Below are 72,089 nucleotides of genomic sequence, written 5' to 3'. Positions count from 1 at the left end.
CAATTAAGTCCCATAAAGAAGAACAAAAGAGAGGAAAAGGTGATAAGGATGAGGACGAAAGAAAAAAAAGATCAGAAGTTCAGTGAAGCTAAGCAAAAAACAAAAGAATTTAAAAAAAAAAGAAAGAAATACGCACACACGCATGTATCCCAAAAATAAAGATTATAAGGGGGAAAAATTACTAGAAAAAAAATTTTCATAAAGAGGTAAAAATTAAAATTTAAAAAGTTTTAGAAAAGAAAAAAAAATTTTGTAAAAGTATTAAAAAAAAAAGAAGAGGACAAGAAAAGTTATTTGATTTTTTTGGAAGGGTTGGGAAAAATCCTGTATCTCCCTTGTGTCTGTAATCAGCCTCTGGTTGGAATCTCTGGTCTGCTTGTGGTCCTGTGGCTTGGTTGGTTTCTTAAGTCAGTTTTTTTGGACAGGCAGAAAAATGCTCTGCTTTACCCAGGATGTTGCGATCCTCCTCCCAGGTTAGTTCAATGGTAGGGAGATCTGCTTTGATTATCACAAAAGAGGAAGATGGCTTTTTCCTCAAGTTTGGAGATGCTGTGATGAGGCTAGGTTCTGGGTTGAGTTGAGGCCTTTCAGCAAACAGTAGTTTTTCCTGGGGGCTAGTTTGTGAGAAACTCACAGAGCCCAGCCTGGAGCCACTCTCGGGGTTTCTTTTTACTGATGTAGGGGCTGCTAAAGGGAGGGGCAGCCTCTGGCTCTTATTACACAGTGAAGAAAGCCACTACTAGGGCTGGTGCCTGAACTGAGTGACTTTTCCCTGGGTGGAGCTGAGTCTGGCAGGTCACACCGCCATTAAGTTCTTGTGACCTGCTAAATGAGGCTAGTTTTATTCCAAGGCCTGAGTTGGAGCTAGCAGCTCTGCTGAGCTTTATCAGTATCCAAGATGGGGGGGGGGGTGGCCTTCCCTCTTCTGCTCCCTGAGAAGGAGTGAGGATGTTAGGCTTCTACTCAAGCCGAGTCTTGGTTCCTGGGTTGTCTCTGGTCTGCGAACTGCAGCATGAAGATGTCTGCTCCTTGTCGGTTCTTGCTGGTGTTGAGTAAAATCCGCTCGCCTGCCGCATCTGGCTCTTTCGTCCCAGCCTCTCTCTGTTTCAGGAATGGAGGTACTGCCACTGCTGCCGCTGCCGCCGCTGCTGCCGCAGTGGCAGCTGCTTTCAAGAGCTCCGATCTGTCTCCTTCCCTGGATTTTCCCTCTCTGGCCTAACTCTCTGTCCTCTGATGGCACACTTGGTATGATTCTCTGGCTTAGGACTGTTCACTGGAACTCTAAAACTGTTGTCTATGTGAGAGCTTGTTTTGCCTCCAGCTTCTCCTCCACCATCTTTCCATCACTCCCAAATCTAACTTTATATGTTTTACAGTCCTGGGATATAATACATGAAGTGATGCTGAAATTTTCTGCTATCATTAGAAAAGATACCTTTCCACACAGTGAAATCCTACATGATTTAACACTAATTAAGAAGTAAAATGTTTTATTCTGTGTCATTAGTAGAAAAATGATTGTTTTTTTGGCTCAAAATGGCAAATTTTTCTCAATGATTATGAACTATTTTGAACCTAATAAAGCGGTTTTGAATTTGAGTTCTTTTTTTTTCCTGCCAGTTCTTCTGGGACATGAACTAAGTGACTGGGTTCTGCCCTGTAGCTTTGGACCTCTTGGCTAGCATTCTACATCTTGAGTCACAGCTACGGGTTTTTTTTTTTTGCCAGTTGCTTTTTACTGGTTGAGATAAGAGACTCATGGAGTTTTTTGCACCATCTGGCGTCAAACCATAATCCTCCAATGTCAGCCTCCTGAGTGGCTTGGATTACAAGTGTGAACCATAAGTGTGTAACTTATGTTATGCTTTTTCATGGTAAATTTTCTCAAATGAGCCCAGAAAATGTATCAATTTGTGATTCTATGAATGAGTGAATTCATTTATTTCTTCTGTGAAGTAAGTCACAAATTAAATAAGATTAAAGAATTTTTATTTTCAGACCTGAGAACAAATTCAGGGACTGGCAGTTGTCAGGCAAGTGCTCTTCCATTTAGCAAAATCCCCAATACCAAAATTAAGATTCCTAACATTCAATAACACAAGATTCAGAGACTCAGTGGAAACTAGTTTGTTGACCACTGAATAGAATGAAAACAAATCACAAGATGAAAGGTCATGAAGGCTGGGAAAATGTAGGCTCCGATAAATAGCTCTGCACCTCTTCTCCCTGCTTCCTGTATTCACCTATTTTTAACCAGTCTTGGGGATTGAACTCAGGGTCTGGTCATTTTCCTGAGCTTCGTTTACTTAAGGCGAGCACTCTTCCACTTGAGCCACAATGTACTTCTAGCCTTTTCTGTTTATATCTTACTGAGGAATCAAACTCAGGGCTTCATGGCTGCTAGGCAAGCAATCTCCCACCAAGCCACGTTCTCAGGCCTCACTTTTTGTTCTTGAGACAAGATATTCAACTACAACACAGGCTGGCCTATGTCCATGTTTTATTATTAATTGACTTAGGAGAATATGCAGGGTACAACTTTCCTGTATCAATGTCGGCCACCTAATTGTTTCTTGGTGTAGGCCTTTAAGTTGGGTAGTGTATGATTTCACTTCTTCAGTGTCACAGTGGGTAGAATACTAATAGAGATAGAAATATATTTTCTAAAAAAATTCCTTAGTGATGTTTGAGGTCTAAAAATGTCATAGCATTAATTAAATCTTAACAAATGTAATTGACATTACAAAGGTAATATATGGAGGATTTATGGTTACTTTTGACTGATTGATTTAGAATGATCCCTTACCTATGGAGGAAGTCACATTCCAGAGACCCTTGACATAGATGATAATCCTAGAAATAGCAATAAGTGAAGACTAATTATCACAAGAAATTGCATTTATTTTTTGTGCTGGTCCTAGGGCATTAATCAAGGCCTAAGTACTGTCCCAGATTTGTTTTTAATTTTAACTAAGACTATTGCCTGATGAGTTTAGCACATAAGAACAAATATACTCATGAGGGTGAGATATAAAGACCTCTGATTGAGCCCTGCTTGGCCTAGAAAATGAATGGGACACTTCTCTCCCGAAAAGAGATGGAAGTGGTTCTGTACTTCAAGGGGTAGATCAACAGCCTTGAGAGAAGAAGCAAAAGCATCTTGCCAATTCACAGTGTTCAAGTCTAAGTATTGTTATATGTACACCAGAGTGTGTGTATAACACACATACACACACACACACACACACACACACACACACAGACACACACAGACACACAGACACACAGACACAGACACACAGACACACACACACACACACACACACACACACACACACACACACAAAGAAAAAAAGAAAAGGAAAAAAACCCTAATAAGGTAATTAAGACACCTAATGTGATAAAGAGGAGAGAGCTTGAGGATTAATTTTTGTATTATTAGATTATTAAGCCACAATCTACAGGTGATTTAAAGTATACAGATATAGCTGGGACACCAGAGTTTCATTCTTGTTAATGTGTGTTTGTATGCATGTGTGAGCTCATATACCCCATACCAGTGCTTGAATTCAAGCCCTTATTCACTTCATTAGCTTTTTCTCTCAAGGATGATGCTTCCCCACTAAAGCTACATCTCCAATCTGGCATGCCTGTAACTCTAGCTACTTAGGAGTCTGAGACATGGGAGATTGTAGTTTGAAGCTCCATAAAGTAGAAAAGTCTGTAAGATTCTATCTCCAATTAAACAGAAAAAATAATGAGTCCAGAGGCCTGTCTCAGTAATTTTTCTGAGGTAACCTTTAGTCAGTCCTTCCTTACATTTCTCAGTGCTTATGTAACATACGGAGTCATATAGCTACAAAATATACTCAACCTTTAGACACATATGAGCATGCATATATTTTCATAATATGTACATCAAGAGAAAATATACATGTTTTTGTTTCTATGATCAGTCCACACATCTCCTAGAAGGTGGTGCGTTCATCTTGCACCCATTGCTGTGCATATGGTATTACTCTAGGAAGACGAAATAGTAGAAAGAGGCAGCATATGTACCATATAATTATCAGAATATCTTTCTTGTTGTAGGACTCTAGGTATGTACACATGCACTGTGTAAATATATTAAACTCATTTACTTGCACTGTTTGACAAGTGTTAGACAGCTGGCCCTGATTTTAGCAGTTACTTTGAACGAATATCATGGGTTCCCTAAGTTGTGTTAGAATGCAGTGCTAGACTCTGAAAACATTAAGGATGGAATAGGAGAAACCCTAGGTCACCTTGGCATGAGCTGAAATTTTCTTTTCTTTTTTTTTTTCACTTTGACAGATTTATTCATTTTAAATTTGTTTTAAAAGCATTCACGTTAATTCTTTGAATATAAGCTATTCAGTTTTATTATTTTATTGTGAACATATTGTACAGAGGGGTTACAATTATATGGGCAAGAAAATGAGTACATTTCTCATCAAGCCTTGCAGCCTCTTCCTTTGTTTACCCTTCACATCCCTTCCCTGCTTCCCCCGTCCCTCCCACGCAATCGTTCCCCCCCCACCAAAGTTGTAAAGCTCGTTTTCTATATGACAACTTATACTTATTGTTGCAACGGATCCACCTGTATCCTTAAATGACTTGTTTTTCCCCTTCTCCTCCACAAATTATACCAACATCAAATATAGTGAAAGCAGGGGTTATACTGTGGGGGAGGGACATACAAAGCACCAAAGAAATAATCTTATAAATGCATTAGAAACAAATGCATCAAAGAAAAAAAACATTTAATTACATATCTAAGGGTTCATTTTCCTAACATCACATTATCTGAACCTTTTCTGCTTGACTAATACATATACTAAATATTGCAAATGAGGAAAACCATGGGACCTATATTTCTTTGGGCTTGGCTTACTTCACTTAATATAATTTTTTCCAAGCCTTTCCATTTCCTAACAAACTGGGCAATGTTATTCTTTCTGATGGAGGCAGAGAATTCCATTGTGTATATATACCACATTATCTTGATCCATTCATCTACTGAGAGGCATCTGGGTTGGTTCCATATCTTAGCTATGGTAAATAATGCTGCAATAAACATAGTTGTGCTGGTAGCTTTAGTGTGGTCTTGTTTGTAAATATTTGGGTAAAGGCCCAAAAGTGGGATTGCTGGGTCATAGGGGAGTTCTATGTGAAGTCTTTTGAGGAACCTCCATACTGCTTTCCAAAGTGGTTGAACAAGTTTACACTCCCACCAACAATGAAGTAAGGTTCCCTTCTGTCCACATCCCCTCCAGCATCTCCGAAAGTTTCTTAATAAAGACCCAGAAACACAACAAAGCAAAGAAAGGTTGGACAAATGGGATTGCATGAAATTGCAGAGCTTCTGCATGGCAAAGGACATAGCTAGAAAGAGCAAGATAAAGCCCACGGATTGGGAGAATATCTTCACTAGCTGTACAACGGACAATGGTCTCATATCTAAAATATATCTTGATCTAAAAAAATTAAATATCACAATAAGAAATCTTCAAAGAAACAACTGCCCAATAAACAAGTGGGCTAAAGACTTAAACAGAAACTTCTCTGAAGAGGATAGAAGGATGGCCAATAGACACATGAAGAAATGCTCAACCTCCCTAGCCATAAAAGAAATGCAAATCCAAACAACATTGAGATACCACCTCACTCCAGTTAGAATGGCTAAAACCAAGAACTTTAATAACAACAGATGCTGGAGCAGATGTCGACAGAAGTGAACCTTACTGCATTGTTGGTGGGAGTGTAAACTTGTTCAACCACTTTGGAAAGCAGTATGGAGGTTCCGCCACATAGAGCTCCCCTATTTCCCAGCAATCCCACTTTTGGGCATTTACCCAAATGCTGACACACAAGACCACACTAAAGCTACCAGCACGACTATGTTTATTGCAGCATTATTTACTATGGGTAAGATATGCAACCAACCCAGCTGCCTGTCAGTAGATGAGTGGATCAAGAAAATGTGGCATATATACACAGTGGAATTCTCTGTCTCCGTTACAAAGAATGGCATTGCCGCATTTGTTAGGAAATGGAAAGGCTTGGACAAATTATCTTAAGTGAAGTAAGCCAAGCCCAAAGGAACATAGGTCCCATGGTTTCCATTATTTGCAATATCTAGTATATGACTGAGTCAAGCAGAAAAGTTCAGATAAGGTGATGTTAGGGAAATGAACCCTAAGATATGTATTCAAATGTTTTTTTTCTCTTTCATGTGATTGTTTCTAATACATTTATAAGATTATTTCTTTGTTGCTTTGTATGTCCTTCCCCCACAGTATAAACCCTGCTTTCACTGTATTTCATGTCGGTATATTTTGTGGAGGGGAAGGGGAAAAACAAATCGTTTTAATAGGGATACAGGTGGACCCATTGCAGCAATGAGATGTACAAGTCGTTATGTCGAAAACAAAACTTACAAATTTGGTGCGGCGGGGGGTGGCGGGGAGGATTGGGTGGGGGGCATGGGGAAGGATGGGAAAGGATGTGAAGGGGAAACAAAGGAGGAGGCTACAATGCTTGATAAGAAATGTACTCATTATCACACACATAAAAAAAAGAATGCAGTGTTAGAATGCCTCTCATACATACCTACATACCTGGAAGAACTAGTACTTACTTATTGATTGTGAATGGGACTTTTTTTGCCAGTTGTGGGGATTGAACTCACGGTTGAGCACTGTCCCTTAATTTCTTTTTTTTTTTTTTTTTTTGCTCAAGTTTAGTGTTCTACCACTTTTGCCGCCTTTTCTGTTTAGGTTGTACTGATGAATCAAACCCAGGGCTTCATGCATGCTAGGCAAGCATTCTACCACTAAGCTAAAATTCCAGCTGAGAAGGGGATCTTGATAATTGTTCCCTATGCAACCTTGAACTCTGCTTTCCAAGTAACTATTTTATAGGTTTGAGACACTACACTAATTGTAATTTTTAAATTTTTATATATTTCATTTTCCCCCTTTTTATTGGTAGTTCTGTGCCTAAAAGTGGTTCATCCCATGTATAAGAACTGTGTTTAAGGGAAAATTGGTTTCAAGAATTATTCTGGGGTATTTTTGTTTCTGTTTTGTGCTGTAATGAAAGATTTATTCCTGGATGGTAGAAATCTCTCATGGTGGGTAGTGAGTAAGCTGTGGAGCATTGATGGGGTGATGTGTGTTACTTGTTTTGTCCTTTTAGATTTTCATTTAGATGTGTTATTCCTCAAAGTAATTCCTTTACTATAGCAAGATTGTCCTTTTATTTTTGAGACATATTTTAGCCCAGGCTGATCTTGAACCCATGATGTTCTAGTTCAACTTCTTGAGTGGCATCACACATAGCATGGATGCTCTGTAATTAGTACACACTTCTACTCAACTGCCAGTAGTTTGATGCCGTGCCCAGTGTTTACAAAGTATTGTTCTATATTGGAAGATATCTGTAGAAAGAATATCCTGCTCTAGATAAGTGCGTTATTTAGAAGTGCAGTGAGATGCATTGTAAACTAATTACACCATTTTCCAGGCCAGGACAAGAAGACTGTTAGGAAGTACACAGGTAAAGAATAGTGTGAAATATTATCTTGGGCTTTGAGTACAGTGATACAGAAGAGGACTTATACAGGTAGAGTCCTGTGAGGATTCTGGAAGTGGAACAGGTGTTTTCTAGGTAGATCAAATGTGAGGATGTCCAAGAGGAGGGACCAGAATTTTCTGAACCTTGAAGGGGCATAGCAGCAGAGTACTGGATGGATAGAAGCAGAGTGGAAAACAGAATACTCTTTGGGTGTTTGTATGTGTACTAATTTGTTGATGGCACAAAGCCTTAACCCCTGCCAGCAGCAGAGGAAGCTGCCCAGCTCAATCCCATGTGTGTGCTGGAGTGTGTGAGGCTACTGAGGGAGGAAGATGTGGAAACTCAGTCCACACTTGAGCCTGGGTCATTCTATAAATTCACTGTGGAAGAGTGTACCTAGATTTGTCACATATGAAATTAAACTTGTTAGGGAAGAACTGAACTGACAGCCCTTTTAATAATACTTATGTTGTGCATAGGTTCTTGTAGGTTTTTCCTGGGCAACACCCCAGAAAACTAGCTCTGCTAGTTATGCCTCCCATATAAACTGGAATGACAGATTCATGCCATTACACCTAGCCAATACTGAGTGAGATGGTTACTTGGTTAAAAAGTATTTCCTTGAATGGTCTTGCACCATAATACTCTCATTGTGTCTTTACAATACCACTAAAGAAAAGTTTAACGAATGTCTCCTTGTCCTCAAGTTAATCATGATTCTACCAAGGATTTGCCTTCTCAAAGCAGGATAACACCTCATAGAGAGAAGTGTTATGTCAGGACAAAAGTACCACCAATGACTAATCAGCAGGCAGTTAGAAAGAATATGAGCCTGGCTCTCTTGGCTGGGAGATCTTGTTCTTTGTAACAGAATTAGGCTTTACTTTTCTTTTTTTAAGGTCCGTTAGCAAAAGATCAATACAAAAATAAATAATTTGCATTGAGCCTCCTATATAGAAGATTCTAATGACAATATCTCCTCATGGGTTTTGAGAACCCAGTCTTTGGTGTGACAAGCTTGGTGGGCTTGGAGAATTGTTTTCTGTACTCACAAAAGCAGAAGCTGTTTCCCATGTTCCCTTGTAAGACTGTTACACTTGTATGGGATTTTAGAAGACAAAAATATGTTTGAAATACTAACTTTCGCAGCCAGTTGATTTACCAGTTTCTATTTTGGCTTCTTTTTTCAATGTTATGATAATTTCTTAGTAAGCAAGTGTATAACAATGGTACCCAAGGAACTTGAAATACAATAATAATTTTCCACTCTCTACTTTATAATTGTATTCTTTCACTATCTTATATTCAATCAACAATTATCTGATAGCCTTCAATGGCTTTGTCAAAGACCCCAGTACCTTAAACTTTGCCAAATCTGTGTCAGCTCCATTCTTCATGTTACCTGACTTCGCTGTGGCAGGTGGCTCCCAGTTATCTCATCTCCTTTCCCTGCTCAAAATTTTTGGCTATTTCTTCCCTTATCACCCCAGATTCTTTGTCCTGGTTAAGAGGTCTTCTGGCACATTTGGACATGTTGGAGGCTTCCTTGATTTCTCACTTCCCTCCATCTGCTCTCACACCAGCAATCTTTCTGGCCACGTGGCATTATATGATAATTGCAGGTTGCCAGATTCCCATTGTGTATTCCCTGCCAGGTCTTTCCCTTCTAATTCACACCATACATTAAGATGGGTGAAATGTTTTCATTTGCAAGTAAATGGATAGAAATGGAGACTATCAGGCTGAGTGAAGTAAACAGGTTAAGAAGGATAAAGGTCACATGTTTTCTATAATATGTAAATGCACAATCTAAAATATAAGCATGTGTAAACACATAGAGAATCATATATAAATTCATGTATAGAATCTGTCTGTACGTTTAGGAATTTATAAGAGGATTAGTAGGATTGGGGAAGGATAAATAAATTTATTTGTCATCTGTGCATGGCAATGTTGACAAAAGGAAACTCACCGAAATCTATTGAATATTGATGAGTAGGCTAGTTGGGGAAAGAGAGACTGAGGTCATCAATATCATTAAGATTACTCAATAAGAGTTTGTAAACTTTTATGGTGAAATCTCTTAAATACTATTTTCATGCAATTTAAATAAAATGAGAGATAGGAATGCAAAATAGCTACTATCATAGGTGATTGTTTTAATGGAAGTGAGAAGGACAAACAGACTACAAAAGTAGGCAAACATGTTCAAAATACATAGTTTTTAAATAGGTGTGAAAAATAAACAACAAGGCATGTTGACATTGACTTGAGAAAGGCTGAAGATGTGTGAGAGTGATGGAGAGATGAGTCTCATAAAGATACATTGTTTGAATATACAAAAATGTCATAATCAAATCCCTTGGAAAAAGTGAGAAAAAATTACTACAGATATATGTGCTATTTTTCTTATCTCATACGCTAGTAAGTCTTTTTTAATTTTTCATACGCTAGTAAGTCTTTTTTAATTTTTAAAGTAACAGACCTTAGTTGTATATAACTGTCATAATTGAAATCTAGGGTTTAAATTATTCTCCCCACTCTATCTGCACAATCATATATGCCGTTCCCAAAAGAATACCATTGCCAGATATATATTGCCAGAACTTTTCCCATGCATATACAAACATCAAGTGTCCATGAGTATAACATACTCACATAAGATTTTACCGATTATATCATATATAGGTTTCTTCTCACTTGACCGAGCAACCCGCGGTGTTCACTATATATGAAACATTGTACTTAATTAATCAGCCTGTACATGATCAGTGGAAATTTCAATGGTTTTAATTTATTTTAGACACATCTCATTACTGCTAATGTCTTTCCACTAGTGAAGTGTAAGAATATCATTGGAGCATAAGGAAATTGGCTATAGTTTCCCATTCCCTACCCTTCCCCACCATTCTAATTTGTGATAGAGACTGCCAAAGAAGTATGGCTATAAATTCTTTTTAAAAATGTAGGACCTTCTGCCAAGGAAATAGTCCCCTTTAAGAGAATGTGAAATTCAGTGGGACTTAACATTTGTGAACATTAAATGTTGACACATGACTGAGTTTTCTAATACATAATTAACTTTGTGTGTGTGTGTGTGTGTGTGTGTGTGTGTGTGTGTGTGTGTGTGTGTGTGTGTGTGTGTGTGTGTGTGAGTGAATTCAGAGCCTGAGTGCTGTCCTGGAGACTTTGTATTTGAACCACAGCTCCATTTCCTATTTGTGGTGTTTCACTTGAGATTAGTGTCTCAGAGACTTTCCTGCTTGTTCTGACATGGATCCTCACAACTCAGGCTCCTGAGTAATTAGGATTACAAGCTTGAGCCACAGATGGCTGGTCATTATAATCCTCTGGTTCTCAGAATGACACTTCTCTATTTTTTGCTGTTAAAACTGGCAGTTGGCTCTTCATTGGCCTGGTTAGGGTAGGAGCATCTTCAGGGATTGTGGTCGCGGCCTTAGAATTGAATGTAAGTAATACCTTCCCCAGTAGCTAACATCCGTCCTCATCACTGTGTAAATAAAATTTATAAATTGAGAAATTGGCTTTCAAACTTGAATTTCTATTAGACATATTGTATTATTATTAGACAAATAATGGACTCCATTATATTTTCATGTTTTTATACTACATATTTTGATAATATTCACTTTCATTACCCTCTTTTGCCTGTCTCTTCCCAGGTTTTTACATTTTTCCCTCTCTCTCCCTCCATCTCTTACCCTCCCTCTCTACGTCTCTCCCCTCCCTCTCTTTCTCTCTCATTCTCTGTCTACCTCTCTGCTAGTATTTGCTTTTCACTTTTTGCCTTCATTCCACCTTTTAAACAAAGCCTCAAGTTCTAGCTTTCTCCTGGTTAATTGGAATTAAGATTTTTAGCCAGGCATCGGTGGCTCTTGCATGTAATACTAGCTACTCAATTTGCTGAGATCTAAGGATCCGGCTTCAAAGCCAGCCCAGACAGGCAATTCCATGAGACTCTCATTTCTAATTAATCACCAGAAAAGCAGAAATAGCTTTGTGGCTCAAGTGGTAGAGTCCTTGCCTTGAGCTGAAGAGATGGTGGGTAGTGCCCAGGCCCACAATTGAAACCCCATGACCGACCAAAAAGATAAATAAAACAATTCCTTAGATTTTTCTGTCAAACCATGGTCATAAATTAAATGTATTCATGTAGATAATATAGGAATTTAATGTTGTTGGCTTATTAACAACTATTTAAATTATTTTTGACAAATATAATGAACCATGCTTTATGAATCTCTTCTTATTCTGAAATACTACAAAAATAGTAGAGTTTTCGGACCCTTCCTAACCTAATAGGAAGCCCTATTTTATATCAGAAGTATATATCAACCATTTCTTTCTCCTGTGTTCACCTTAATTTACATCTATTCCTTTATTATTTTTATTTGTCAATTATCTTTAAGTAGTTGTAGAAAAGAGGTGCCATGTGACAAAGCAGTTTATGAATACAGTGTCTATTAATCCATGCCACCCCTACAATATTCCCACCCCCCTCTGACACACCCCTTCCCTTATTTTTCGTAGTTTTGAAGAATATGAAATGAATTCCTTTTTAGAAAATTAATTTAGTTTATAGTTATGATAAAGAGGTAGTGTAGAGGGAATACAATTGCATGAGTCAGAAGAGAACATTTCCTTTCATGAAGCATCTTCTGTTTACTCACTGTCTCCCAATGAGCTCAACTACATTCTGCCCCTTCCTCCCTTCATTTATCTACCTTTTCCCTACCCTCTTCTTTGAGGTAGCCAATTTCTGCTAATATTCTCAGGCTTTGACCTAGTCTTTCTAAAGTTTATAGAATTTGGGCAACATTGGCAGCAGTGATGGTGCAGCAGGAAAGCTCCCACAATGAAGCCCACAATCACATGCAAGGTAAGGGCGGACAGGACACAGCACACCAGAAGTACTGGACCCTCTTCTTCAGATAAATGTCCCAGAGCAAGCCCTCTGAGGCCCAGGAGCTCCTGTGCTCATGAGCATACTGCTATTCTTCCCTCATGGCCAGCACAACAGCACAGCAGCACTGTACATGCTGGTGTTTGAGTCCCCAAAGAAGGCAGAAGTGTATGTGATGTCTGGCTAGGGTTTTGATTGATGGACCCCACTTCTCCACAGCCCTGAAGTGTTCCCGTTTGGGTTCCTGGAAACAGTTACACTCCTGGCTCCATCCGCTTTGGGCACTGACCCTATGGAAAGAGAGAACTCCTGGGAATCTTGATATTACTTCCTACCCTCCACAGACGGTGTGAGCTGCACCAACATCCTGGTGGAGGACTCCTGGTTGAGGAAGCCCACAGCTTCCAAGGCAAGTGGACATGCTTATGGCCCAGGCAGCGCTGCAGTTTCTCTATTGGAAAAACAAAAGCTCGACTGTGGTCTTCATCATGTATGCACAGAAGCATCATCCATCAAGCACGGGTCAGCCTCTGTATAATCCCTGCTCCACTTCATCTGGTTTCTGCTGCTGACCATGGATGGTGGCAAACTGACCATATTCATGTTGCTATGCTAGCAGTGCCAGCCCTCCCTATTCAGGCACCCAATTCATGACAAGTACCTTGACAGGACAGGACAGAATAGGACAATTCTACCTCAGGGTGTATCCCAAGCTTTTGTCTTCCTATGGAGGTGCTCAACCACCTCCTGGCCTCCCTTACTCGTCACCTAAAATGTTCTTTCTTACTTATGCTCTATGTATTAAAAACTTATTCAAAGACAAGTTAACTGTTCATGGCTTTCATACTCACTGCTCTAAATCCTGAGATGTCTACAGTAATGTCATTCTGCTTTGAGTAAAAACCCTCCAAATGGATTTTATGGAAGCTTGCAACTGTTATAAAAAAAAACAAGGACTGAGTAAATGAAGAATCAAGTACTTAATGATTAGACAACTCAATGTCCTGAAAAAAATTGCCCTTCATTGCTCAGGACATGGAATATAATTCCAGACAAAATTCAGCCAGGTATATTTTTAAAGAACCTTTAATAGGGCAACTACTCTTTCTTCACTTTCTAAAGAAGTATTTTGTAGAATCAAAATGATCTCTTCAAAGTTTTAGGAAAAATCAATAATAAATTTATTAATTCCTAGAGTTTTCTTGATTGGAATGCATTTAAATGTAAAATAATGAAATATGCATAGATTCCATTTGTCTCTTTCTTCCTTAAGTAGGCTTGATAAGTTTCATCTTTGAATAAATCATCTGAAGTTATTTATTACTTCACTTTTTAATTTTACAACTGTAGGATTTCTGATAAAGTACTCATTTGTTTTGGTTATTGGCAACTGGTTTCTTCTCTGCTTTGTTATTATGTATTTTGATCAGTCTTTTTAAATATATGTCCATTTATTGATCTATTCAGACACAGCTTCTATTTTCCTTGATTTGTCTCTGCTGTGTTCAAAAGCAGGGTTTTTAAGCCACTTAACAAAGTGATTCTTAAATATCCATAGAGGAGCAAAAGAAGAAGAGAAGAGAAGAGAGGAATAAAAGAGTATCAGTTTAAGCTTGAAATCCTAGCTACTCAGTAGGCAAAGAGCTGAGGATTTTGTTTCAAAGCCAGCCATGGGAGGAAAACCTGTGAGACTCCTATCTCCAAGTAAAAACCCAAAATGCTGGAAATGGAGTTTGTGGCTCAAGTAGCAGAGCCCTAGGCTAGAATTATTGATGTGAATTCCCAGTGTCCTGGTAAGTTGTGCTTTTTTTAGCAGTATAAATGTGTGCAGTTTTTAAGCCCTTAATATAACCCACTTCATGTAGTATAAAGATACACATGCTCTGATAAGTCTGTATGGTAATCACTGAAATTTAAAATTCGGTCTTCCCGAATTTTCCAGTTTTCATATGGTCATTTCTCATTTAGAAGCAAATTATTTCAGATTTTATTTAAAGTCTGAGACTGGGACTTGTATTTGGTGTTTGATGCTGTTGCTCTTCAGCTAGTACTATATCAACTAAGCTATGCGTGTAACTCATAATTTCAGATTTTTCAAAATGCCAGAGAAGGTAATAGTGATAATGCTATTAAGTCCTTCACCCATCTAGATACCCACATTTGGTTTGTTTGGGTTCCTAGTTTATCAGTATATTTATATGTCATAACTTTTGGTTTTGATTTTGTGCTGTTCCTGGAGCTTGAAATCAGTACCTTGCCCTCTCCTTGAAACTGGACATTGTTAGCACACATAATTATCCTAGCTACTCAGAGAGCTGATATCTGTGAATCCAGGTTTTAATCCAGCCCAAGAAGGAAAGATGAGTTTTTTAAATCTCTAAGTAATCTCCAAAATGAATTTGGAAGGGAATCTGTGGTTCAAGGGCAAAACACCGCCCTTGAGGGAAAACACGTGAGTGAGAAGGTAAGGTCCCGAGTTTAAACCTCAATATCAGCATTCAACAACGTTGTTTTCCTTGAGCTTGATATTAAATTGCTCAGAAAATAATCAGCACTACTATTACAAACATCAATTATATTTATTGATGTTATTCCATTATTTTCCTAAATTTTACTTACACATTAATATCCAGTAATGGAAAGATAAGATTACTGTTTCACAAGTATTTATGGCACTTGAATATATGGATGAGAGGGGCATACAAGGAGTTTGGATTGAAAATAGATATTTACAAGCTCTTCACATGAGTAAATGATAGCTGAAGAAGCTGTGAGCATGTATGAAATAAGCTAAAGAAACCAGAAAGGAAAGACAAGGCATGATTCCGGAAAGCAAACAATTTTGGAAGGATAGAACACAAGGAAAGTATGTAGCTTTTGGTAAGAACTTTGTAACCCATCTACAAAGTGAGCACATTTGATTCCTTATTTCTAGTAGAAGGCATTTCAGTTAACTTTATTTTACAAAGTTAAACATGATTAACATTTAATTTTAACTGATCTCTCAGTTAAGCAATTAGTCTAGCCAGGCGCCAGTAGCTCATGCCTATAATTCTACCTATTCAGAGGGCTGAGATCTCCAGATCCTAGTTCAAAGCCAGGTTGGACAAGAAAGTCAGTGAGACACTTCTCTTCAATTAACCAGGAGAAAATTACAAGTGTCACTGTGGCTCAACATGGCAGCACTATTCTTGAGTAATAAATCTCAGAATTTGAACCCAGGCCCTGAGTTCAAGATCTCTGAAATTATTCTTAAAATAACTTGTTCTTAGTAATTATTTAACTTGTCTAGAAGAATGTTTTAAACTTTGGGATTTTTTATTTCATGTTGACAGCATGGTTTTTTAAGATATGCAGAGAAAAAATATTTATAGTCAGAATTGGTTTGGTTTCCTTTGTATTACAGATTGCTTCTACACCCAAAGATCAGGTGGAAAGCAGATGGCCAAATCCTGGCTCTTGGCAATGGAAATGGATTTGTGTTTCTATTATCAAAGAAACAAACTTATGAAATGATAGTCTTTATATATAACACCTTAATAGTAACTTTAAAATTATCATTACTATTATTATTAATATTATTAGTTTTTGTTAGTTGTGGGGCTTGAACTGTGGGTCTGCACGTTGTCCCTCAGCTCTTGAGCTCATGGCTAGTGCTCTACCACTTGAACAAGATTACACTTCACATTTTCTGAACGTTTAATTGGAGATAAGAGTCTCATGGACCCATAGTTCTCAGCGTCCCTAGTAGCTAGGATTACAAGTGTGAGCCACTGGCTCCTAACAGTAAGATTATTTGGAAAAAGACAAAAACCCATGATTGTACCTTTACAATATCACAATCTGACAATTGTATCTGTAACGTTAGTTGTATGAAGTAACCATAGGCAGCAATCAGTTGTAGATCTCACCATGTCCTGTCCAATGCTAGATATTATTTCCTTAATTTATTTTACTTTTTCCTAACAAAGTTCATTATGAATGTCCAACAACACAATTTGCTATTGAGCACAAAGAACTCTTCAGCATATTTATTCCAACAAACAGCATTTTGCACTTGTTCTTTAAAAAAAAACTTTGCCAGTCCTAGGGCTTGAAATCAGGGCCTGGGCAATCTCTCTGAGCTTCTTTTGCTCAAGGCTAGCACACTACCAATTGAGCCACAGCACCACTTCCAGTTTTTCTGTTTATGTCATACTGAGGAATCAAATCAAGTGCTTCATGAAGGCTAGGCAACCATTCTAAAACTAACCACATTCCCAGTCATTGGGAATTATTTTGTTGTTGTTGTTTTAAGATAGGGTTTTTCTATGTGTCCTGTTGACCTAAAACTTGGGGTGGTCTCAAGCTAACTTCTAAATTAGCCTCTCTATTTAAATGATTTATTGTTTCCCATCCCCTCCACAAACTATATCAACATCAAATACAGTGAAAACAGCGGTTATAACTTTGGCCGGGGGGTGGTGGCAGGGGGCGGGGAGCAATGGGAGGGATGGGAAATGGGAAGGGATGGGAAGGGGAAACAAAGGAGGCGGCAACAATGCTTGATAAGAAATATACACATTATCTTGTCCATTTAATTGTAACTCCTCTATATTGTATTTTCACAATAAAAAAAGTCAGCCTCTCAATTTCAGAGATATCAGACATGCACCAACATATTCAGCTCAGGATTCTTTGTAAGAGAATTCTTTCAGAAATAAAGTTATTCTGTCTTCCTTGGACTGGATGTCTTTTTGCATTCGGCACTGGTAATCACATTTCTTGTACTGGTGTGTTTCTCCTGCTAGATCAATAGAAATATTTCAGGCTCCCAACTGGAAACAGAGCTGTGTCACCAGCAACATCACAATCTTGTGAAAAGTAGCAGCTGGCATCATGTGTATGGCAGCCAGCTGGACCTTAACTATCTGATATCTTTGTTCTCCAACAATTCAATCATTTCTATGCACAGTCTGAAAACAGTCATAAGTAATTTTTTATTTATTCCATCCTCTTCCCAGCTACTTGCCATTCTGAGCTATGTATGTTTTAAATTCTGTTAAACATTAATTACTATTTCCTGCCATTTTCAAAAGTAACATATATGTCTTAATTTAAAATTCATTCAAACATTACAAAAACGTTAACATAGTTGTTGTATACCATTGGTTCATGTTTTAACTCTTAGCTACTGTAGAGGCCAAAAATGGAGGATCCTGGTTTAAAGCGGCCTATGCAAAATAATCTGCAATATTTCTCCAATTAAGAAACTAAAATCTGGGTTGGGAAGGTGGCTCAGTGGTAGAGCGCTTTCCTTGCAGGCATGAGGCCCTGGATTCAATTCCTCAGCACCACATAAGCAAAAAGAAAGAAGCCAGAAGTGGAGCTGTGGCACACGTTGTAGAGAGCTAGTCTTGAGCTGAAGAGGTGAGAGTGTGCAGGCCCAGAATTCAGGCCCCACTACCGGACCCCCCAAAAAAGAAAGAAAGAAAGAAAGAAAAGAAAGAAAGAAAGAAAGAAAGAAAGAAAGAAAGAAAGAAAGAAAGAAAGAAAGAAAGAAAGAAAGAAAGAAAGAAAGAAAGAAAGAAAGAAAGAAAGAAAGAAAGAAAGAAAGAAAGAAAGAAAGAAAGAAACCAAAATCTAAGCTGGTGCCGGGGACTCAATCCTATAACCCTTGCTACTCAGGAGGCTGAGATCTGAGGATCACAATTAAAGCTAGCCTGAACAGGAAAGTCTGCGAGACTATCTCCAATAAATCACTACAAAACTGGAAGTGGCACTGTGGCTCAAGCAGTAGAGTGCTCGCCTTGAGCTGAAGAGCTGAGAGATAGCACCCAAGACCATAGTTCAAGCCCCATGACCCACAAATAAAAAGAAAGAAATCAAAATCCAGAAGTGGAAATGTGGCTTAAGTAGTAGAATGGCAGCTTTGAGCAAAAAGACTAAGTAAGAGTAATATGTGTACTTCAGACTCCATTATTTACTCATGGAACACACACACACACACACACACACACACACAAAATCTACATTTTCTTAGACTTCCATTCTTGAGCAGTATTCCATGCCATTAACTTAATGCATATTTTCTCCAAATCCTTATGGTAGGGAATAAAGTACTTTTGTACATATGATAATGCAACTTTTGAATTTTTGGTTTTGAACTTTTTTTGTACTTATGTGAGAACACAGCATTTTTTGAACACTAAATAGAAATCACTGTTGTTGGTAAATAGGTGGGTGACAGATTGACAGATGCAGATAATACCACTTGAAAATTTTCTTCTTTAAATTTAAATATATAATATATAATACATATACACACATATGTATGTATTTAAAATTTCTGCCAAGATTTTATTTCCATTATAATGATCTATTTGTTCCATTATATAAATTTAACATATTGTATATTTCACAGGAGATTAATATTTATAAAATTTTCTTTCTTTGCGAGACTAAGTCCTACAGTGTAGACCAGACTTACCTCAAATCTTTATTCTTCTCTGTTTCAGGTTCCTGAGTAATGGCTGGAATTACCATGTGGTAGCATAGTACCATATCCACCTATATTATTTATATTTTGTATACTTGAAAATTAGTGTGAACAGCTTTAAGCCATAGTATCATCATGAATTTGAATGAATTTAATTCTGAGTGAATTCAAGTATGTTAGACATACCTGTAATCCCAGTACCCAGGAGGATTTAAGTTAACGAGCAGCCTGAGCTACCCAGCAAGTCCTTGTCCACAAAGCCAACAATTTGTGTGTGTGTGTGTGTGTGTGTGTGTGTGTGTGTGTGTGCGGGCCCTAGGGCTTGAACTCAGGGCCTGGGCACTGTTCCTGAGGTTTTTTTTTTTTTTTTTTTGGGTCCGGTCGTGGGGCCGGAACTCTGGGCCTGGGCGCTGTCCCTCAGATCTTCAGCTCAAGGCTAGCACTCTACCACTTGAGCCACAGCGCAACTTCCGGCTTTTTTCTGTTTGCTTATGTGGTGCTGAGGAATCGAACCCAGGGCCTCAGGCATGCAAGGCAAGCGCTCTACCACTGAGCCACCTTCTCAGCCCTGTTCCTGAGGTTTATGCTCAAGTCTAGCACTCTACCACTTGAACCAAAGCTCCACCTCCAGCCTTTTTAGAAGTCATTGGAGATGAGTCTCATCCACTTTCTGTCCAGGCTGACTTAGAAACAAGATCCTCAGTTGTCAGCCTCTTTTTTAAGTAGGATTACAGGTGTGAGCCTGTAGTAGTTGTTGTATAACTGTTAAGTAATATGGTAAACATCATGCCATTTTATACTCCCCCCCCCAGCAGTGTTTGAGTGTTGCACACACAACTAACACACAACCTGCTCCATGTTTGATGACATCCAGGTCTCATAATCCTGTGAGATAAGTATTGTTATGCTCACTTTACCTATGAAGAATTTGAAGTCCAGAGACTTTAGTTAACTTTCCATCCACAGCTAGTATACAGTGCAGCCTGTATTCAAATTCAACTATGTTTTTTTTTTTTTTTAATTTCAGAAATCATGGCGTCAGCATGTGTTCTAGTCAACATGTATTCTAGCTTGTACTGCTCTTTACAGGTACTGTTCTCTGCCTGATAGATTAAATTTCTCCTGTATGTATGACTTATTCCTCACTCTTTAACTGTTTACACCCCCTCTCATAAGCTAGGGAAATAAAAGTGATGAGAAGAACCATTTTTGAAGAGGAAATTGATAATGGGATTTGAACTTGCTATTACATATTAGTCTGAACTTATTCCATGTGAGTTATGCCTCCAGCACTATTTCTGTTTTTTTTCTTTTATATTGTTATTATAAAGATGATTTAAACAGAGGTTATAGTCATATAATTTAGGTATGAGTATATTTCTTTTTGGAAATATCAGCCCATTCCTTGCTCTCTCAGTTTTTCTCTCCCACTGGTTTGTTTTTTTAATTAACTTCCTTATTATTATTATTTTATTAATATTATGTAGAGAGCTTTGTTACATAAGTGAGGTAATGACTACATTTCTTTTGTCTTTATTTTTGTTATAGTCAGTCATGAGGCTTGAACCCAGGGCATGGGCACTGTCCCTGAGCCCTTTCGCTGAAGAATCGCACTCATTTTGAGCCACAGATCTATTTCCATGAGTGCATTTCTTTGTGGACAATATCACCCTTTCCTTTCGTCTCTTCCAGTTTTCCTCTACTTCCCTGTCAACGTCTAGTGCGTTGGGGTCCCTGGATAAGGGTCGTGAAATCAAAAGGACATAGGGGATGCAGAGTGCAAAGAACAATTGCCACTGCATGCTGTGATTTATTATTAGTGGGTATTTAAAGACAAGCAAGCATGATCTTTGCCAAGATTTGGTCAGAAGACATTCATACAAAAAATTTCAACAGATACATTTTTATTTGACCTATGAGACAATATCTTGATATATTATTATCTAAACTATTTTAGAACAAGCTCAAACCACTTCTCCAATCTCAGGAAAATGCTTGACCAGCTGTTCATCTATGCTTAAGCAGCCAGAAGATCTACTTCCTCAGCTCCCAGGAGTCTATGATATGTGTTTTGAGATAGGGAGAGAAAACATTTTCCTTCTCTGCCCGGCATACCAAGAGCTTTCCTAATCCCAAACACAGTCCTCAGATAATCCTGAGGCTGAAGCCTGCATCATTCTGCCCACTCAACATAGACCCTGAGTCTTCACACTTCCCCACCAACAAGTTGCATAGTGCACTTTCAACATAGTCTCAACTGAGTACCACTGTTCCATATGTTCATCTTTTGTGCCTCCATTTCTATGCCCCCTTTACCTTCCCAAAGAGAAATAAATGAAAAAAAAATGACAAACATGTCTAAGACAAGCAAAAAGGTGAGATAAGTTGATGTTAGGTGAAATGAACCTGAAGATAAGGATTCAAATGTTTTTGCTTTCATGCAATTGATTCTAACATACTTATAAGATGATTTCTTTGTTGCTTTGTATGTGCCTCCCTCACGGTATAAACCCTGCTTTCACTGTATATGATGTAGGTATAATTTGTGGAGGGGAAGGGAAAAAACAATTGTTTAAATAGGTGTACAGGTGGGCCCATTCCAACAATGAGATGTACAAATCGTTATGTCGAAAAACGAAATTTACAACTTTGGCCAGTGGGGGGGAGGCTTACGGAGAGGGGAGGCTGGTGGGAAGGGGTGGGAAGAGGAAACAAAGGAGGGGGCAAAAACGAAAGAAAATAAAGAAAATTATTATCTTGTTTCTGTTTCCTGGTCACTGGTTATTTTTGAGGTAGATTGTGTGTGTGTGTGTGTGTGTGTGTGTGTGTGTGTGTGTGTGTGTGTGTGTGTGTGTGTGTGTGTGTGTGTATACTGGGACTTGAACTCAAGGAGCTGACCTTTAGCTTTTTTTAGTCAAGGCTGACACTCTACAACTTGAACCAAACTTCCACTTCTGGAATTTGAACTGTTAATTGGAGATTAAAGTTTCACAGATTTTCCTACCTGGGGTAACTTAAATCCACTTTCCTCAGGTCAAATCCTTCTAAATAGCTAGAGTTACAGCTAGATGTGAGTCACTGGTAGTGCTTGGCCTAGCTTCTTTTTATTAAGAAGTTGAAATGTAAAAGAAATTTGCAATAGTAGAACAAAAGAAATCAATATAACTTACGCAGCTTCATTAAGTTTTAATAATTTGTCATATTTGATATGTACAGAACAACATTTTTGTAAATGCCCCTGAAATTTTGTTTTTATCTGGGTTTTTTCCTCATCATCAACTTGATTTTATAACTTTTAAACTAATAAATATTGATGAGAATATGCCCAGAGGGCATTATATTTTGTTGGCTTTCATTAGGAAATGGTGCAAGCTAACACATGTCATGATAAATTTTTGTACTGGAACCTCATGATACATTCACATTCTTAGTCAGAAGGCATCAGAGCCTGTTACGAATCATCTAAACCTGACAAAACCCAGACTGAGGTCGTGTGACCATTTTCCTCTATGTCATTGTCTTAGAGAGCAATTCTGAATCTCCAGTGACCTTGACAGAGTCCTCCTGGACCCTCTCAGAACACAGCCAAGATAATCATTCAAGCATGATGGGAGACTGGTGTCTGCTTCCTATGAGGAACAGCACAGGAACTGTTAGTTCCTTAAACTGTCCTCTGTACTGACGATTCCTCATTGAGTATGGAAACCTAAGAATTAAGGATACATTAAACTCTCTCTTCCTTCTGCAGGTTGTGGACCAGTTTTCCTTCTGCTGCTGTCATCTTCTGTGGAAAGAAATGATCTAGAAGCCATTTTGCTTATTCTAGGCCCTTAGTTTAAGTCTGGGATTTATATTTAGACAAAAAGATATGTAGTGATAAAAAAGTGAATTAATATTTTTTCTATTCTATTTATTACTCAAATATATTTTCAAATTATACCAATAATTCTTTTTTTGTGTGTGAAAATACCGTACAGAGGGGTTACAATTACATGGGCAATGTAATGAGTATATTTCTTATCAAGCACGGTAGCCTCCTCCTTTAATTCCCCTTGCCATCCCTTCCCATCTCCCACTCACTGCCCCTCCCCCCAGCCAAAGTTGTAAAGTTCTCATTTCAACATAACTAATTCTACATCTCATTGTTGTAATGGGTCCACCTGTATCCCTATTTAAATGATTTGGTTTTTTTCCCTTCCCTTCCCCAAATTATACCAACATCAAATAGAATGAAAGTAGGGGTTCAAACGTGAGGGAGGAACATACGAAACAACAAATAAATCATGTTATAAATATGATAGAAACAATAGCAAGAAAGAAAAACCATTTGAACACTTATCTTGGGGTTCATTTCACCTAACATCAACTTATCTGAGCTATTGTGCTTGTCTCAGAAATATACTAGTTATTGCAAATAAGGGAAACCATGGGATCTAGGTTTCTTTGGGCCTGGCTTATTTCACTTAATATAATTTTGTTCAAGTCGTTTCATTTCCTAACAAATGGGGCAATGCCTTTCTTTCTGAAGGAGGCATAGAATTCTATTGTGTATATATACCATATTTTCTTGACCATTCATCTACTGTGGGCATCTTGGTTGGTTCCATTTCTTAGCTATGGTAAATAATGTTGCAATAAACATAGTTGTGTTGGTAGTTTTAGTATGGTCTTGTTTGTGGTCATTTCGTTAAGTGACTAAAAGTGGGATTGCTGGGTCTTAGGGGAGCTCTATGTGGAGTCTTTTGAGGAACCTCCATACTACTTTGCAAGATGGTTGAACAAGTTTACACTCCCACCAATAATGCAGTAAGGTTCCCTTCTGTCCACATCCCCTCCAGCATCTGTTGTTATTAGAGTTCTTGATTATAGCCATTCTATCTGGAGTGAGGTGGTATCTCAATGTTGTTTTGACTTGCATTTCTTTTATGGCTAGGGAGGTTGAGCATTTCTTCATGTGTCTACTGGCCATCCTTCTTTCCTCTTCAGAGAAGTTTCTCTTTAAGAACTACACTGTAATTTTTTAGAAAAGCTAACTCACAGCCCAACAAAATAAGCACCCAGAATTGAGTATTCATATGTGGGAGTTGAATCAAGTGCTGAAAGGCACATTAATGAGCACATGAAGGGTGGAGAAATACAGTTATAAAATTAAATTCATAATTAAAATGAATGAATATGTCATTTTAAAATGCATTTAATTTTACATGCATTTAGTTTTATAACTAATCTTTACATGCCTCTTGCTTTTTGTACTTTTAGGTTATCTTTCAATCGCTCTTATGTAGGCAATGCATGGACCATGTCACTGGTACCTATCCCTCTTATGTTGCTGAGATTAATGGTATGAGTATTCATGCTTCACTTGTTTTTGAGATTGGTATGCATACATTTTTGGCGAGGCTATGTTCACATTGTGATGCCGCAGATCTCTGACTTCTAACAAATATTGATCATAGATGTGAGATAGCATATCAGGCAATTCAATGTCTTTTATCTCATTTTCAAGAAATAAAGTATGTTTTCAAAAATTACATTCAAAATGACAAACAGCAAAATAACTCCTTACATTATCTGATTAGTGAAACTATATTTTCACACTTACTTACCCTATATTTTAACAGGAACAAACCTATTTTAATATTTATGCCAGTGATTAAACTCAAATTGTAGGCATGCAACAGTGCCTGACATCTGTAATCGTAGTTATTTGAATGCTGAGACCTGAGCATAGTGGTTCAAACCCAGCCTGAGCAGGAAAGTCTGTGAGTCTTTTGTCACCAAATCATCACAGAAAAAAACAAAAATGTCACTGTCGCTCAAGTGCCTTGAGCCAAAGCATCCTAGTTCAAGCCAAAGTTCAAGCCATAGGAATGTCAAAAAAGAGATTAAAATCAAATTGCCTTCAATCACTCATTTAGACAATCTGTAGTGAGGGCAGGCTACTGGAGTTCACATCATTAACTGAAGAGATAGAATTTGAGATGATCACTGTTCAGCATCAGTCAGCAAGGAAAGTAATAAGATCTGAACATCGAAAACCAGGCATGTTGGAATGCACTTTTGATCCCTCAAATTCGCCGACAGAGGTGAGGAATTTAGACTCTGTTTGGCCCTCAGCAAAACTGATAACCTATGAGCAAAGTAAATCAAAAAAGGAATGTTGTTTAGCAAACAAAATAATTTCATAGTCATGTGCTAAAGAAGGAAAGGAAAAAGAACGAAGAAAGAGTAAAGAAAGGAGGGAGGGAGGAAAATAAGAGGGAGAGAAAAAAGAAAGGGAGAAAGCGAAGTATAAATAAAAATCTCAGCATGTGTTAGATGTTAATAATGACACTAAATCTTTTTAGCTATTATGCCATCATTTATTTATTTGGCAGAAACATTTTGTGTGAAGCCTACATAAACCCCAAACTGGACTTAGACATCTAATAGCTATCTCATTTTTATGTTTCCTGTTTGCAACACTGCTATTTTATCCTATTGATTAGTGTGAATTATATGACCAATATAAAATCACATTTGGAATAAAACAGTTACTAGGTGAGACCTTCCTGGATAAGGTTGTGTGGGGATCCTGGTGGGGCCCTGTCAGGTTCAAGGGAGAAGCTGGTACTTACAAAGGTTCTGTGGTGTAACTGGGCAGGGCTTTGAGGGTAGAGGTCAGTATGGGTAGGGCTATGAGACAGCAGGAGGGGACCGGAAAGACTATACTTGTTCGGGGTGGGGTTTCCAGGGGAACAGGGCATGGCTTTAGGAAGAAGGCCGACAGGTGGCCTGTTTTTCAGTATAAGAAGGCAGGGCAAAAGGGGAGCTTGTTATTTGTAGACAGGACTTTGAAATGGAAGAACAAGGCTACAGGGGAGGAGGGTTTCTGGTGGAGCACTGAGAGCCTTCACGGGATAGGCAGGGTGGGGTTTCCCGTGGAGCAGGGAGGGGAATTGAGGGAAGAGGCTGACAGAAGGCAGTGTTTCTGGTGGAGGAAGGCAGGGCTATCAGTGAGAGGCTTTTTGGGGGTGTGGCTTTGAGAGGGAAGGGCGGTGCTCAGAAGGAGTGGGCTAGTAAGGGGTAGGGTTTCTAGTAGAGCATGGTAGGACTTTGAGGCATGTGGTAAGGTGGAAGTGATGTTTCTATGGAGCAGGATGTGGTAGTAGTTGACAAGCCTTATTAGGAGGGCTTTGTGTAAACAGGGAGAGAATCCAATGGACTAGACTAGTGAGGATGAGGTTTTCAGTAAATCCAGCCACAACTTGCAGACAGGGAGTACAGTTGGGTGGGTATTTCAGTATTGCAAGGCAGTACCAAACCTACTGTGGCTGGGTTTCCAGTAGGGCAAGGCAACCTTAAAAGAAGGGAATAGGGAGGGACAGGGATTTCCAATTGAGCCTGACGAGGATTCCAGAGGGAAGCCAATTGGTGCAGTGGTTTCAGGTGGAGCAATTTGGGTGTTGAGAGATGGGATAGAGTGATGGGTGTTTTCTGATGGAGCAGGGCAGGGCTTGAAGCATTGGGGCAAGCTGGAGGTGGAGCTTTGGGAAGGAGTGGAAGGGTTTCAAGGGTACAGGATAATTATAGGCAGGACATCTGATAGAGCAGAGTGTGGATCCGAGGGAGGAGCCCAGAAGGCAGGTTTATCTGGGGAGCAAGGCAGGGCATAGAGGGAGTGGATGTGGGAGGTGGGGAGGCATGTGGTGGAGCAGGAGTTTTCCAGGGAGGTGGTGAGCTGTGCGAGAAACTTCAGGTTTAGCAAGGCAGAGTTTCAAGAGCAGGTATAGGGAGGTGGAACGTTTTTGGAGTAGCATGGTAGGCTTTGTGGGAGGAGGTAGGTTCAGTATTGGGCTTTGAGAAGTAGGATAGTAATAGAGGGGGTTTCTGATGAAACTGGGAGGAACTCTAGTCGGAAGCCTGGTTGGGGACAGGGTATGAAAGGAAAAGAGGGGCTTGGAGGGACAATTATATGGGAGGGGCCGGACTGGGAGGGGCTAGGGTAGTTAGGGGGTTGTATCCAGTGGATAAGGGAGGGATTCTTGGTGAACTAAGGCAGTACATAAAGGGAGGAGATAGGGATGTGGACTGGTTTCTGGTAGTGCCGAACAGACTTCTAGGAAGGGGTGGAGTGGAAGAGGGATTTCCCTGTAGCAGAGCAGGACTTTCAGGAAGGGGTCAGGTTGCAGTCAGGGCTTTGAGAATTCATAGAAGGACTACCAGAGAGTAGGTTAGTTAAGGGTGGGCTTTCTAAGGAAGAAGATGACTGGAAGGGCGTTTCCAGTGGATCAAGTCAAGTTTCCTGGGAGGGGAGGATAGGAAACTGGTAATACATTGAAAGTGAAGAGAAGGGCGAGAAAAAAATAGTTAGTACTAATAAATGCAACATAAGACTACCATTTTCTGTCAGTGTAGAATTAAATTACTTTTATGTATGAGAGAGATACTGGATAAACTAACCAAGTAATTCCTTCCTAGTGAACTTTTTCTAATAAAACCACAGATCTCATCAGGCTCAGGGGAACAAAGTAGATTAAGACATATGAAGCACTGGACTTGATTCCCCACCACCACCTTTGGAACACAAAAACTATAAACTGTCTCATTTAGTCATAATGGACACTCTATTGTCCTCAAATTATGAATTAATAGAATTTTTCCTCTGAATATTTTAGAAATACTAAAATCAATTAAATAATAATGATTTAACTTTATGCTTCTATATTGAACCTAAACTAAAACTAAATACTTAGCAAAATATAAAATATACAGAATGTTCAATCTTCCAGCATTAATTTTAATCTAAAAGAATTTAAAACTAGAAAATTGTCATATGGTGAGATTGCAGTATGGTTTTCTTTTCAATCATCCAAATGGTGACTTGAGCAATTATCATTGGATGCACCAATACTTAAAACGTATCCAAGAATATAAAGCACTACTATGCAGACCCTGAAGAAACTCAGAGGGCACCATAAAATGATTTTGGAATAAAATTAATGACTGCTTCCACTAGGAATTGATCTTCATGAGGCCCACAAATATTTTCCAGAAGAAAGGTCTATATTGAAAAATAATGGAAAGAAATCAGGCAAGCAGACCATGATGTAAAGATTATCCAATGAACAACATCTACTGAGGCATGATTGAGACCCTTCAATTACCTAGGGTACAGTACTGAGCTATGTTCTTCCCTGAAGGCAAATAACAGGCAAAGCAGCGAAAATACAGTAATCATTATCAAGATATTAAATGTACAGAATGAACTCAATGAATGTATTGCTAGAAAGTAAAGATATATTTATGAAATAAAGACTAAATTTAATATTCCCAATATCTGGCCCTCTGCTCTGAGAGGGGTACAGGCCAAGTCACAAGGAGAATGGAGTGAAGTAAAATAGTATATATCAGTAGTTCCCAAATACAGTGATGAAAGCAACAGGGGAGAAAATCAACATGACCATCATAGGATTTACAACAATGAAAATCAAAGGAGAATTACAAAGGATGCCCTTGCATATTTGGCAGAACAGTGAACTCATATATGGTCAGAAAAGTGTCTGGCAGTGACTTCTAAAACATGTGGAGTGATTACAGGAAACTACCTGGTACCCACATAGTGCCACAAGAAGAGATGAACTTATGAATTACAGGATATTGAATAATCATAAAGGTCTTGCTTCAGTAGTACAGAGATAAACTTTAATAAACTGTTGTGAAAAAACTAACACATTATAAACCAAGACAAGGAAAATTATATGTATATATATATATATGACTCTACTGTGTGAAACAATAGAATTCAAGAAATCAAATTAAGTAATGTACATACCAAGTAATAAAAGTAATGCAGAAGAATAGCATAATTAAGGTAATCTTTCAACAATACGTATTTTATTTGAAGAGTGCTGTTTATGAATAATTTGTTTTCCTTACAGATTTTGAATGAACAAAAACAACAGCAAGAAACAAAACAAAACAAAAACACTTGATAATAAAGGTGGATGCCAGTATCCCATCAATATTCCTATATAAACAGGAGGCTAAGATTGAAAGATCAAGGTTCACAGCCTTTTGCAGTAGCAATCCATGAAACATTTATGTTCACTTGTGCAGACAAAGGCAGAGTGAAACCTTGGCTCAAATAGTATAGCTTCAGTCATGAGTGAAAAAAACAAGCAAGAGTTTGAGGTTTGGAGTCTAATCTCATTACTACACACACACACACACACACACACACACACACACACACACACACACACACACACACAGATTTGAGGCTTGGAGTCTCTCTTTACTACAGAGAATAGAGGGAGGGGGAAGGAGAGAGAGAAGGAAAGGAAGTGGGAGAGGGAGAGAGAGGCAGAGGGAGAGAAAGGGAATATTAAGCTTATAAAGTGAATCTATTCTATAAAAATATCATTTTCAAAATAATACATCTGTAAGAATACATGTGAGGATTTCTACAGTTGAGTCATGAGACCTGGAAAGGGATAAGAGATCGAAAAGCCATCTCAAACAGCACTCAGAAGAATGAAAGCTATGCCCTGGAAGGGTCAAACAGTCAAGTGAAGACAGACACATAATTTTTTGCCTTAAATTTATTTAAGTTAGAGCTGTTAGGACACTAAAATATTAAGGCCTTGGAGATAATATTGTTGTCTGTGTTACGGTTGATATGATTATTGCTCCCTTCTGCACCCTAACAGTAAGGGAGTTACATACACAGTGACAACTATGTATACAAACAATACCTCATGTTAATGACTAGATTATGCCATAGTTTGTGCACATACCTGTAACCACTGACCAAAACCCTGTAATAAAATGAATATAAAGCATATTAAGAAGGATTTTGGGATCCAGAACAATGAGCCTTCTGATCCCCAGGTGTCTTCTTTCCTATCCCTCTCTGTGATTTCTCAGTTCTTTGTCCAGGTATCCCATCATCTGTGCTGTTCTATTGTTGCAGTTAGTGACAGTACTGATATTCAGAACACCTCAAAACAAACTGTGGAAACACACTTTCCCAACTTTTCTTTTTCCAAAGAAGATCCTCAACAGTAATGATATGAACACCTCTAAACAAACTGTTGATACACTTTTTCCCAAAGAAGATACATAAAATTATATGAGCATCTGGAAAGACACCAAAGCAGTCATCCTGTGATACACTAGCAAGGAAGTACATTTCTGGAGTATTGTTACTTCTGCTAATATAAGAGATGGATAAGTGTCCCTTTTATACATTTGGTATGTGGTTTTGCATAAATTTTCACAAACATATATACATTGTGAAATAATATGATTTATTTCATAGGTCACAAACTGACTGGAGTGAATGACCCTAAAGTCTTATCTCAGTTGCCTGAATCAGACTTAGATTAATCTGAATTGGTTAATTATTAATATTTCTCCATGAAACTCAACAACATAGAATGAAGTTTGAGGGTCGGGTCATCCCATACCTCTAAGGTTTTTATGTGTATTAGAGTAATACACACCTACCCTGCTCACTGCTCACACTCATTGCACACAGAAGTGTTATAATTGTCTTCAGATCAGAAATATGCTAGAGCCTAAAGTAAAATGAGATGAGCTGTACATTCTCAATGCAAGAGGGAGGATCACCCCTGCAATTTTTCTCAGTGGAGAATACTTCCTATACCTTTTACTGACTTAGCTTTGACTCTGTACACTACCATTATTAGGGAGGGTCACACTGAATATGCAGCAACAATACTGCAGCAACCTTAGCTGCCTTTGAATTGTACCTCCAATGTTGAGATCAAGGTCAATCCTGCAATTTAATCACATATTTAATGACATCTGATCATTTCAAGCCCTGGTTTAAAATCCAGCTATCAATGCTCTTACCAGTGTGAAAGGTCTCACTCATTTAGGTTTTTTGTTTATCTTCCTGTATTTCAGATACTGATTAGATGTTGGTTTTTGAGATCGAGCTTTTAGTTTGCATTTGATTTTTGGAGGTGTTAGTGATTCCAGTTGAACTGCATATATTGTAATGTAAATAATTTGATGTTTTGACATATGAATTTAATTTTGGCAATTGAGGAAGTGAATACACATCGCTCACAAAAGTTTCTTTGTATGTGTTAGTATTGCTTTATTGTGAACTTCCTTAAAAGCAGTCATAGCAGCACATATCCTTAATCCCATCTCTTCTGTCACTGAGACAAGGCTTGAAACGTCTAGATCATTTGTCACTTCATAGTGAGAACCTTTCTACAAAGAAGGGGGAGAGAATAGCAAAAAGAGCAAATTAACCTACCATCAGTTTTGTTATATATTCCTTACACTTTGTCATTAAGACCACCATAATAGTACTTTTTATTATTCCTTACAATGCTCTTTCCCTGTTCTGAGCTATCCTTTATGGGTCTAAAAGAAATTAGAAATATACTTCAGGAAAGTATTAAGCATATAATATGCAATGTTTGCCTAAATTGTCTTGTTATTGGAAAGACACTTGTATTTTTTTATTCTGGTAACAAAGATTATAAACTAAGTTACAATTGTATTCCAGATGGAACACAGACTAGAAACATGAAGGGCAGCACTAAAGAATGCTACTGGTACCACTAATATAGTAAATAAATTTAGGCAAAACTCCTTTAGAATAAAAGCCACAGGACAGCCCCAACATTACTTTCATTGTTTCATGTGAAGAATAGAACATTTTTTTTAGTAAAGACAAATTTTCACAGATATTACCGTCAATTGGGTAAATATTTCTGAAGGCCTTCAGAAAGAATGCTGTGACCATGGTGAGAGAAGCAGATTTATCTGGGACTTATTCAAAACACCATTCCAAGCACTGCACCTGCACTAGAGTAGTTTTAGTGCTCATGACAGTTCTGCAATTTAGGAAAGGAATTCAATATATCACTCAAAAAGACCTAGCCAACAAGGCCAAGCAAATTTCCCAAGTACCTAAGACTGACCATAATTCAAATCCAATTTTCCACAAGGCATATCTGAGGCAATTTTGTAAATGTCACATTCATTACCTTTTAAGAACTATGGAGTAGATGAAGCCACATTATCTTCTTCATTATGGTTATAATGGCAACAAAATTGCTACAGAATATAAATATTTTTAAATGAAAAGGGTATGGGTAATGACTTTGTATCAAATGATCTTTGTATCAAATAAAGATCGGTTTAATTTCTAAAGATATAGCTGAATGAACATCATACAGCTTTCAATGTTTGTGGAAGTAATTGGTGTAATAGTTTAAGGAGTAACAAATCCATGTCAACGACACCTATGCTTATGAACACAGGCTTTTATCATTAAGTACCTTGAATGCACATGGAATAGTTTGTTAGTGATATATAATCCAAAAGGAATATTTTTTGTGAATATGTACTTTGTTGTACTAAAAAAATCTATTCACTGTTCTAAAACATGTATTAATTTAATGGATAGTATTGTTATTACTATAATGTATGTATAATATATGTAATGTTATTATAATATATAAATGATATATGTATAGTATAATTACTGATATTCTATTACTACTATAAATTATATATGTATAAAATTTGTTTTATTATTATACTGTGAAGGATACAAGGAATGACTTTATTTAAATAAACATATTTGTATGTTTTAGGTGCATAAGTTATTTTTGTGCCAGTACTGAGGTTTGAACTATGGCCTGGTGTTTTCCTTGAGCCTTTTGCTCAGTGCTAGCAGTTTACAACTTGAACCCCAGGAAAACTTCATACTTTTTTCTTGGCTAATTGTCTGTATGAGTCTCAGAGTTATTTTCTGTTTGGGCTAGCTTCAAACAGCTATCTTCAGATCTCTACCTACTAAGTAGCTGTGATTATCCGTGGCATGTTCTTAAGTCATTATTATTGAGTGTTCAATAATATTTTGATATTTCATGTCTAAACCAATTCAGAATAAACAACTACTTATTGGGTAAAACTTTATTTTGGAACAGAAACTGTAAGGACTTACTTTAAAATCAGTTTTCAAAGGTATTGCTAGTATAATTCTTTGTCTTACAAGCAGAAAAATTACATAAACATCTCTATCTTAACCGTCTCATTTTCAACAGTATACAAACTACAATATAAACATTCATCTTCCAGAAATCACACCTCTCTAATTACATATTCACCTTTGATTATTCTCCACATGATTATGAACATCCTCTAAGATAGGCTAAACTTATCCACTAGAGTCAGCCTACCACAGCAAACACATTGTAGTACTTACTGAATAAATTTGCTTGTCCTCATCCTTATCAGATTTGCAGCTACTTCAGTAAAGAGTATTTTCTGCTGTTTTGCTTGTAGAAAACATCATCCTGTTCTATTTCCCAGCAAAGAAACTGTGGTTGGCAGGCTTGAGAACTGTTAGATTCAGAGGTTCTTTAGTTTTGAATTTTTCCTCTTCTTTCTTGGTAGGTAAGTTGGAATAAGAAAAAAAATTAAGCAGTGTAATTTAGTTTAAATGAAAAGATATTTATTTGAAAATGTATATGTCTGAGTCAAGCAGAAAAGTTCAGATAAGTTGATGTTAGGAAAATGAACCCTAAGATATGTATTCAAATGTTTTTTTCTTTCAGGTGATTGTTTCTAACACATTTATAAGATTATTTTTTTCTTGCTTTGTATGTCCCTCCCTCATGGTATAACCCCTGCTTTCACTGTATTTGAGGTTGGTATAATTTGTGGAGGGGAAGGGAAAAAACAAATCGTTTAAATAGGTATACAGGTGGATTCATTGCAACAATGAGATGTACAAGTAGTTATGTGGAAAAACGAACTTTACAACTTTGATGGGTGGGGAGACTAGGATTGGGGGAGGGGTGAGGGGAGGATGGGAAGGGATGGGAAAGGGAAACAAAGGAGGAGGCTACAATGCATGATTGGAAATGTACTTATTATCTTGCCCATGTAATTGTAACACCCTCTGTACAGTATTTTCACAATAAAAATGAAAAAGAAAGAAAAGAAAGAAAATACTACAAGTTATTGTTATTTAAATTAATTTTTAATTCAAATAGAATAGGGTTGGTTTTAGTGGTGCTTGACTTACTATTTAGAAGGCTGAAAGTTGAGGATCATAGTTTCAAGACAGACACGCTAAAATGGACCATGGTACTCACAGACAAGGTGAAATGGACTATGGTACCCTTACCTTCAACTAAGAACCAAAAAGCTAAAGGTGGATCTTTGGCTCAAATGGAGGAATGCCAACCTTGAGCAAAAAAGAAAAGCAAAAGGACCTGAAATTAAGTCCTAGCACTAGCACATAGATAATATATATATATATACATATATATATATATGTACACACACTATATGTATATATATGTATGTCAATATGTAAATTATATATGTATATGTATGTATATATAATTATATAATAAATTATTTGCAAGTGTCAACTATATACAAGCAAGCATTTAGTCTTGCTCTTAAAAACAGAATCATACACAATTATGAATCCCTGTGATTTATAGGAGCCAACATATATAGAAATGTAAATGACTAGATTAGGAAATTAATAGAATGATTTTTGTTATAGAATAGACTGTATGCACAAGATTAGGCAAATGATACTAAGTCTTTTTCCAAGAAATCGCATTTAGATATGGACTATGCCACTCAGTAAACAGGTTGATCAGGAAAATATGATAGCTATATGCATATAAATATGCATATGTGTGTATAAACATGCACAGTGGAATTTTATTTATCCATTATAAAGAATGATAATACATCATTTGCAAAGAAAGGAAAGAAATTGGGGGAAATCATGTTAAGTGAAATATGGGAAGAAAGTCAAACCCAGGGAGATATGCTTTCTGTTATATAGGAAGGTAGACATGATCAGGATCAATACAATATGCACACTTTGGGGTGGAATCCAAGTATACACCTAGTTATGAACTGAAATATGGTTGGTTCAGAGAAGAATTTAAATAATGTAATTCCTTAGACTAGCTAACTAACCTTCCAACAAAATAAACACCAGGAATCAAGTACTCAGTGGTAGGGCTGGGATCAAGGTAGGGAGAAATAGATATATGAAGCAATAAAGTGGGGATAAATGCAATGATCTAACTTAATGCATATCCCATAAAATGAAGAAATTGAGGAAAAGTTGGTAGTGAGAGCATTGGGGAAAATTATGAAAGAGGTGACATTGATCAAGATCCAGTGTACTCATGTACTCATGTATTGAATGTCAACTCCTATGTACATGTTGAAATCAAAATAAACTTTAAAAGCCAAATATTCGGTATGCTTATGGAAATATTACAGTGATGGTGGTTCTCTGAATAAATAACCAAGAACGAAGAGTTCAAGAAAGTAAGTAGCAGAAAGGAAATCATGTTCAGCTGGGGAAGAAGTTTAAGATGGGGCAGATTAATGAAAACAGGAAGGGATAGCAAATACAATCATAATATTAATGATACATATGTAAAAATGGAACCAGGTAACTTGGAGGATGGGTAGTGTTGGGAAAGATGGGGTAGATCAATGTAACACTAATCAAGATGCATTATACTAATAAACTCATTGAATTGAAACCTCTTTGCACAACAACTTTATGATAAATACAAATGACTGAAAACAAACACAAGAATTGAATTTGTATTCCATTTCTTATAGCACAAGTAATATATAGTAAGCTATAATTTGGACAAAATACAAAATTAATAAACTACATGACAAAATAGGAAACTGGAAATATGGGTAACATTGCCTTTGGAAATATACATGCCTTATACATTTCAAAAATATCAATATTCTGATTACTTCGATTTTCTTTTGAAAATAAAGTGATCTATAAACTTTGACACACTATTATCATAATGTTTAATGATACATAATTTAGCTAGATTTCCTAAGAAAACCATTTTTATTTATCTTATATTATAAAATATAAGGAACTGTTATGACACCACTATACTGTAACACAGATACTGAAGGTTCGCTCTTAAATCGCTCCACAGGAGACTGTTACATATAAGCTGCTACAAGTTTCAAAATCCCAAATATAAGTTAAATTACTTAGAAGGAAATGGTAGGAGGACAATTATTATCGTTCACAATCAATATCAGCCTTGGACATCCTGAAAGAGAGTAAGTCAGAGACAAATGTGTTTGTTTCACCAGGCCTCTACTTCCAAACTAGAAGTGTTGGAAAGACCCATCATGGCAACCTACTACTAAAAGCCAGACCACTAGATAGTCAGATCCTCTAAGACTCCTACATGGAAGACTATCTCTGACCCGCATGCTCTTCTTTTCACCAAAGAAACAGTGCATTTAGTAATTTATGTTTTTTGAATTTAGATAATGAATGAACATTTTTCATACAAATCAAGTTTGAAATACCTTTGATCTATTTTCCCATGCTTAAAACTAGCAATACAATAAATAATAGTAGCCACAACTTGGAACTTTTCTGCATCAATGGAAAAACAATCTTGAAAAAATGGATTCTGGGAAGAACCGATTAAATCCAGGGATACATCTATTTTACACACAATTGTTCAAGTGGAAGGAAGGCCAACATAGTTTCATTAAAGTAAGAATTAGTCAAAGGTCTGCACATCCACACTTAAAAAATATTATATTTGTTTTAAACTTGCTGATTGTACTCTAGGTAGACTTTGTAGACTTGGTTATTGTTGACAGACAAAATCTACTTGAGTGAGACATAGGAACCTTAAGCAAGACTTCCTGATAAAGCACATGGTGAGTTAGAAGAGGAAACCATAGTCAAAAAATGAAACTTACTTTTTGTTGGTCACAGCGCATGAACTCAGGGACTGAGTACTGTCCTTCAGCTCTTTGGTTCAAAGCTAGCCCTCTCCAACTTTGGTACAGAGTACCACTTCTGATTTTTTGTTGGGTAACTAGAGAGAAATCTCATAGACCTTCTTCTCAGGCTAGCTTAGAACCCCCATCCTCAGATCTCTGTCTCCTGCATATGTAGGATTGTAGTTATAAGCCATCAGTATCCACCACCCCCAAACGGAAACGTTTGAGATTCTAATAAATTCAATTTTCAGTGGAAACCTCAAAAAGTATGGCAAGGAAAGACCTCCTAGAATTGTTCTTGCTACTAAAGAATTGAAGCTACAGAGTGAGCAACCAGGAAGTTGTCTGTTAATATAGATGCAAGTCTAGAAGGGTGCCATTAATTTCAGTTATTTTTTTCAATATGATGATCTTCAGTACAAACCAGAACTTGTTGTCACAATGCATCTACCTCTTGGCATGAGCTGAGCCTGGACCTATTCTACCTCAAATGCAAGAGATGCAAAAGAATAGCTCACAGTTTTGGAATGAGTTTCATCAATGTACACCAAATATGCATATACTTCAGTCGAATTGACCATGCAGATGAATCTGTTTTTCTAACCTTCTTCCATCTTCTATCATTCAACAGCTTTTGATGAATCTCATTTTGTACCTCTTTATTCAACTTCTCAAGATAATTTCTTATTAAGCTTCTAAAATTGTCTTTTCCCCCAATTGTTGCCTTCTTAACATTGCCTCAAATTATAAACTATATATGATTGTCCTGTATGTGTTCACTGATATATTTAAATTTTGGTATACCATCCACATATTATAGGATATCTTTAACCTGCTATAACTGCTCTGAAAATCATTATGGAGGTTCCTCACCAAAGCAAAAACACAATGCCATAAAACCAAGTGAAATTAGGATTGTGTATATCCAAAAATATTTTTGAAATGAAATAGTAGAAGCATTCACTTCTCTTATATCCCAGTATATGTTTATAGCTATGAATATTACATTTTCTTTATTCCCTCTTTCTGGTACACCTAGGTGGACTGCAGAGATTGATTGTTATGAATGTTCCTGCCATGAACATGGATATTCATGTTGAATCATATTCCTTCAATATGTATCCAAGTTGTTGTAAAGGTCATTAAAATATGTGTCTTTTTTGGCATTGTGTAAACTTCCATTCTGAGCTGCTTATGGGTTGCACTAGTTTATAATGCCACACAACTAAATATTCCTGATTTATTTCAACCTCTCCAGCATTTGTTTTTATTTGTTTGAGTTGTGATAAGTATTCTGATGTGTAATATGGAATCTCAGTGACTTTTTGATACATATTTCCTTTGTGGATAAGAATTTCAAATATTTCATTTATTTATTAAACATTTACATTTGTAATACATTCCTAATCAGTGACTTTCTTTTTTTTTTTGTTATTTGATCAATTTTTAAGTTTTAGAATTTGTGATTTTTTTCCCATTCCAACTATTCACCTTAGTAAAAAAAAATTATCACTACAGTGCACAATTCACTAAAATCAAGCGATTGTACATTTATAACACTGTTTTTTTTTTTTACAACCAGGCAATTATTTCAATAAAGACGCCCAACTTCTTTCACTAGAAAGATAGATTGAAAGGATAGTATCTCATATTAGCCCTAAGCTAATCTCAGAATTACCAGTCACAGGGATGGCCCCAAGAGTTGGGCTAAGTAAAATGCACTTACACAGTAAAAACAGCATTTCAAGTGATCAAAGGGCTTCATAAATTTTTTAAAAGGCACCACCTTCAACAAGCAAATGGTGCAGTTCACAAGCAGACCATAGGAATCTGAACATCCAAAAGATCAAAGGATAAAAGTATACAGAAGGGGGGCTGAGAAGGTGGCTCAGTGGTAGAGCGCTTGCCTTGCATGCCTGAGGCCCTGGGTTCGATTCCTCAGCACCACATAAGAAAAAAGAAAAAAGCCGGAAGTGGCGCTGTGGCTCAAGTGGTAGAAGGCTAGCCTTGAGCTGAAGACCTGTGGGACAGTGCCCAGGCCCAGAGTTCAGGCCCCACAACCGGACCCAAAAAAAAAAATTATAAAGAAAGACAACTTTAGAACGTTGACTCAGAATTGGGGGGGGGGGGACAACCACTAGATACCAAAACTCAATGCTGAAGGGAAGAAGTGTTTTACCCCAAACCTCAGCTGTGTTTGATTCTCTCACATTACACAGACACAGACACACACACAGACACACACACACACACACACACACACACACACACACACACACACACCTCGTGTACACAAAGAACCCTAGGGGCAGTTGTTTCTGGGACAGTGAAGCTTTTTTATTCTTCCTTTTAGATAATCAAATGTGATGTTGTGGTTGGCTTCACAGCCACCCCACACCTGAGCAGGAGGGAAAGGATTCCTGAGACTGCAGGATGGCCTTGTGTACCCCTGGCTTCCTGTGTAAGATTGTAGTTCGTGGACCCCTAGGCCAAGCTGAACAGCGGGTACAGTTTGGCTGGAGGATGGCACCCCAGAGCTCTGCATGTATGCATGGGAAGCCCTGTGAGCATGTCTGGGATGGCCTTTCAGCAGTGTGGAGAAGTTGACACCTGTAGTTGGACATGGCAGCAGGCAGGAGAATAGCAGGAATCCTAAAGACAGGAGAGGCACAGGAGTGAATGCGCTTTTCCATGGAGAAACCTAGACTACACGAATGAAGTTCCGAGCCCACACAAGACGGCCACCGCTCAGGTCCCCAGATGCCCTATCTGGTCTTGTCCACAAAGCCTGGTCCTGATCTAGAGCTGGAACCTCCCCGGCTGTCCTGGGCTCAGTGCCGCAGGAGCAGTGAACTCCAGATGTGCTTCCTACGCCCAGTCATTGCAACTCAATGATTATATTCACAATTCTTCTTTCCCTGGTATCCTAGTTTCTGCTACTCTGTTCTATTACCCATAATTCATAGTACCATGGCTCCCGCCACCTGATTCCCTGACACCCCTGACACTGATACTCCATTCCCTAAGTAAAAAAGGGCAGAGTGGGCACAGCCAGTCGACTTTGGTACTCCTGGCATCTTGCAGGCACATTGGGAGCAATTATTCCTCAGGTATTTAACATGAGCTACTAACTGCAGGTGGAAAGGGAAAAGGTTATACGGAGGTGACTAAAATGTAGAGTCATCAACATATCATCGGTTGCTAGGAAAAGAAGGCCTTAAGGTAAAAGTTAATGAGAAGAGAAAATTTTACAAAGAATATTGGGGATGATGAAATAGGTTTAGCTTAGTCTCATACTAGTGATCTGATTTATTTTATGACACAGATATGTAACTTTTGCATTTTAAAAATTGATGAAGATGCATATATGTGGTACTTATATTAATTTATGGAATAGTTGCATATAATTAATGCTATTCAATATTTTATGTTCTATGATAGTTAACTCATGAGTCTACCATTGTCAATATGAATTGAGCTATTAACAAATGGAATTTCACTGTCAAATACTACAAGGAGATTACTGGTGCTAGTACCGAAATGAAAGCTAGTAAAACTGAATAAAGCTACAAGTTTGAAAGGAGGGGGTAGTGTTAAGGACTTCTTCACCATGGAATCTGGGAAGACTAGAATGTGTTTTCTTGAAATACTTGTTTTTTTAACCTTGTTAGAAATCAGAACATTATTATTTATTATTGCTTTTTGGGACCTTTTTAGTGAATGGTTTACAAAAAATTATCAACATGAATTTGAAAATTCACTGATGTGAATTATCAGATGAACATTATATGCAAAGCTGCCCTGAGATGCAGGCAAGCTGGATTCCTTTTCTATTAAATTAATGAAATAAGCTTAGTTTTGAATGGATGGACAGTCCATGACATTTGTTCCCAAACAAGAAAAGATACAGGAGAAAATAAAAGAGAAAGGAGACCCAAGCCTCCTGAAATTAGCGGAAATATATAGAAATATAATTTAAAAAATCATGGTTCAAAGTAAACCATGGCAGGAAAATCTGTGAGACTCTTATCTCCAATTAACCACCAGAAAGGAGGAAGTGTTGCTGTGGCTCAAGTGGTAGATGCTTCCGCTTGATCTGAGGAGTTCAGCAACATGTTAACACTCAGGCACAGAGTTCAAGCCCCACAAATGACAAAAAGGAATTTTAAAAAATTAAAGCATCAAACAACCTGAAGATGTTGTCCAGAGTAAAGAGTGTGGCCTTATGCATTTACATGACTTAGTCACTTGCAACCTAATTTATCAGGTGAGGGTTGGTGATTTGTGTGAGTGCCAAAACCTGTAAAACTATTTTGCACTTTACCAAGGAAGGAGGGATTGGAGGAAGGGGAAAGGTGTTTGGCGGTCATTCCTTTTGGTTCAGTGGTTGTTTTCTGGAGTCAAATTCAGAGAAATTTCCCTGCTAATCCTATTTGCATGGGGAACTAAGGAGCTATGCCCTGGAAGTGGACTTTGTCCTGTCCTTCGCCTGGTTCCAACTCCCACTGGGTAATCGAAGTCCCTCTTCAGGATCAAGATGCCTTGAAGACAACTTATCCACCGGGCAGGTGGACCTAACCACAGCCAGAAAGGCAAAATGTGCCATATCAAGGGCAACACATGAGATCAACACATGAGACCAGAGATTTTTTGTCATTCTCATTTTGTATTACCACTTTGATTCTACAAAATAATGTGTTGATTTTAACACCTCTCACCTCTCCCCCCGCATTGGTAAAGCTCACAAAAATCCTTCTTCTAGCTCCCAGGACACTTAACTCTTAGGTTTGTCCAATCGTTTCCATGATAGAGAATGACTTAATTGTATTTTGAACACATAAAGCATGCATATAAAACTAGCACATTTTGATCTTAGGAGAAAATAGCCTGTTCCCCTCACAAATTTATTGACTGTTAGGCAGTTTTAGAGGGGAATCTGTTTTCCTTTTTAGATAAAAGGCTTGTAGGAAACTATGTTCATAATCTGGCTGCTCCTCCCCACACTTCAACACCTAAAATACAAATTTCACAAGAATTTACAAGAAAGAATACAAAAACCAAACACTGGGAATGCTCAGAAACAGAATGTTTTCAAAACCCAGAATATAACTTTGTTGTCTGAGGGAGGGGCTCTCTTTATATCAATTAACCAACACAAAAGAGGAGCCATTAGTACCTGACATGAGTGTCAATGGTTGCTATTCCAAGGACAAGGAGCTGGACAGACTGATCCGGTGGGAGGTTGCAGGGAAGAAATCTTCCACAGTGACTTGGGTACACAAGTTGGAGTTACCACCTCTGTGCCTGTCTTTCTTCTTGCAGCACAACAGAGTTTTCCCCTGCTCCAAGAAGGCTATCTATGTACAAGCAGATCTAGAGAAAGGCTTTGGTTCAGTAGGCCCCATCATGCAATGCATGATGACCCTTCCCAAGGAAGGGTCATTCAAGCCCTGGGCCTACAGGCCGGTGCTAGAGTACTTCAGTGGGCACCGTGCCATGTACGCCTATGCCCAGGTAGAGCTTCCAGTGACTGCGGCTGGCTCTGTGCTGTGGCACCATCCTAGCCCACCAGCATGTCTTCTTCTCCCACAGTCCCCTGGTATTGCAGAAGGTGGGCGAGCTGCAGTTAGGCTTCTACTTCACCAGAGGCCCCAGCATGCCTAGTGGGCATGAAGAGGCTGCCATCTAAACTACTAATTTTATGGAGCAGTTGTAAATAAGGTTATACACATTAGTGTATGCACAATGTTATATCCTGAGTCTGTAGTTTCCAAAGGACATTGAACTCTATACTAGCAAAAATAGGTTTTATTGTTTGTATTTATAAGGCCATAATGGCAAACTGAAATAAAAGTACAATAATGTTGTTATCCAAAAACACAGTATTAAATATCAGAATTTGAAAAAAGTTGCATGTAAGTAGTGCAAATGTAGTTATACTAGAATGATAAAATATGCACAAAGTATATTACTTTAGTTACATTCAAAAATAAAAAATAAGGAATTACAGAAAGAATACCAACTGTATACAAAATATTAACATGGTTTTAAAGGTTGAAATAATATAGTTAATATATATTGTTGTAATAAAACATAATATTTCTATGTTCTGGTTCTGTTTATATCACTGAAGGAAAACATTAGAAAATAGAAAGTATATGTGGCACATATTACTTCCGGTCCCAAGAAGGGGAGTGGAACTTCTGAATGTGTGTCCTTGGAAGGTCCCCATGACCAGCCCACGAAGACCCATCAGAGGTCCGTGTGGTGACCTTGCAGGGGCTCCAGGGTACCACAAGGATACTGCATTGTATCTCTAAAGCCTTCACCTTTGTACTACACTGAGATTTAGGGAGTAAGAGGGTAATGGGGCTTAGAAAAAGAGTTGTGGTATTCTAAGAGAATATCTAAAACACCCGTCCACAAATCCACATTTTCAGTAAGGTACCTTTCTACCTGAATATAGGAAAAAAACAGTGAACCAAAGAAAGTGGGCCCTAGAACTAAGCAAAAGTTACTAACCAGATATGACTGAGGCAAGCAAATTTCACCTAACACATAAATATGCAAAATCTGCACTGTTTATACGAATACACTTGGAAACAAAATGCAATAGAAGATAGATACCTTGTATTAATACTTACTCAGCTAGGCCACGGTGGCTCATAACTACAGTCCTATATAGGAAAATTGAGCTTTTGTGAATAACAAGTATACGAGATTCCATTTCACAAATAACCAGGAAAAGATTAGCTGGGCCGGCACTGGTGATACATACCCGTAATCCTACTTACTCAGGAGGCTGAGATCTGAGGATCGTGGTTCAAAGCCAGCCCAGGGAGGAACGTATGTTAGACTCATCTCCAAATAACCAGTAAAAAAACCGGAAGTGGCACTGTGGCTCAAGTGGTAGAGCACTCGCCTTGACTTGAAGAGCTCAGGAACAGCGCCTAGGCCCAGAGGTCAAGCCCCATGACCAACAAAAAGCTAGGTTGGAAGCACGACTTAAGTGGTAGAGTGACAAGCAAGCAAGCTGAATCCTTGAGTTCAAACCCTGGTACAAGCTAACAAGGAAGGAAACATATTCCCAACATTTTCTTTTCATGAAGGGAAGGAATGAGGTGGTTGTTCCATCAATCTTATCTAGGGAAATCATCAGTGATCCTTCTGGCAATCCCCAAGATGACAGAACCGATATCTTCTCTTTTTAAGAGAAGTTCTCTCTCTCTCTCTCTCTCTCTCTCTCTCTCTCTCTCTCTCTCTCTCTCTCTCTCTCTCTCTCTCTCTCTCTCTTTCTCTTTCTCTCTCTCTCTCTGTGTGTGTCCATTGTGGGCTTGAATTCAGAGGCTGGGAGCTGACCCTGAGTATTTTTGCTCAAACTAGTGCTCTACCAATTTGAACCAAATTGCCACTTTCAGTTCTGGTGGTTACTTCAAGATAAGCATCTCATGGACTTTTCCTGCCTGGGCTTGTCTTTGAATCTCAATCCTCAGATCTCAGCCTCCTGAGGAGCTAGGATTATAGCCCTGAGCAACCTGTGCCCAGCTAAGGGAAGTCCCTAACAGGATGATCATCTGAATGCCAATGAACGATTCCTACCATTCTCTGTCTGATGTACTGTTAGACTCAAATTTTGTCTGAGTACTTACTAATAAGTTGTTTAACCCCTGTGCTTCCATGTAAGAAAGTTAACAGTTAACTGCTCAGAGCAACCCAGAGTTCAGTGAATTAATACACAGAAGTTCTATAAAGAGAAGATGTTGGCACACAGTAATACTTAGGAAATGTTATTTTTTATAACAAAATACAAGTAGTGACAGTTATCCTCACATATTATTGAACATATGGGACAAGGAACATTTCAACTTCCTCGAAGGAAGCAACATCAAAAAAGAAGAGCAACTGTGATTGTCAGTAAAAAGAAAACAGTATCCATCTAGAATTTATATAACTGAGAAGTGCACATTATATATTATTGAAAGCAGCAATGTTAATCAGTATTAGGCAAGACTGAGATCAGCCAGTGTCACTGTCATTTAATATAGTTTTTCCAACTTTCAAAAGCTTGACAAGGGAGTACAGAATCAAGGATTTCTCAGCATGGTTGTCCAACATGGCTGCTCTATAGGGCAGCACCAGGAGTTCAACTAGATGCTTAGTAACAGCTATAGTCAGCAGAGATTTGTTGACTAGACCTCATGGAGATTGCCATCTCTCAGATAGATCACACAATCATTAGTCTTTTATGAATGCTACAGTATCTACATAAATATGAAGGTTAGGATGATGTTATAATTCATTCTGTTACTCACCCTTATATCACCCAACTATATATAAATGTTCATTGGTTCAGAAAGAATATTATGTGTTCCCAGAGGTATCCAGTTCACATAATTTCCCAACATTCATATAAATTTATATCTCTTTAGACAACTCATGGCTTAATTCATCATATTAAATATTAATCCTATTTTTCCAACATATTTTGTAGTTTTTGTTAAGAAAAATAGAAAAAGAGATAGGAGCAGGTTGGACTCTCCATCTTTTTAAAAATATTTACAATATTTAATATACAAAAAGTAATAAGAAATAAAGATTAATTTTATAGTTGTTTTCCTTACTCTGATGTCTTTGTTTTTAATGGTTTCCTTTGTACAATTTAAATCTATTGTGTTATCCTATTTATTTAGGTCTGATACTTAAAAATGTTGTTTCTTCTTTCCTTGTATATAATTCAGTGACAGTGAACTCAGTTTTTCTCAGGTTTTCATGAGTTTTAGCCTTTAAAATTTTTCAGAAGTTTAATTTAGAAGTAAAATAGAAAGATCCTTGATAGAAGTCAGTACTATATTTTCATGTTTAGTCATTCTCAGAAAGAAAGTCGTCAATGAAAATATGTATTATGCAAAGTTATGATATGCTTGAGTGTCAAATTTCTGTACAAACTGGAGAGATGTTTAGGTTATTATGAAAACTGACATGTGCCATGCATTCACTTGATTTCAATCTCCTCCCACTCCAATCAGTGCCAAATTAAAACATCCTTTCTCTCCCACATCATCTGAATATTTCATATTTCTGATTTTATATCAAAACATACAAGTAAAAGAAGTGAAATGAGAACATCATGTGTAATAAATAAAAGGATATCTGCTAATCATTTAGGTAATATAACCAATTTCCAACCTTAAAACAAAATTGTTTCTTATAGTGGCATGCAAAATTCAATATATTCTGGCCAGATACAATGGATTGAGGCTTATGTTTGTTTTTTTTGTAATACTCAGGGACTTTTGCATGCTAGACAAGAGTTCTACCACCATGCCATACCACCAGCCCACAGGGAATAACCCTTGCTTTCATTGTATTTGATGTTGGTATGAATTGTGTAAGAGAAGGCAAAAACAACCCATTTAAATAGGGATACAGGTGGACCCATTGCAACAATGATATATACAAGCCATTATGTTCAAAACTAACTTTACAACTTTGGCCGGGAAGAGGGGCAAGATGGGAAGGGATAGGAAGGGGAAACAAAGGAGGAGGCAACAATGCTTGATAAGAAATGTACTCATTACATTTCCCATGTAATTGTAACCACTCTATGATATTTTCACAATAAAATCTTTAAAAAAGAAAAGAAAAAAGAATGTAGTAAATCTTAAAAGCTGATATAAACTTATAACAGCTCTTACAGCCTCACCCACTCCTTGTCGGCTGGTGGTATGGCATGGTGGTGGACTCTCCATCTTGACAGGCTAGGACTACTTACTGAGAATCAATAAGGGGCAACCAAACTTCCTGGAGGAATGGAGGCTACAAGGAGGTGGGGTTGGAGGTGGACTTTTGTGGAGTCTCAGTCAGGGGGCAGAGGTTATCAAGGAGGTTATCAAAAGGCTATTAGGGCTGAGAGATGGGGACATTCAATCAGCTCACAGTGGAATGTTGGAGGCCAGGCTTGGGTCAGACTGCCCTGCCTGCACATCAAGTCCACACATACCTGGGTTTTGCTTGGTGTCCATATGCACCTGGGACAGTAGGGGGGTGGTCAATCTTTCATATTCCATCCTTAGGTATATAAGAAGTTTGGGACAAGACGGGAGAAGTAAGTCCTTAATATAGGTCTTTGGATAGATAAAAGGATTGGGCTGGAAGAAGAGATCAGGAAAGAGTTGTTATACTCTTCTTGGAGATTCTTCATCTGGTCCTATTGGGGATTTATTATCCAAACTGTTCTGTTTGGAATTTATATTCCATTTGGGATTTTCTAACTGAGGTATCACCCTAGTCGTGAACTTCCCTTTGCTTTTCTTTTGTCAGTCATAGGGCTTTAACTCTGGGCCTAGGTGCTGTCTCTCAGCCCTTCAGCTCAAGGCTACTTCTCTACCACTTGAGCCACAGTGCCACTTCCGGTTTTCTGGTGGTTAATTGGAGATAAGAGTTTCATGGACTTTCCTGCCTGAGCTGGCTTTGAATTGTGATCCTCAGATCTGAGCCTCCTAAATAACTGGGATGACAAGAGTGAGCCATCATTGCCCGGCCTTGGTCTTGCACTTCAGATGGGGTCAGGGATGAAGTACTCCTGAAAACCAGGAAGGACCCGGAGGTGGGAGGGGTGGGAGGTGAGTGATCATGGGAGAAATGTGGAGTTATGAGAACAAAGCAGGTTCCCATCAACTTTGAATAGCAAATTAATTCTTCTGATAATCACCAATCATTGTGGCCTTTTTATTCTTATAAGTCACAGTGATAACATTGTTATTTCTATATCTATATCTATATCTATATCTATATCTATATTCACAGTGATATTTCTATAGTGCTAACCAGATGCTAGGCATTATGTGTACATTATCTCCCTTACACATACACACACTCCTTAAAACAACTCTGTAGCATAAGTACTGTATTATTACCATTTTACAGATGAAGAAAACAGAACAACTGAAGAAAGATTAAATAAATTTTCCAGTCTGGTGAGTGGTGGAGCTACAATTTGTACTCAGCACTCTGCGTCCAAGTCTATGCTCTTTAGAGACGCTTCCTTAAAAGTTCTAATGGTTTGAAGGTGAAGATGAGTGGAAGAAGTATAGAGAACAGGAAATCAATACTTGTGAAAGCATGTCAGATGTGAGGATAGTAGGAGAGGACAGGTATATGTCTGAGATTAAAAATAGGAGACATGAGGTGAACCCAGGGTGGAACTGGGGGTCCTATGGAGGCATGACCATGTAGGACTGTGTAGGTCAGGTCAGAAACTAAAAAAGAACAGGAAATCACTGGGGGGAGGTATGCAGTGAGGTAGAGGGAACAGCAGTCTGAATGCCACTTTGGTACACAAGGTGAAAATGCAGGGAGCCATGTGACAGCCAGATGACTGTGCTGTTGGAGGTATGGTACAAATCACACAGAACAGAGGGAAGGATTGAATTTTGGAGAGGGAGTCACAAAGGGAGTTCCATAGGTTATTCCTAGGCTTCTACTTTGTGGAAACAACTGAGGAGGCTCAGAGGCTTGTAATGAAAGTAATTTGCTAAATCCTGGAGATGTGGAGTACAAGGAATATATGGGATCAGGGGAGGTGGCCAGAATTATACTGAAGGAAGGACTCAGAGATAATTCTGGAGATACACCTGACAGTTTAAGGCACAGGATACATAAGATCCCACAAACGGGCTCTAGAAGAAGAGAAGCTGAAAGAGATGGCATTTTAAAAGACCTACAAGGCAAGGATGAGCCTTTAAAGGAGATGTTGAGACACAGAAGGAAAACCAGTACTGTGATATCAGAAGCCAGTTAGAGGACATGTTTAAGAAATCAATAAAGTCCAATGATTCTGAGGACCAAGAAGACTCAGGTTGAAACATCCATTACATCAGGAGACATGGTGACAGCTTCCAGAACACAAAGAGGGCAAGAGTGAAGTGAGGAATGAAGATGGGGTATGTAAATGAAGAAAGAGTACACACAACTCAGAAAGAGGGAATCATGAGAGAATGGAGGCTCAAGAGAAGGGTCAGCAGATTTCTGAGTGCCAAGCACCAGTGGCTCACACCTGTAAGCCTAGCTACTCAGGAGGCTGAGATCTGAGAACCACAGTTCGAAGCCAGCCTGGGTACACAAATCCTTCAGACTCTTATCTCCAATTAACCAGCAAAAATAGCAAAACTGGAGGCATGGCTCTAGCAGTCATGAGCAAAAATCCAAGTGACAACACGAATCTCTGAGTTCAAGTCCCAGAACCAGCATGAGAATGACTGTGTTTAAACTGTTGATTCCAAGACCAGAGCTGGGAGAAATGAGATGAATACAGAAGGGAAAAACCTGACATATGAAGCTTCTATGAAGTAGAGAGAGAAGACCAAAAGCTGTAAGAGCTGTGAGAAGATGGGCTTTTACCAGGAAGGCAGGAACTTAGGAGATGAGTGGCTATAGACAGGTTTGTACCTTTGACAGGGAAAAAACTGTGAAGTTCCCATCTGATGACTCCCACCTTGTTTATGACACAAAGCTGCACAGGGAGAATGAAAGAGGAGGTGTGGGGCGAAAGGGAAAGGGTAGTGTCAGAGTTCTGAGTAGATAAGAAGGACTAAGCTGTAAGGTGGTAAAAGTGAAACCCTGAAACAGATTGCTATGTGGAACTGAGGACTCATTTTAGAATACTGGGGGTCAAGCCTTGCAGAGATTTCAAATGATTACAGTGCCTGCCTGTGGGTACAGGCACGTAGGGCAACTGTGAGAAGTCATCCTGCTGGGGTTTGGCTAAGCGAGATATCATACGAACTCCAAAGGAAAAGTGGACTTAAGGTATAAACCTGCTAGATACGGACCAGGCACCTAAGCAACAAGAAGTAAAGAGAGAAAAGAGGGACTTGGTGATAACAGGAACAGAAAAAAATGAGTTGAACAGCTACTGATGGAAAGAGGTGAGTAAACAACAGAATATTTGAATTTAACCCATTAATTTCATTAAAACCCATTAGAAGTAGACACAAGTGGGTCATGCTTCATGTTAGCTCTTCAGAAGACAGATACAGAGGATTGCGGTTTGAAGCTGGCCCAGGCAAAAAGTCTACTAGACTCCATCTCCAAAATAACCACCAGAAACCAGGAGGTACAGCACTAGCTGTCAGCAAGCTGAGCAAGAGCTCAAGGCTCCAGTTCAAATCCCAGTACCTAAAAAAATCACTCATTAGCAATTGTGTAGATTTTAAGTCAAAGCCCAGCAAAATAAGAACCAGGAAATGGGTGCTAGTAAGAAGGGAAGGGGGAGGGGAGGAGAAGGAAGGGGTTGATGAAGGGGGAAGGTTGGAGAATGCAGGCAAGAATCCAAGCCACAGAATTGAGACATAATAAAGGAAAGGGTGTGTCAAAAGGGTGTGTGTGAAGATGTGACACAAATCAAGATGCAGAGTACACAAAAACAGCTTTGGTAAATTGCAAAACTTTCCATACATAACCTAGAATTAAGATAAGTAAAGGAAGGGGTGGCTTGGAGAATTGGGGGAGAATGCTGAAAAGGTAACATTGATCAAGACGCATTGTATTCATCAACTGCTTTGTACAACTACCTAAAGATAGCAAAAATATTTTTTAAAAGGAAACTGAAAATGACTATGGTCATAATGCAAGACACAATGCTATCTACTGTTAAGACAGAAAAAAATGGGAATGCAAGTTTTAGAACCCAAATAAGATGATTATGCTAAAAAAAATTACTCATTAGATAGCTTGAGCTGGATTGCTCCTTATTAAAACATTAAGAAGATGTATGAAAAGATTACAACCTAATGAGGAAAATACGTGAAACACCCTACTTAGTTGGAGACTCTTCATCCAGGACACACAGGGTCTCCTCCACTGAGTCCTCTTCCTTCAAGGCCATTAACTCCACGCCATTGAAAAACAGCAAAAGCCTCTGCAGTCATATGAATGCGTTTACAGTAATGCTTTTACAACCATAAGATTGCAAAAGCAAATTTTAATGGCCCATTTCTTCTTTTTCTAAAAAAATGCTTTATTAAGTTTTAAACTTAAGAGCATTGCACTGAAGCAAAATTTTCCTACTTATGCTTTCTGCATAGCTGAGATTACAGATGTATATCCCCATGTCTGGCTTGTTGATATTCAGTCTTTTCCCCCAGATAACCTCAAACCATGATCCTCCCAAGTTTCTAGAAATTACAAGTGGGGGTCACTGAGCTCAAATTTAGTGTCTTATTTCTTAAGTGTTTGCTTTTCAAGGAGTTATGTGCACATACAGTTGCCACAGTAAAATGAATTTTTCATCCATATAAATTTCCAGAATATGAAAATTAATTTTATCACTAGAAAATTCCATAAAATAAGAATGGGCTATATGCCAGGCAACAGTGGCTCATGCCTATACTCCTAGCTACTCATAAGGCTGAGATTGAGAATCACAGTTCAAAGCCATCCAGGTAGGAATGTATGTGTGAGTCTTATCTCCAGTTAATCACGAGAAAACTGGAAATGGAGCTGTGGCTCAAAGTGGTAAAGCACTTGCTTTAATGCACTAGCCTACGTCCTGAATTCAAGCCCTACAACCAAGAGAGAGAGAGGGGGAGGGAGAATGACTATAAATAAATCAAAATTCTTATCTTAGAAAATTCCAGCTACTTAAAGGAGTCATAAACTGAGGTGTTCACACCTGTAATCCTAGTACTCAGGAAGCAGAGGACTGCAATTTGAAGCTAGTCCAGGCAGGAAGGTTTGTGAGACTCCAGTTAATCACCACAAAGGAAGTAGAATGGTGGCTCTAGAGGTAAAGCACTGGTCTTAAGCATCCAGGTCCTGAGTTCAAGCACCATGGTCAACATGAGAGACAGAAAGAGAGACAGAGAGAGGGAAACAGAGAGGACATCATAAATATTATTTTTTTGGTCAGTCCTGGAGCTTGAATTCAGGGCCTGAGCACTGCTTCTGAGCTTCTTTTACTAGCACTCTGCCACTTGAGACACAGCACCACTTCTGGTCTTTTCTGTTTATGTGGTACTAAAGAATCCAACACAGGACTTCATGCTAGCTAGGTGAGCACTCTACCACTAAGCCACATTCCCAGCCTCAACCATAAATATTCTTAAACTACAAGTATTAAAAATACTTCCCAAAAATAAGACTATGTTGGGCCTGGAACTACAGTAGAAGACCAACAAAATGCTGTGGCTTAAGTGACAGAGTGTTTGGTATAACAAGCCAAGTTCAATTCCCAACACTGCTGTAAAAAATTTACAGTCACATATGGAATGCAGCATTTTTTACAACCTGGTTCAGAAAAAATTTTTTCAATGATGGCTTTTTAAGGTTTAAAAGTACATATAAATTATATTGCATTAATAAAATACATCTCAACTTAAATATTTTTTGTTCTAAGTATGTAGAAACAACATTCAATTTTTAAAAACACTCACAATTAAAAGAGGTATTCTTAAGGAAGGGACCCAAAGGTGCAATGAATGCCTCTGTGCCAGTGAACATATAAAATAATATTTATCAACAGGAATTTCAGGAAATTGCAACAACTTTTTAATATTTTTTTTCCTCTTGTTGATGAAGATGGTGTTTTTACTTTTTTCTTTTTGGTCTTTGTTTCTTGTTTTTTGCCTGTTTTTCCTTTAACTGTCTTTGGTGGGTAATAGGAGGCAAAGCAATGGAAGAACCAATGGTGAAAAAATGCAGCAGTGGTACTCAGTAGACACTAACAGGAAAATGAACTGTGGTACTATACAATTTGTAGGTAGAGATGGGAGAGGGAAACGGAGATAACAAAGGAAGGGGTGAAATTGCCCCCAAAGAAAAAATTCATTACATGCTTATGAAATGGTAACCCTTCTATACAACTCTTTAATAATTAATAACAGTTGCTGGGAAGGTGGATCAGTGTTAGAGTGCTTGCCTTGCATGCATGAGGCCCTGGGTTCAATTCCTCAGAACCACATAAGCAGAAAAAGTTGGAAGTGTTGTTGTGGCTAAAGTGGTAGAGTACAACCCATGAGCTGAAGAGTTGAGGGACAGTGCCTAGGCTAAGGTTACAGGCCCCATGACTGACAAAAAATTTAATAACAATTTTTTAACCTCACAGTTTCTTTTTGCCATGAACTTTGATTAAATTCTACTTTAGTTTTGTTTTTCTTTTGTTGTACGGGTTCCGAGTCTTGAATTCAGGGTCTCTCTCTCTCTCTCTCTCTCTCTCTCTCTCTCTCTCTCTCTCTCTCTCTCTCTCTCTCTCTCTCTCTCTCTCTCTCTCTCTCTCTCTCTCTCTCTCCCCTCGCTCAGCTTTTTCTCTCAAGGCTGGCACTCTATCACTAGAGGTACACTTTCACGTCCAGCTTTTTATTTTTTTTTCTTGTTTAACTAGAGATTCGAATATCTATCTCAGTTTCATTTGCCTGAACTGGTTTCAAACTTTTAATTCTCAGATCTCAACCTCCTGAGTAGCTAGGAGTATAGATGTGAGCAACAGGTCCCTTCCTTTAAAAAAATTATTATATATTAGTTATACAAGGGGAGATTTTGTTGTGACATTTCCACACAATGTTATCCTTCTCCCTCTTCTTAAAACAATTTCAAAAAGTTTCAGTTTTACTTTGACAAAAATCTACTTAACCATATTCATTCTCTTTCCCCTTAGTTAGCCAACCTTCTTGCTAGTTCTCTGCCTCAACCTCTCTCTCTCCCCCCAACTTTCCATTGATCAACATTTTTCATGTTATTTTCATATATAGTTATAATGTATCTCAAAATTATTCACTCTCTTTTTCCCTTTCCCTTCCCCTCTTAAACAGTCCTGTAGACTCAATTTGTAAATCTGCCCATATACACAAAGGTACAATCATGTCTATGAATATATATGCTCTTTAGGCCTAGCTTCTATATCGGAAAAAATCACGTACCTTGTGTTTTTTTTATTTTTATTTTTTAGCTTGGTTCATTATGATGTCCTCTATTATATCCACTTTTCTGAGAGCGACATGATTTCATTTTCCTTCATGGCTGTGTAACATTCCATGGTACATCTATATTACTTCTTTATCAGTTCAAGAAGATTCCAGGTGTCTGATTCCATCATTTGGCTATTGTGCACAGTGCTGTAATAAACATGAGTTATGCTGGCATCTTTCAGGTATATTGATATATTCTACTGACATACGCCTCATAATGGTATAATGGAGTCTTTGGAAGGGTCTCTTTCTAGACTGATATCCATAGTGGTTGCACTAGTTTGCATTCCCACCAAAAGAGTATAAAGATTCCTTTTCTAATTCATCTTTCCACATTTTCTTGGTGGCTGTCATTCCAACTGAAGTAGATTTAATCTTATTGCAGTTTTAATTTACATGTTCTCTATTATAGCTAAGGCTGTTGAACATTTCCTCATGACTTTATTAGCCATCTTTTTCTTCTTCTGAAAACTATGTAATTAGATTATTTCTGGGTTTTTTTGCTGTCTAATTTCAGTCCTTTATATAGGATGGATATCAATCCTTTATTTGTTGAATAGCTGGCAGCCCTCGGAAACTCCAAATTGTCATTACTCAGTCATGTGGGTCTGTCCTTCTGCCAGTGTTTTCAGCATGAACAAGGGATGAACTGCACATCTCTTGGCTTTCACTTCCTCATGGATCCAAAGTTCACATGACAGCACTGACTGCACATTAGCTGATTAAAAACAACAGGAGGGCCTGGGGACTTGCTCAGTGTAAGAGAACTCATCTGGCAAGTGCAAGGATTTAAGTTCAGACCTCAGCTCTGAAAACTACAGAAACAATTAAACAACAATCAAAACCAAAACCACAAAAAGTGAGTCTTACCTGATGGTGGTGGCTTATACTGGTAATCTTAGCTACTTAGGAGGCGGAGATCTGAGGATTGTGGTCCAAAGCCAGGCTGGGCAGGAAAATCAGTGAGACTCTTATCTCCAGACCCAGAGCTCAAGCTCCACAACAACAAAACAAAACAAAACAAAACAACAAAAAAACAAGTTGAAGGTGAGTACTGGTGGCTTATTCCTGTAGTCCTAGCTACTTGTAAGAATGGAATTTGAGGATCAGAGTTCAAAGCCAACCGAGGCACAAAAGTTATATGATCTCTAAGAAAGCCAGAAGTGAAGCTGTGGCTTCAAGTGGTAGAGCACTAACCATAAGCAAAAGAAAAAGCTAAGGGACAGAGCCCAGGCCTTAAGTTCAATTCCTAGAATTAGCACCAACATAAATAAAGTTAGCAAAGTGAAAAATTAAAATATTTGCTTTAGATTTTCTATTTGCAACCCATAAGCATTTGAGTTTTACCATTATAGTATCTCCATTCAACTACAGAATTACTTCATTGATTATTCTACTTTATTTCTGCTATCTCATTTTTAACTATATCAATTAAACTTGCTTTATAGTAAAGTCATTTCCATCATTTCTGTATGTAAATTGAAGTGTTAAATAGAATTGGCTACTTACTAGGATATTTACCAATATCCTGCAAATACTACATTCTCCCTCTAAATCTCCAAAGACCAAAGCTAATAGTGACAGACATTTTCCCCCCAAATCAGTTGTAAGAGGTCAAAACTGCAATTGAACCCACCTTGCTTTTCCACACTAGAACAGCAGCTTGCATTTCACCAGCCCTTTCCAATAAAAGGCTTGCATTAGCATTTGATCACTGATCTAAACACAAGCTTAGAAAAGGAAAAGAATACAGTAAAATTTCCAGCAAGAGTTCCCATAAAATAGTTGCATTTTGGCTCAAAGGGTTTCTAGGCTCTGAAGAAAGCTGAGGAAAGCGAGCTGAAACAGTCTCTGATGGTTCGAGAATATACTGAGCAAAGGGCCTCTCATAGGTTTCTGTACAGCTTTGGATAGTTTAGTACATTAAAACTTCCAATTCCACGGGGCAAGCATCTAATTCCCACATTCTGGAGGATTAATGTTTCTGGTGTATGTCAAAAAGTGTATTCCCAAATGCTTGACATTTCTCTATGCTAAGCATTCACTCAATCTTCAGACTAAATTTAAAATGTTTCATTTTGCCTAACATCAACTTATCTGACAGTTTCTGTTTGTCTCAGACATATACTAGTTGTTGCAAATAAAGGAAACCATAGGATCTATGTTTCTTTGGGCCTGGCTTACTTCACTTAATATGAGTTTTGGCAAGCATTTCTATTTCCTAACTAATGGGGCAATGTCATTGTTTCTGATGGAGGCATAGACTTCCATTGTGTATACATACCACATTTTCTTGATCGATTCATCTATTGAGGGGCATCTGGATTGGAACCCCAAGATAAGGATTCAAATGTTTCTTCTTTTCTTTTTTATTATGAGAATACCGTACAGAGGAATTACAACATGGGCAAGATAACGAGTACATTTCTTATCAAGCATTGTAGCCTCCTCTTTGTTTCCACTTCCCATCCCTTTCCATACTCCCCCCTCTCCCCACCCGACACTCCCCCCACCCCTCACCAAAGTTGTAAAGTTCGTTTTTTGACATAACGAATTGTACATCTCATTATTGCAATGAGTCTACATGTATCCTTAGTTAAACGATTTGTTTTTTCCCTTCCCCTCCACAAATTATACCAACATCAAATACAGTGAAAGCATGGGTTATACAGACAAGGGACTCATATCTAAAATATACCTAGAACTTAAAAAATTAAATCCCCCAAAACCAAATCTTCAAAGAAACAACTGCCCAATAAATAAGTGGGCTAACGACTTAAAGAGAAACTTCTCTGAAGAGGAAAGGATAGTCAATAGATACATGAAGAAATGTTTTTTTTTTCTCTCCTGCGGTTGTTTCGAACATATTTATAAGATGATTTCTTTGTTGCTTTTTATGTCCCTCCCCTATGGTATAATCCCTGCTTTCACTGTATTTGATGTTGGTATTGAAAGGTTAAAGTTTTGAGGCAGTGACCACTTGTTGCTTGTTTGTAGCAAAGCAACAAATGGGGCTAAACTGCACGGTTGTGTGCCTTTATAAGACCTGAAAATCCTTAGCTCAGGGCTCTCCTCCTGGGCTCCGCTGTGTCGGAGTGGAAGACGAGGCCCAAGCTGCAGCCTGTTTAAATAAAACAGCTGTAGAATCTGACTCTCGGTGAGAGGTCTATTAGGGATCTAGTAGCCGTGGCAAAAACAGGAAAGGAAGGACAGAAAACATGAAATTGAGCGTGAAAAGAGAGACTGGGTAAAGGAAAAGAGGCCAGACTTGGAATCGCCACTATCACATGCTGAGCATACATGGTTCACAGAGGGCAGCAGTTTCATTTGAGATGGAAAAAGATACGAAGGCACAGCAATCATCACGGACACTGAGATAGTGTGGGAAGAAGCAGTCCCCCAGGGAATGTCTGCACAAAGAGCAGAGCTAGTGGCACTAACAAAAGCCCTACAAATGGGAAAATTGAAGAGACTAAACATTTACACAGACAGTCGGTATGCTTTTGCCAACGTGCATGGCCATGGAGCCATTTCCCAAGAGAGGGGGCTGCTGACAGCTGAGGGAAAATCTATTAAAAACAAACAAGAAATTTTAAGCCTCGGCCAGATGGGAACCAGCAAATATTGCCATTATGCACTGCCCTGGCTATCAAAAGGGAACTGATTCTATAACCAAAGGAAATAACTTGGCCGATCAGGCAGCTAAGGAGTTGGCCCTCCAGCCCAGAGCTGACTCTAGTAGACCCAGGGCCACGAGCTTTGCCTCCTGAGCCTCAGTACCCCCAAGAAGACTTGCAGTGGATAAAGAAAATTCCCATGGCCTATAAACCTCTGGACAGAGAAGGAAAACTGGTGAGGGGAAAGTTATCTTGCTAAAAAGATTGGGGAAGGGGATTCTAAAGAGAATCCATTGCGTCCCTCACATGGGAACCCGAAGACTGCAGGAAATGCTCCAACACTCCAAAGTAAAAATCAACTCATCGAGGACATTGTTAAAAATTGTGAAGCCTCATAGCTAGCAAGATCAATAGAAAACCCACGGATTGGGAGAAGATCTTTACTAGCCATACAACTGACAAGGGTCTCATATCTAAAATATACTTGGAACTCAAAAAATTAAACCCCCCAACAACAAATCCTCAAAGAAACAACTGCCCAATAAATAAGTGGGTGAAAGATTTAAAGAGAAACTTCTCTGAAGAAGAAAGAAGGATGGCCAATAGACACATGAAGAAATGTTCAACATCCCTAGCCATGAAAGAAATACAAATCAAAACAACATGGAGATATCACCTCACTCCAGTTAGAATGGCAAAAATCAAGAACTCTAACAACAACAGATGCTGGAGGGGATGTGGACAGAAAGGAACTTTACTTCATTGTTGGTGGGAATGTAAACTTGTTCAACCACTTTGGAAAGCAGTATGGAGGTTCCTCAAAAGACTTCACATAGAACTCCCCTATGACCCAGCAATCCCACTTTTGGGCATTTACCAAAATGTATACAAACAAGACCACACTAAAGCTACCAGGACAACTATGTTTATTGCAGCATTATTTACCATAGCTAAGATATGGAACCTACCCTGATGCCCCTCAGTAGATGATTGGATCAAGAAAATGTGGTATATATACACAATGGAATTCTATGCCTCCATCAGAAAGAATGACATTGCCCCATTTGTTAGAAAATGGAAAAACTTGGAAAAAATTATATTAAGTGAAGTAAGCCAGGCCCAAGAAACATAGGTCCCATGGTTTCCCTTATTTGTAATATCTAGTATATGTATGAGTCAAGCGGAAAAGGTCAGATAATGTGATGTCAGGGAAATGAACCCTTAGATGTGTATTTTAATGTTTTTTTCTTCCATGCATGTGTTTCTAACGCATTTATAAGATTATCTCTTTGTTGCTTTGTATGTCCCTCCCCCACAGTATAACCCCTGCTTTCACTATATTTGATGTCAGTATAACTTGTGGAGGAGATGGGGAAAAACCAGTTGTTTAAGGACACAGGTGGACCTGTTGCAACAATGAGAAGTACAAGTTGTCATGTCCAAAACGAGCTTTACAACGTTGGTGGGGGGGGGGAAGGAATAGGATTGGGATGTGGGGGAGGGGGGAGGCTGGGAAGGGATGTGAAGGGTAAACAAAGGAGGAGGCTGCAATGTTTGGTAAGAAATGTATGCATTATCCTGCCCATGTAATTGTAACTCCTCTGTACAGTATGTTCACAAATAAAATAAAATTAAATTTAAAAAAAATTGTGAAGCCTGTCAGCTCACCAATGCCCCCAATCAACTGTTTACAAAAGGAGCTTGCCTCCGTGGAGATAGGCCAGGTGTGTATTGGGATGTAGACTTCACAGAAATTAAAACTGGAAAATTTGGATATAAATATTTGCTAGTTTTTGTAGACACTTTTTCAGGATGGGTTGAAGCCTACCCAACAAACATGAGACTGTGAAAGTCATGGCTAAGAAGATCCTGGAAGAAATCCTAACCAGGTATGTCTTCCCATCCACTGTTGGGACAGATAGTGGATGGGCCTTCGTCTCAAAAAATAAGTCAGGCAATAGGCACAGCACCTGGGATGGATTGGAATTTGCACTGTGCTTATAGACCCCAGGGTTCAGTGCAGGTAGAAAGAATGAATCAGAAAGGAGACCTTAAATAAATTGGCCTTGGAGACTGGTGCAGATTGGGTATCACTCCTTCCTTTTTCCCCTGTTTAGAATAAGAACTTCACCCTATCGGTTTGGCTTTACTCCTTTTGAAATAATGCATGGACCCCCTCCACCCATTATCCCTAGTCTTCAGACTGAATTGCTTGCTGATTTGGATGATACTGAATTTCTGTGTAAGCTTGACTATTTACAGCTGTTGCATAAGAGTATGTGGCCCCAGCTTAGAGCATTATGATTCTGCTTCTTTTCCTACCCCCCATTTGTTTAAACCAGGGGAATGGGTGTTTGTTCGAAGGCACAACTTGAGATCTCTGGAACCACGGTGGAAGGGACCTTACATGGTGCTACTGACTACTCCACCTGCCCTTGCTGCTTGGATCCACTGCTCCCATGCAAGACCAGCTGAACCCTTTGCCCTGGATGACCGTGGGGAAACATGGGAAGTCTGCAAGCATCCTACCCAACCACTCCGCATACACCTCAAGAAAAGAAAAATAAACTGATTGTTATTGATATTATTGTTTAATATTATGGCTAAGGTCAGAGAGGGACTATACCCGTTCAAGTTCGAGAGGTATTGGAATTTAGTTTTGGCCCAGAGCTACAAGATTGTGTCTCAGGACTATAAGTCAATGGGGGGGAATGAAGGGTTAAAATTTTGAGGCAGTGACCACTTGTTGCTTGTTTGTAGCAGAGCAATAGGTGGTGATAAACCACCTGGGTGTGTACCTTTATAACACCTGCACATCCTTAGCTCAGTGCTCTCCTCCTGAGCGCCAATGTGTCAGAGTGTAAGATGAGGCCCAAGCTGCAGCCTGTTTAAATAAAACAGCTGTAGAGTTCTTCTTGGTGGGGGTCCTGTGACCTTGGCATAACATGTATAATTTTAAAGGGGAAGGAAGAAAACAAATCATTTAAATAGGGATACAGGTGGACCCATTGCAACAATGAGATTTACAAGACATTATGTTGAAAAATGTACTTTACAACTTTGGCAGGGGTGGGGGTGGGGTGGAAAGGGGAAAGGACGGGAATGGGAAACAATGGAGGAGGCAACAAGGCTTCATAAGAAATGTACTCATTATCTTGCCCATGTAATTGTAACCCCTCTGTATGGTTTTTTCACAATAAAATAAATAAATAAAATATTTAAGTAGAGAAAATCATAGACCTTCATAAAAGGGCTTACAGAAATTTGTGTAGAACTTTAACACTCATTACAGATAAATTTAGTACAGTAACTACATAAATGGAAATTAATGAGGTGCTTTCTTCTATTATGCACCTTGAAAAAAACTACAATGTTATTCTACCTATAAAATTACCTCAAGATTTGTAAATATATATCTCAAAAGCCAGATTGCCTAGACTCTAAATGGACAGAAAAGTTGGTAGTGCACTGTCAGGCAGGAAGTGGACTGCATCCCAGATTATATCACTTAAGTTTTGAAAAAAGAAAAAGCACTGTGCATTTATGTAATTAAATTTGTGTATATAAATTCACAGTGCTGACGTCAGGAAAAATAAAGGGTGTTCATTCAATGTCATACATGTTTAAAATTTCCACCACAGGGTAGGACTATAGTTCATTGATAATGTCCTTTGGCCTGGCTTGCTTGAGGCCCCAAGTTTGATCCTCAATACTATAAGAAAAAAATGACAAAAATTTATTTTAAAATTGAAAACTGTGAAAAGTCAGCTTATTAGCAATACTAGCTGCAGTGTCACACTCTTCTAAAGGACACAACATTTTCATTTGTTTAAAAAAATGAAGCTAGACATGAAGTCATGATGGCATGCACTTCTAATCTCAGCTTTGTAGGAAGCATAGGGAGACAGCTGTATCTAAAAATTAGTGAGGCCATCAGTTCAAACTATTACAGCAAAAACTACGTAGATCAGTAAATAAATGGAGAATCCTTGCCTCATTTAATTTTATATTTCTCTAATTTGAGAAAAAAAGTAAGGTAAAAGTGCATTATCTCATTTGATTAAGTAAGGTCATACACTTACTGACATACCGAATAGCATTTGGTTTTCAGCATCTTTATTTTACAGACTTTATTTTACAGACTTCTGATTCTCAAGCAACAAATCTTCTCCACACAGATAAAGGTAGAGTCGCGATTTGCACAAGTCATGGTGCTAGCACTTAAAATTTTCTGACAGGGCATGAACTCACACTTTGTGTGTGTGTCTGCACACATGTATATGTGAGTGTGCACGCATGTCCATGCTCAGGCCTGAGCACTGTCCCTCAAGATTTCTGGCTCAGGGTTGTCACTCCACCACTGAACTGCAGCCCCACCATGGTTAACAGGAGGTAAGAGTCTCCTGAACTTTCCTGCCAGGCTGTCTTTGAACCTTGATTCCGTTTTAGCATCCTGAAGACCTAGGAGAACAGGCGTGAGCTTCTGCTGCCTAGAAAGCAGTGGATGAGTCTTGACCAAGCCAGGAATAGTCAAACAAGCTCTGCTAACGATAACAACTAAACACCTAAGATCACTACTCAGAACATTGACATCTACACACCTAACTGCAGTACTCAGAACAGTGACAACTGCACACCTAATCTCAATACTCAGAACAGTGAAAACCACACTCAAAACTACAATACTCAGAAAACTGAATACAGAACACCAAACCTCAATACTCAGAACAGTGAAAACTACACACATAAGCTCAGTACTCACAACATTGACAACTGCACACCTAAATTCAACATTCAGAAAAGTGATAACTACAAATCTAATCTCAGTAATCAGAACAGTGACAACTGTACAGCTAACATCAATAATTAGAACAGTCAAAACAGTGACAAATGCACACCTAATCTCACTACTCAGAAAAGTGACAACCACACACCTAACCTCAATACTCAGAACAGTGATGACAGCACACCTAACCCCAACACTCAGAACAGTGACAACTACACACCTAACCTCAACACTCAGAACAGTGACAATTGTACACCTAATCTCAACTCAGAACAGACACAGCTACACACCTAATCTCAATACTCAGAAAAGTGATAATTTCACAGCTAACCCCAGTACTCAGAACAGTGAAAAATACACACCCAACCTCAATACTCAGAACAGTGAAAACTACATAGCTAAACTCAATACTCAGAATCGTGACAACCACACTACTAACTTCAATACTCAGAACACTGACAACAGCACACCAAACCTCAATACTCAGAAGTGACAAATATACACATGAACTCACTACTCAAAACAGTGGCAATTACACACCTCATTTCAACACTAAAAACAGTGACAACCAAACACATAACCTCAGTACTCAGAACAGTGACACCTGCACACCTAACATCAATACTCAGAACAGTCAAAACAGTAACAAATGCACATCTAATCTCAATACTCAGACTAGTGACAACTGCACACCTAACTTGAATACTCAGAACAGTGACAACAGAACACCTAAACTCAACACTCAGAATGGTGACAACTACACATCTAACCTCAACACTCAGAGCAGTGACAACTACACTCCTAACCCCAGTACTCTGAACAGTGACAACCACACACCTAACATCAATACTCAGAACAATGACAATAGCACACCTAACCTCAGTACTCAGATCAGTGACAACTGCATATCTCAAACACTCAGAAAAGTGACATCCACACACCTAACTTCAAAACTCAGAACAGTGACAACTGCACACCTAACATCAATATCAGAACAGTCAGAACAATGACAACTGCACACCTAACCTCACTACTCAGAACAGTGACAACTATATACCTAACCTCAGCACTCAGAACTGTGACAACCACACACCTAACTTAAATACACACAAAAGCAACAACTGTACATCTAACTTCAGTCATCAGAATAGTGACAACTACATACCTAAACTCAATACTCAGAACAGTGACAAATACACACCTAACCTCAGTTTTCTGAACAGTGACAACTACCACATAACCTCAGTACTCAGAACAGTGACAACCGCACATCTAACCTCGACTCAGACCAGAGATAACTACCCACCTAATCTCAATCAGAACAGTAACAACTACACACTTAACCTCAACACTCAGAATAGTGACAACTACACATCTAACCTCAGTACTCAGAACAGTGACAACTACACACCTAACTTCATTTCTCAGAAAAGTGACAACCAAGAGTTCCGGGAAGATGGCGGAGGAGAAGCTGGAATCTGAACAAGCTCTCGCATAGAAAGGAGTTTTAGAGTTCCAGTGAACAGTCCTAAGCCAGAGAATCACACCAAGTGTGTCATCACAGGACAGAGAGTTAGACAAGAGAGGGGAAGCCAAGGAAACGCATCAGCTGCCACTCCGGCTGCTGGGCCGCGGCGGCGACCACCGCCGCGGAGTCATACCTGAGACACAGAGAGTCGGGGACGAAGGAGTCAGACGCAGCGGACGAGCGAATTCTACTCAACACCAACAAGAACCGACAAGGAGCGAACATCTTCATCCTGCTGTTTGCAGACCAGAGACGACCCAGGATCCAAGACTCGGCGTGAGTACAAGCCCGACATCCTCACTCCTCAGGGAGCAGAGGAGGGAAGGCCACCCCTCCCCCCCCAGCACCGGTGATCTCCATCTTGGATACCGACAAAGCTCGGAGGAGCTGCTAGCTCCAGCTCAGGCCTTGGAATAAAATGAGTCATTTAGCAGGTCACAAGAACTTAACGGTGAAGTGACCTGCCAGACTCAGCTCCATCCAGGGAAAAGTCACCCAGCTCAGGCACCAGCCATCGGAGTGCCTTGCCTCACTGGGTAACCAGAGCCAGAGGCTGCCCCTCCCTCTAGCAGCCACCACAATCAATTGAAAAACAGAAACCCGGAGAATGGCTCCAGGCTGGGCACTGTGAGCTTTATCACAAAATAGCCCCAGGGAAAAGCTACTGTTTGTTGAAAGGCCTCAACCCTACCCAGAACCTAGCCTTATCACCACATCCCCCTCTTTTGTGACTCTCAAAGCAGACCACCCTCCCAGAAAAATAACCTGGGAGGGGGATCTCAAAATCTTGGGTAAAGCAGAGCATTTTTCTGCATCTCCCAACCAACCGACTTAAGAAACCAATCAACCACAGGACCTCAAGCTGACCAGAGACTCCAACAAGAGACTGGTTGCAGACAAAAGAGAGATACAGGATTCTTCCCACTCCTCCCCCCCCCAAAAAAAAAATTAAAAGACTTTTTTTTCTTTTTTTCTTCTTCTTTTTCTTTTCTTTTTTTTTGCTTTTGCTTGTTTTTTGTTTTTTGTTACCTTATATATATATTTTTTTTTTTCCCTTCTAAAACTTTTATTAATTTTTAATTTTTGCCTCTTCTGAAAAAATAATTGTTTTCCAGTAAATTTTTTTTTCTCATCTTATAATTTTTATTTTAGGAATACGTGAATGAGAGTTTTCCTTTCTTTTCTTGTCTTCTTTCTCTTTTTCTTTCTTTCTTAATTATCTTTTTGTTTTTTATCTAGCTCTACTGATCTTTTCTTCTCCCTTTCCCATCCTTAAAGCTTTTCACATCTCCTCTATGTCCCTCCCCTTCTCTGAACATATTCACATTCCTCTCTAAATAGACGGTCTTTTAACCTCTATAATAACATTAATTTTTATGTTTCTATTCTTTTTCTGGTCTCTCTTTATTCCCCTTTCTGTCTCTTCTTTTTCTCTCTCTCTCTACTTGCATCCTACCCAACTCATTTCCTTCACTGTGATTAGGACATAGTTAACTCTCCCTGTGCCTCCCCACACCAATCTATTCCTATTTTTTACCCACATCTCTCCCTAATCCTAATAATTTCTGGTTTTCCAAATTCTTTTCTGAGGTTCGAAGTCCTTTAACATATAGTCGTTTGATGTTGAATAGATGTATCTGTTGAACTAGATTGTATCTGTAGACTATTGACTGTACAAATGCAAACTTTGGTTGATGGTTGCCTTAAGATAGTGTTCTAGCACAAAACTGGTGCAATCTTTATCTCAAATGGGCCGAGTAAGCCGGAAAAACACAAGAAAGATGGCAAATTCGGGTATCTCAATTCCCAACCTTGATAATCAGGGATTAGAACAGATAAAGAATAATCCAGAGGAGAGTTCCCAAATAGCTCTACAAACACTAATAGCAAACATGATAAATGAGAAGTTTGACAATGTACAAAGGACTCTGTATGAGCGTGATAGGGAGAGAGAGGAGGCATCCCAGAAGTTTATACAGGAATATCATAAGCGTGAGGAAGCTTCTCAAAAACTGATACAGGATTTGCGTGAACAACTGGAGAATACGCAAAGAGAAAGGGAGGAATGGCGTGAGCAGGCAGAGAACACTCAAAGAGAACTGCAGGAATCCCACAGAAGGGAGGAAACTAATCAAAGAGTAATTCACGAATGAAGAGACCAGGTAGAGAATACACGAAGATCACTAAAGGCATTCATGGAATCCATTAACAAAGAGCTGAAGGAAGTCAGGGAGACCACAAAGGGAATGCTGAATGGAACCCAACAGAAGGAATGGGAGTCCAAAGAAACCATAACCAATCAACTAAGAGATTTGAGAACAAACACTGAACACCAAATTAAGGAAGTAAAGAAATTCATACAAGACCTAAAACAGAGCTTCAACAAAGAACTTGAAGCCATCAAAGCTGACCAATTAGAAGGAAAAGAGATAAAAAAAAAAGTAGAGAGTCTTGACAGCAGGTTAGACCATGCAGAAGATCGAATCTCAGGGATTGAAGACAGCCTAGATATTATAGAGAAAGAACATACAACCATCCAAGACAAGTCCAAGAAATATGATAGGTCTATCCAACACCTGGAAGACACCATCAGAAGGCCCAATCTAAGGATAATGGGTGTAGAGGAGCACCTAGAAACAGAAGTTAATGGTCTAGGAAATTTGTTTAACAGGATCCTAGCAGAGAACTTCCCAAACATACAAAAAGATAGGCCTATTCAGATACAAGAAGCTTTTAGAACCCCAAATAGACCAGACCAGAATAGGGCATCCCACCGTCACATTATAATCCACACAGGATCAACCCAGACCAAGGAAAAGATCCTTAAAGCTGTCAAGGAGAAAAGGTTAATGACCTATAAAGGGAAACCAATTAGAATTACCTCAGATTTCTCAGCAGAGACAATCAAAGCAAGAAGAGCCTGGAATGACCTATGCCATGCCCTAAAAACAAACAACTATCAACCAAGAATACTGTACCCAGTTAAACTCTCCTTCATAACTGAAGGCCAAATAAAAACCTTCCATAGCAAAGAAAAATTGAAACAATACATCTCCACCAAAGCAGCCCTGCAAAATATTCTTAAAGATGTCCTACACATAGAAAACCAACAAGAACGCAACAAAGGCCAAGAAACTGCACCCAAACTGAGAATCCAGTAACCTTAGGAAGAACCCAGTTTTCACAGCCCCCAAGAAGGTGGATAACATGGCAGGAACCCCCAAATACCTCTCAGTCCTATCTCTTAACGTTAACGGACTGAACTCTCCAATTAAGCGACATAGACTGTCTAGTTGGATTAAAAAACAAGACCCTTCTATCTGCTGCCTGCAGGAGTCACATCTTGCCCGTAAAAACAAACATATTTTCAAGGTTAAAGGCTGGAACAAAATCTACCAAGCAAACGGCCCTCATAAACAGGCGGGAGTTGCAATCCTAATATCAGATACAATAGACTTCAAACTAAAATTCGTGAGAAGAGATAAAGAAGGTCGCTACATACTAATTAAAGGATCTCTCCTTCAGGAGGATATTACAATTCTAAATATCTATTCGCTAAACAATGGAGCACCCAAATTTATCAAACAAACACTACTTTCCCTCAAATCCCATATAGATCCAAAGACATTAATTGTTGGGGATTTTAACACACCACTCTCCCCACTAGATAGATCAACTCGGCAAAAACTCAACAGAGAAACCGCAGATCTAAACAGATGTATAGATCAACTAGACTTAACAGATATTTACCGAACATTTCACCCAGCAGCAACAGAATACACGTTCTTCTCAGCAGAACATGACACGTTTTCTAAAATAGACCACATTTTAGGCCACAAAGCAAACTTGTCTAAATTCAGAAACATTGAAGTTATACCTTGCATTCTCGCTGACCACAAGGGAATAAAATTAGATCTCAATACCAAAAGCCACTAAAGAAAGTCTGGTATCACATGGAGGCTGAACAACACACTGCTGAATCATGAGTGGGTCATGGAAGAGATTAGAAAGGAAATTCAAATGTTCATGCTATTCAACAAAAATGAACACACAAATTACCAGCTTCCCTGGACACAGCAAAGGCAGTACTCAGAGGCAAGTTTATAGCTCTGAGCTCCTACATAAACAAATTGGAGAGATCGGAAACTAACAATTTAATGACACATCTAAACCACCTTGAAAAAGAGCAGCAAGATAAACCCCAATCCAGTAGACGAAAAGAAATAATCAAAATTAAATCAGAATTAAATGAATTAGAATCCAAAAAAACTATAGAAAGAATCAACAAAACAAAGAGTTGGTTCTTCGAAAAACTTAACAAAATTGACAGACCCTTAACAAACCTTATCAGAAAAAGGAGAGAACACACCCAAATTAATAAACTCAGAGATGAGAATGGAAACATCACCATGGAAACAACCAAGATTCAGAACAATATAAGGGAATACTTCTCAAAACTTTATGCTAATAAGTTTGAGAACTTGACAGAAATGGACGTTTTCCTAGCAAATATTGACATGCCAAAACTAAACCAAGATGAGTTAAACCAGCTTAACAGGCCCATATCAAGCATTGAAATAGAAACAGCAATAAGAGCCCTCCCAGGTAAGAAAAGTCCAGGACCAGATGGTTTTACAGCGGAATTTTACAAGGCCTTCAAAGCAGAGCTCACACCAATACTCCTCCAACTCTTCAATGCAATTGAAAGAGAAAGCTCACTACCGAACACATTCTATGAAGCCATCATAACCCTCATCCCAAAACCAGGCAGGGACTCATCAAAGAAAGAGAACTATAGACCCATTTCTTTGATGAACATTGATGCAAAACTTCTCAACAAAATTTTGACCAATCGACTTCAACAATTCATCCAAAAAATCATACACCATGATCAAACAGGATTCATTTCAGGGATGCAAAGCTGGTTCAATATACGCAAATCAATTAATATTATTTATCACATCAACAGGAGCAAGAATAAGAACCACATGGTTATCTCAATAGATGCAGAAAAAGCATTTGACAAGATCCAACACCCCTTTATGATGAAGGTTCTGGAAAAATTAGGAATCCATGGAACATTCTTCAATACAATAAAGGCTGTATATGACAAACCTACAGCCAGCATTATACTCAATGGTGAAAAACTAAAGCCATTTCCTCTTAACTCAGGAACAAGACAAGGATGCCCACTCTCTCCACTTCTCTTCAATCTAGTATTAGAATGCCTAGCGACAGCAATAAGACAAGATGCAGACATAAAGGGGATCCAAATAGGGAAAGAAGAAATAAAACTCTCCCTCTTTGCAGATGACATGATCTTGTATTTAAAGAATCCCATAGATTCCACTCCCAAATTACTCAAGCTGATTCAAAACTTTGGCAAAGTAGCAGGTTATAAAATTAACCCCCAAAAATCAATGGCTTTTCTATATGCCAACAATGAGAAAAGTGTGGCTGAAATTAGGAAAGAAACTCCATTTGTAATAGCCCCACAAAAAATAAAATACCTAGGAATTAACTTAACCAAAGAAGTGAAGGACCTTTATGATGAAAACTTTAAAATCTTGAAAAAGGAAATCAACACAGAACTTAAAAAATGGCAAAACCTCCCATGCTCCTGGATTGGCAAGATTAACATCATGAAAATGGCAATACTTCCCAAGGCTATCTACAAATTCAACGTGATACCTATCAAAAATTCCACCCTCATTCTTCAAGGAAATAGAGGAGGCAATCCAAAAATTCATATGGAACAATAAAAGACCCCGAATAGCAAAAACGCTCCTCAACGGAAAGAACACTGCTGGAGGAATATCAATACCAAATTTCAAACTCTACTATAAAGCCATAGTAATCAAAACAGCTTGGTATTGGCATAAGAACAGACCTCAGGACCAATGGAATAGAATTGAAAACCCAGAAATGAACCTACAGACCTATAGCCATCTAATCTTCGATAAGGAAGCTAAAACAATAGAATGGAAGAAAGACAGCCTCTTCAGTAAATGGTGCTGGCAAAATTGGTTAACTACATGTAGAAAACTAAAGCTAGATCCTTATATATCACCCTGCACCAGAATCAACTCCAAATGGATCAAAGACCTTGAACTCAAAGCAGACACTCTGAAAACATTACAGGATGGAATAGGAGAAACCCTAGGTCTCCTTGGCTCAGGTCGAAATTTTCTGAATAGAGACCCAGAAGCACAACAAATCAAAGAAAGGTTGGACAAATGGGATGGCATAAAGTTGCAGAGCTTCTGCAGGGCAAATGACATAGCTGGCAAGATCAATAGAAAGCCCACCGATTGGGAGAAGATCTTTACTAGCCATACAACGGACAAGGGTCTCATATCTAAAATATACTTGGAATTCAAAAAATTAAACCACCCAACAACAAATCCTGAAAGAAACAACTGCCCAATAAATAAGTGGGCGAAAGACTTAAAGAGAAGCTTCTCTGAAGAAGAAAGAAGGATGGCCAATAGACACATGAAGAAATGTTCAACATCCCTAGCCATAAAAGAAATGCAAATCAAAACAACATTGAGATATCACCTCACTCCAGTTAGAACAGCAAAAATCAAGAACTCTAACAACAACAGATGCTGGAGGGGATGTGGACAGAAAGCAACCTTACTTCATTGTTGGTGGGAATGTAAACTTGTTCAACCACTTTGGAAAGCAGTATGGAGGTTCCTCAGAAGACTTCACATAGATCTCCCCTATGATCCAGAAATCCCACTTTTGGGCATTTACCCAAATGTTTACAAACAAGACCACACTAAAGCTACCAGCACAACTATGTTTATTGCAGCATTATTTACCATAGCTAAGATATGGAACCAACCCAGATGCCCCTCAGGAGATGAATGGATCAAGAAAATGTGGTATATATACACAATGGAATTCTATGCCTCCATCAGAAAGAATGACATTGCCCCATTTGTTAGGAAATGGAAAGGTTTGGAAAAAATTATATTAAGTGAAGTAAGCCAGGCCCAAAGAAGCATAGGTCCCATGGTTTCCCTTATTTGCAATATCTAGTATAGGTATGAGTCAAGCGGAAAAGTTCAGATAATGTGATGTTAGGAAAATGAACCCTTAAATATGTATTTTAATGTCTTCGTTTCTTTCATGCATGTGTTTCTAACGCATTTATAAGATTATTTCTTTGTTGCTTTGTATGTCCCTCCCCTACAGTGTAACCCCCGCTTTCACTATATTTGATGTCAGTATAACACGTGGAGGAGATGGGGACAAACAAGTCATTTAAGGATTCAGATGGACCTGTTGCAACAATGAGAAGTACAAAATGTCATGTCAAAACCAGCTTTACAATGTCGGTGTGTGGGGGGGAGGGGGGTATAATTGGGTGGGGGGAGGGGGGTAAAATTGGGTGGGGGGAGGGGGGTAAAATTGGGTGGGGTAGAGGGGGGAGGCGGGGAAGGGAAGTGAAGGGTAAACAAAGGAGGAGGCTGCAATTCTTGGTAAGAAATGTATGCATTATCCTGCCCATGTAATTGTAGCCCCTCTGTACAGTATGTTCTCACATAAAATAAAATGCAATTAAAAAAAATAAAATAAAATAAAAATCAATAAATAAATTGTAACCTAAAAAAAAAAAAAAAGAAAAGTGACAACCACATACCTAACCTCAATACTCAGAACAGTTACAATTGCACATCTAACCTCAACACCTAGAACAGTGACAACCACACAGCTAACCTTAACAATCAGAAGAGTGACAACCACACACCTCACCTCATGACAACCACTCGCCTCACTCAGCACTCAGGGAAGAAGTGGGAGGCAGGTGCAGATGCCTCAGGCCAGGGCGGGTCAGGTGGAAGTGTTTTCTGAGGTGCCCTTCCTCTTCCTGCACCAGGGCATGGTCTGATGAGGCAGGAGACATCTAGAAGCTTGGAGGTGCCAGGGTTAGGAACGCCTGTCTTAGAGCAGTCAGGGGTGATTCAGGAATGCAAGTGCAGCCAGGCCAGCGCCAGTTAGAGAAAGGCAACCCCACCCCCCGTCCTCTGTGGCCCCCCACCGGCAACCCCCTTCCCTTCATGCTGGTAGCACCAGCCTGCTCCAGACTTGCTTGCTGGCTCGGTGGCACCCCAGGACCACCTGGGGCGCCAGCCAGGCTCCCCGTTTCATAGGCTCCCACCTTCCTGGCCAAGAGCACTCTTGGCACATGAAATGCCTCCAGGGCGCTCACCCTTGCTGCACACAGTGCCTTGTTCTCATGCCGAGGATCTAGGCAGCTGGCCTGGTTGTCCTGCACCCGGTGCCCTTCCTCTCCTCTCCTACCCATGTACCTGATGGCTGAGGGCCTGGGCTGTCCTGCCAAGGCTCACCTGGCACCGGGAGGCTCTTGAGCTCCTT

The 72,089-nt window shown here is 38.7% G+C and overlaps 1 long non-coding RNA gene across 1 annotated transcript; it reads right to left on the bottom strand.

Moving 5' to 3' along the window:
- Nucleotides 1-31,142: 31,142 nt before the first annotated feature.
- LOC138813088 (uncharacterized) lies at nt 31,143-54,266 on the bottom strand. The gene is made up of 3 exons (XR_011367719.1): nt 53,720-54,266; nt 33,241-33,423; nt 31,143-31,229 (listed from the first exon to the last, which is right to left on the bottom strand). It is a non-coding gene; the product is annotated as an uncharacterized lncRNA (long non-coding RNA).
- Nucleotides 54,267-72,089: the final 17,823 nt, after the last annotated feature.

Source organism: Dipodomys merriami, unplaced genomic scaffold, assembly GCF_024711535.1.
Source record: "Dipodomys merriami isolate MVZ:Mamm:240054 unplaced genomic scaffold, mDipMer1.0.p SCAF_583, whole genome shotgun sequence".
NCBI lineage: Eukaryota > Metazoa > Chordata > Mammalia > Rodentia > Heteromyidae > Dipodomys > Dipodomys merriami.
This window is presented reverse-complemented; position numbering and strand designations above follow the sequence as displayed.